Consider the following 72,089-nt stretch of genomic DNA (forward strand, 5'->3'; position numbering starts at 1 on the left):
TGCCCGTACTCTCGCTCTCCACGGTAAGTACAGGGAGTAGGCGCAGGTCTCCTACCTGACTTCGCCACACTCCCTTTAAGGCCCCCCCCAAGAAATTTTTGGCTAGTGCTCACGGGCTTCCAGCCTTGCCTCTGTGCTGCCTCCTCATATTGCCTCCTCTCGGCTTTAGCTGCCTCCAGCTCTTCACGAGGGCGGCGATATTCTCCCGGTTGTGCCCAAGGACCCCTTCCATCCAGTATCTCCTCCCATGTCCATGAATCCTGTGTAGGTGGATCCTGTTGCCGCTTGACACGCCGCTTGGTCCTAGATTGGTGGGTTTTTCTGTCACGGTCGTCTAAGAGCGAAGGAGACCAAGGCGCAGCGTGTGCAAGAAACATGACTTTATTAATTAAAGTTTCGAACTACAAACAAAAGACGTCTCATGAAGTCCACGGTACACCGACCGAAACGGAACAAAAACCCACAACACCCAAAGGAAAACATACAGATAAATATGGCTCCCAATCAGAGATAACGAGCCGACAGCTGACACTCGTTACCTCCGATTGGGAGTCACATGACTACACAAGAACTAACCAAAACCACACACACCCAAATGAACACACCCTATTCCCAACCTAACCAAAACAAACCCCCACAAAACGAATACACCCTGGCTCAAATACAAGTCCCGGAGCCAGAGTGTGACAGGATTAAATGTCAGGAATTGTGAAAAACTGAGTTTAAATGTATTTGGCTAAGGTGTATGTAAAATTCCGACTTCAACTGTATGTAAGAATGCTGTTCATTGACTATAGCTCAGCATTCAACACCATAGTACCCTCCAAGCTCATCATTAAGCTCGAGGCCCTGGGTCTGAACCCCGCCCTGTGCAACTGGGTCCTGGACTTCCTGACGGGCCGCCCCCAGGTGGTGAAGGTAGGAAACAACATCTCCATTTCGCTGATCCTCAACACTGGGGCCCCACAAGGGTGCGTGCTCAGCCCCCTCCTGCACTCCCTGTTCACCCATGACTGCGTGTCCAAGCACGCCTCCAACTCAATCATCAAGTTTGCAGACGACACAACAGTAGTAGGCTTGATTACCAACAATGACGAGACCGCCTACAGGGAGGAGGTGAGGGCTCTGGGAGTGTGGTGCCAGGAAAATAACCTCTCACTCAATGTCAACAAAACAAAGGAGATCATCGTGGACTTCAGGAAACAGCAGAGGGTGCACCCCCCTATCCACATCGACGGGACCGCAGTGGAGAAGGTGGAAAGCTTCAAGTTCCTTGGCGTACACATCACTGACAAACTGAAATGGTCCACCCACGCAGACAGTGTGGTGAAGAAGCCGCAACAGAGCCTCTTCAACCTCAGGAGGCTGAAGAAATTTGGCTTGGCACCTAAAACCCTCACAAACTTTTACAGATGCACAATTGAGAGCATCCTGTCGGGCTGTATCACCGCCTGGTACAGCAACTGCACCGCCCGCAACCGCAGGGCTCTCCAGAGGGTGGTGCGGTCTGCCGAACGCATTACCGGGGGCAAACTACCCGCCCTCCAAGACACCTACAGCACCCGATGTCACAGGAAGGCCAAAAAGATCATCAAGGACATCAACCACCCGAGCCACTGCCTGTTCACCCCGCTATCAGCCAGAAGGCGAGGTCAGTACAGGTGCATCAAAGATGGGACAGAGATAATGAAAAACAGCTTCTATCTCAAGGCCATCAGACTGTTAATTAGCCATCACTAGCACATTAGAGGCTGCTGCTGCCTATTGAAATCACAGGCCACTTTAAGAAATGGAACACTAGTCACTTTAATAATGTTTACATATCTTGCACTACTCATCTCATATGTATATACTGTATTCTATTCTATAATATTATACTGTATCTTAGTCCATGCCGCTCTGTCATTGCTTGTCCATATATGTATATATTCTTAAATTCCATTCCTTACTAGACTTGTGTGTATTGGGTATATGTTATGAAATTGTTAGATATTACTGCACTGTCGGAGCTAGAAGCACAAGCATTTCGCTACACCTGCAATAACATCTGCTAAACACGTGTATGTGACAAATAACATTTGATTTGATTTAAAGACAGCGATATGAGAAACAACATGAGAGGCAAGTCAGCAGAACCAGGCATGTGGCCTCCCTAGGGACATTCAGGGAGGGACACGACAAGCTCCATTGCATGACAAATGACTGTGCAGGCATGCACTCCACTAAACATTTGGTGTTGTGTATGCCTGACCAGTTCCAAATGAAGGCTCTGGAATATGACATCTGACTGTGTGTTTGTTATGTGAATTATTTAACAAACTATTTCAGTTTCTCTGTGCGTCTCCCAAAAGGTTGTAAGTCTTTTGGGATTTAAGTAACGGCCAGAGTCCCGGTCTGCATAGTCAGAGATATTTATTCATTGAGAATTCTGCCATCACAATTTCAGAGTCCATCTTTTATACTCATACGTCATACAAAAATAAATCCCTCCCCTCTGTAGGCGGGCTGTAGTTTTCCACTCTAAAACTGCTCTACTGACCTTCAGTTCACACACACACACATATACACACATGCATACACACATACATACACACACACACACACATATCCTACTCCCTGCATTACTCAGTTATTGCCGTTCTCACAATATTCTGCACCATGTTTTCATAACAGTTTCTCCCCTCCCTAAATTGGGAGGCCTCTTTATCTTAGTTTCTCAGTTGTCTTTGTTGTCTGGCCTAACTCTTACTCACATTGCTAAATAGTGGCTCAATGCCATAGCCTTTACTGGTCCTACACTCACACATTTCTAACACATTATACACCGTTTCAGGGTGTAATAATTAGTCATTAATAATTAATCTATCAGTGTTATAGGGTGAGGTATGAGGACTGGCTAGCTGTCATACCACCCTGCCTCTACCTGCTGGCTTTTATCTGAAGCAAAGCAGGAATGGGCTGTTTGGTACCTGGGTAAGAGACCAGATGCAGCTATAAGGGGTGTCCCTCCTATGCTTTCCCCAAATTTCCTTCCAAGAAAAATAGCTGTTTAGGAAAATACCAAAACAATGAGAATAGTAAGATGATGCATTTAAGTTTGTGTGTGTTTTTATACTGAACAAAAATATAAACGCAACAAGTGTTGGTCCCATGTTCAGCTGAAATAAAAGATCCCAGAAATTTCCCATATGCACAAAAAGCTTATTTCTCTCAAATTGTGTGCACAAATTTGTTTACAATCGTTAGTGAGCATTTCTCCTTTGCCAAGATAATCCATCCACCTGACAAGTGTGGCATATCAAGAAGCTGATTAAACAGCATGATCATAACACCTTGTGCTGGGGATAATAAAAGACCACTCTAAAATGTGCAGTTTTGTCACACAACACAATGCCACAGATGTCTCAAGTTTTGAAGGACCGTGCAATTGGCATGCTGACTGCAGGAATGTCCACCAGAGCCATTGCCAGATAATTGAATGTTCATTTCTCTACCATGGCTTCTTCACCTGTGGGATCGTCTGAGACCAGCCACCTGGACAGCTGATGAAACTGAGGAGTATTTCTGTCTGTAATTAAGCCCTTTTGTGGGGAAAAACTCATTGATTGGCTGCGCCCCTGCCTCTTCATGTGAAATCCATAGATTAGGGCCTAATGAATTTATTTCAATTGACTGATTTCCTTATATGAACTGTAACTCAGTAAAATCGTTGAAATTGTTGCATGTTGCGTTTATATTTTTGTTCAGTATAGTTGATCAGTCACAAAAGAATCCTTAGCAACAATTCAGCTTGATTCAGGGAATTTTAATCACAAATTATTTTTTACATTTTCCAGTGAGGGGAAAAAACATCAAATTAAATCAAAAGGATGTGTAAGATAATAACTGTTGTTAGAATAGCAGTCGAGGGGAACCATTTCTACACATACATTTTCCTTTTCACTTTGGGCCCTGAAAGGTGTCTTTCTAACATCCTAATTTCAGATTTAAAACATAATCTTCATTAAATCCCTGTAGCTATACCTCATGCTCTGTGTGTTCAGACTCCAATGTCACAACAATACAGACAATAAAACTCATTGAGAATTTTTTTAAAACCCAAATACATGCCATAGAGTAGCCTCTCACTGTCTGATCACAGACAGACAATGAGACCAAAAGAACCACGATGGAGGCTTGGGAACAGAAGTGAGGCACGTGGTTACTCAGAACAGTTGAGTTTCAAGGTGGCCCTCAGTTCCTTTTGGCAGTTGTGTAAAGGGAAATAAAAATAAGATACTGTAACAAGAGGTTGACCTCAACAAGGTACAATGGTGGTGTTAGTACAAACAGCACATTGTGTCAACTTTGAAATCCTGCTGTCCATCTTTTGGCACTGTGACATAGGTCGCCGTGACATTCAGAGCATGCTTGAGTTTGTACATGGGGTTGTGCCTCTCAAACTAGTCTGCATCTGGACTCCATTCCAGCTCCTGCTATCAGTGTGGTGAAACATCAGGGTTTATCTCTCTCCAGCTGGTCTAACAACCTACATGAGCTTGTTCTTAAGTGTATGCATGTATGTTGTACAAGTGTGTAAGGTGGGAAGTTGCCCTGTCACAGTTGTGGAGGCATATCAGAGGTCTACCCTGTGAACCAGGCCTAAATAACTAGGCCCATGATATGTTGAAGAGAACTCAAAACAGACAAACAAGAGAATGACATGTACCAGAACAAACACACCTTACCCACCCCAGTGTGGCTACCCAACTTCCTCCCCAGTGTGTCAGTGTACATTTAATAGGAGCAATATTTCCATGATTTTCCAGTCATTCATGTCCGTTCTCATTTTTTTTTTATGCATTTGAAAAGACAGGCATTTTTATAATGATTAACAACTGGATACATGTGTAATATGATATTTTCCATCAAGGTGTAGATATATTCCTGATACCATAGGTCTTGTACACATTTCATCTGGCAGGCCAAGCAGACTCCCTCCAGTGCACAGCATCAGGAGGTTGTGGGTTTGAGATGGCCTCTATGGTAACACCCTTCATAATCAAAACCCAGGCATCATTATCAATACATCACTGGTGGTAAAAACAATTATACGAAAAGACCATAACAACTACAGTAAATTGTATTTCTAGTTCTGAACAAAATGATTACTTTCAAAGGCATGCTCACATCTTCAGGTTAGCTTCTTTCTTTCTGAATTTGGTTGGACCTTTTCAGGTTTTGAGAGTTTCACCCAACCACCGTTGTAGGTGGCACGATCTTGGGCTACTACAATCTTCTAAATCTGTGGGGTAGACAGCTCTCTCCTGTACAACCAGGCAATTACAGAGTGCTGGAGCTAGTGTGTAGAAGAGTTTGGTTTGGTTTTACGCTTTGCCGCTTCCCAAAATACCCACACAAACAGGAGCAAAAGGGAATATGGCCTTACTCTGGAAGCAGTCAGAAAATGACTGATAGAAAGGGGGTGGGGGGTAAAATAAGAGGAAAGGCAACGCATCTGTCCTGAGAACACAGCACATCTCAGGTCTGTGCAGGGTACAGGAGGAGGAAATGCTTTGGAAGGTGGGAAAAAGCACACAGAGAGAGAGAAAATGAAAGTTTGGGGAGAGAGGGGCATTCTTTGCACAACAGCAACATTTCCCCCAACAAATTCCGGCCACTCCTCAGGCACTTCTTCAGCTTCCCGCTCAGAAAGAGCTCGTAGGGGGCGTGGTCAACCTCTTCCCAATGTACACCCTGAGGGGGTAGAGAGGGAAAGGGCAGTTACACCCTGAGTCAATAACTAGTAGGTTGATAAGCGATAGATGGAGTGTGTCCATGTCATGTAATGTGTAATGTATGCTGTCATAAAGTGTGTGTTAAGGGTGTGATGCAGGTGTCCATCCATCCCAGCAGCAGCTGTTTTACCAGCCAGACCCAGACATAAACAGGGCTGGAGCATTGCAGCTGCCCACTGCCTGCAGCCGCCACACACCCTCTGCTGGTCTATACAGAAAACTGCATGGAAGTGTGTGTGTGTGTGAGCACATTATAATGTTTAATAATTTTCTGTACATGCAGTTCTGTTCCAGGGGTATCTGATTTCCCAAACAATTTTCCTAACCACATTCTATATTGGATCAGATTGGGGTTTTCAAATTGTATGCTAACAACTGTAAACTAAAGGAAATGAAAAGCTGTTCATGAGATTCCATTTGGGAATTGCTGTGTGTGTCTACATTCATCTATGAATAGAGTGTTTACTTAGCCAGCTAACGGCTAAATGATGGAAAATGTTATTCTGCCGGCAGACCCATTGATGGGTTGAAACAAACCATAAATGTCATCACTTGGCTTTTTCACAACCATACAAAAAGTGACATCACATTTATCACACAAATGATTGCCTAGCTGAGGTTGATGGCCAAATAGTGTCCTATGTTTGCTCTTACCCCAGCCCCAGGACCAGGATGTGTGACAGTAACAGCGAGGGGATGAACACTTTGAGGAACTCTGAAGAGAAGACGCCTCCTTTCTTCATCACCCCTGTATTTCTCATGCTGAGTGTATCTGAACGCCGGGGGTGGCGGAAATGGAACTCCCTACAGGCAATGACACATAATTATCAACATTATCGTCATCCTCATCATCCACTTTAACATCCTCCTCATCAACATAACCAACGTTGTCCATTACAGTATTATTAATCTTATCTTCATCATGTCAAAAATGTTCAGACATAAGTAGTATAATGCAAACACACTAGGATTTACCAAGAAGACCAGATACACTAAGACTTGTATGTTTTAGGGGCAATGGACTGTGTACATCACTCACTTAGGGGGAATGTTCTCGGGCCGACTGGACCAGTCTGCTACCCAGTCTGAGTCCTTCATGAGGATATCCATGTCCCTCTCCTTCTCCAGGGCATCCTCCTCTGACTGCACAGGAACACATGCAGAGCATTAGGACACTGAACTTAGTACAATCAACAAGCTCATCCAGGATGCCTAGGGTGAGCTACTAAGACTATATGGCCGATCGCCCATACAATACAGACCTTACAATAAACCCTGTGTGTGAGGCTGCCATGTTTACAGGCACAGAGAGTCAATCGGCAACATCTCCATTCATCAAATGGAGATCATCTGTAGCTCAGCTGTTAGAGCATGGCGCTTGTAACGCCAAGGTAGTGGGTTCGATGACTGTAAGTTGCTTTGGATAAAAGCATCTGCTAAATGGCATATTATTATTATTATTATTATTATTATTATTATTATTATTATTATCAACAGACAAGAGTGTGGCGTTGCCATGTCATCCACTGACAGAGAGTGTGTGTGTGTGTGTGTGTGTGTGTGTGTAACTATAATGGAACCTGAAGCTGTGGCTACTGCCATGCCCATGGATTCAAACCCACCGGGGTGGGGTTTACTGCCGCCATCACCATAGTAACAAATGCTATGGTTGTCATTCACATGGATACAGAGAGTGAGGGAAGCAGCAGGTTATATTGCCATGGAAACAGACAGGTGACGTATGCAGCTCAGGCAGACTGAGTAATAACTCTTACTTGGCTGTCTCTCCTGCTGCTCACGTCCACATCAAATATGATCTGTCCATCATGATCATCCTCCTGGGGACTATGAGGCCGGGGAGGACTGTGGAGAGGATCAAATAACAAAATAAAAACTGTTACAGCCAATCACTGCACTCCAAGTCTTTTCTCCCTTGGTAAATGAGAATGTATACTTGTAGGCAGTAATCAGGTTGAAGTTTTGGGGCATGTTCAAATTCCCAATGCATTAATCAAGAGATTTCATCTCTAATGGCTAAATGTGCATGCAGATCTTGCCTCTATTATGATCTCACTTTGCCTCTCAGCCTGCAACCTCAAAGTGGATGAGTCTGTCTGTCTGTCTGTGAGCTTCTACAGTTAGTAAGCTGTTGTAGAAACACCCCTGGTAAACATTGTCAGGTGATTTGTTGACAGCTGACTGACTCCGGAGATCAGATAAGCCTGGGTTTATGGCAGGCAGCCTCATGGGTCGGAAATGGAAAGCACACAGTGTGAGTGGATTTAAATTAGGTGGGGGACCACAGGTGATGAGGATGTTGTTTCCTATTGTAAACAGATTCTATTTATATCGCCATCACAGCATACTTCATACTATATGCTATATATATACTACTATATACATTCAGAGATTACATCTAAATTAATGTGGGGCTAGTATGTGACCCCACACCAGTGAAATCAAAAGAGTTACAGGTAATAAACTGTTTGTTAATTGTATTAAAGTTTTTAATTATCTTTACCTAGTTTTACAAGGCCAAGATTCGAACTGTACTCTGCCCCCTACCTGTCACAGGAAGAGTTGCTGCGGCTGGACTCATGCTGAGCGTCCAGTAGAATCCTCTCCATGTCTCCGTTATGGATGGAGGATGAGGAGGGCACGTGCTCCAGGCCCCCCACCATGGCCTCCACCTCCTCCTCCACCTGAGGCAGGGGGAGCAGCCCCAGAGCCTGGCCCACGGCAGAGGCAGACTGGGACAACCCCGCCACAGTCGCGGCCGCAGCTTTGTTCATCTCCAATTCCACCCAGGACCCTGAGGACAAGCACACATGTGACACATGGCATTGGTTACATTCCTAAGTGGGGAGACTTAGCAAACATATTCCTATTGAGCTCTAGAGGGCAACTTCGGTATGTTTTTGTATCTCATTGTCAATGTTATTACTATGGTTTCTGTTAGAGCAGACCTTGGGACATTGTGCCTGTATGCTGAACTAACAATTATAAGAAAAACATTGACAACTGATGAAAAAACGTAGACAAGGGAGGATGGCGAGGATGAAGATCAAACGTTTCGTAAGCAGGTGAAAATGATTACTTACTAACAGTGAAATGCTTACTGGCCCTTCCCAACAATGCAGAGAGAAAAATATAAAAATTCTAGAAAAAAACTATGACACGAAGAATAAATACACAATGAGTAACTATAACTTCGCTATATACACAGGGTACCAGTACAAAGTCGATGTGCAGGGGTACGAGGCAATTGAGGAAGATATGTACATATAGGTAGGGGTAAAGTGACTAGGCAACAGGATAGATAATAAAAGGTAGCAGCAGTGTATGTGATGAGTCAAAAGAGTTAGTGCAAAAAGTGTCAATGCAGATAGTCTGGGCAGCTATATACAGTCCGCACTACCCTCTGTAGCGCCTTGCGGTCGGATGCCAAGCAGTTGCCATACCAAGCGGTGATGCAGCCAGTCAAGATGCTTTCAATGGTGCAGCTGTAAAACTTTGAGGATCTGATGGCCCATGACAAATATTTTCAGAGGTGTTGTCGTAACTTCTTTACTATTGTGTTGGTGTGTTTGAACCATGAAAAGTCCTTAGTGATGTGGACACCGAGGAACATGAAGCTCTCAACCCGCACCACTACATCCCCGTCGATGTGGATGGGGGCGTGCTCGGCACTCCGTTTCCTGTAGTTCATGATCAGTTCCTTTGTCTTGCTGACATTCAGGTAGAGGTTTTTGTCCTGGCACCACACTGCCAGCTCACTGACCTCCCTATAGGCTGTCTCATTGTCGTCGGTGATCAGGCTTACCACCGTCGTGTTGTCAGCAAACTTAATGATGGTGTTGGGGTTGTGCGCAGCCCCTCAGTGGTGGGTGAACAGGGAGTACAGGAGGAAACTAAGCACACACCCCTGAGTGGCCCCCGTGTTGAGGGTCAGCGTGGCGGGTGTGTTGTTGCCTACCCTCACCACCAGGGGGCGGCCCATCAGGAAGTCCAGGATCCAGTTGCAGAGGGAGGTGTTTAGTCCCAGGGTCCAGAGCTTAGTGATGAGCTTGGAGGGCACTATGTGTTGAACGCTGAGCTAGACAGTCAGAAAGTCTGGCAGAAACACACAACCACAAGTATGAAAGTTTAACCCTCCCTAAGCCGGTCTTATATCTATTTACTTCATGGTGAAAGGGCAGTAAATACCTCTGTGTGCTGTCACTTCTTACAGTCCCTGGTATGATATACAAGCCAGCTGATCCATGCTCCTACGTGAGCCCAGGCAGGGACTCGCTACAGGGGAGAGTGCCAAAAACAGCTAGCATACAAACTCTTGGGAGTCACACTGACACTGGAATTTTGATTTGGCAATTTGAAATACATAAACAAGCCACACCAGGCAACCAATACATGTACCAAAATCGCAGAGGATTATACACACAAAAAGTCAAACACTGGTTTCCATTGTAGTCCTCTATTGCAGGTGTTCCCAAACTTTTGCACTCAAGCCCCCCTTCCAGCATTGGGGAACATCCCGCGCCCCCCCTGAGCGTGCGTGCGCCACGTCTATTTCTATGGGCACAAGCACTGTTCATGACACAAACTGTTCACACCCCTCTTGTTGGTGCAGAGAATTTGTTGCAGGTTTAAAGCTTATTTCCTGCAATCCTACACATTTTGTCATGGGGTGCAGAGAACATTTTGCAGTTTTAAAGGTAACTTTCTTGCAATTATATACATTTAGCAAATGTCTAATGTGTATTCATGTGATATTTGGGTGACTCAAACATTACAACAAAATCTATGGCCTGTAAAACATAGCTGACATGGGCTAGTTGATCTGGACATTTCTTACAAGTTATAAATAGCTCTCTAAGGTATGCAATGACTGACATGACAAGAGGAAAACTGATGATGCACTACCCAATTTCGAAATTGCACCTCTGCATTCTACTATTACAACTTCCAAGAGTAAGATGAAAACCGGACTGAGTTTCTTAAAAAATAAAGAAGAATATATACACACACAGTGCATTCGGAAAGTATTCAGCCCCCTTGACTTTTTCCACATTTTGTTACGTTACAGTCTTATTCTAAAATGACGCTTGGCATTTGCAAAATTTTCTAAAAACCTGTTTTCGTTTTGTCATTATGGGGTATTGTGTGTAGATTGATGAGGAAAACATATAATTTAATCCATTTTAGAATAAGGCTGTAACGTAACAAAAGGGGTCTGAATACTTTCCCAATGCACTGTATGTATGTATATATATATACAGGTAAAAGTCAGTAAATTAGAATATTTTGAAAAACTTGATTTATTTCAGTAATTGCATTCAAAAGGTGTAACTTGTACATTATATTTATTCATTGCACACAGACTGATGCATTCAAATGTTTATTTCATTTAATTTTGATGATTTGAAGTGGCAACAAATGAAAATCCAAAATTCCGTGTGTCACAAAATTAGAATATTACTTAAGGCTAATACAAAAAAGGGATTTTTTAGAAATGTTGGCCAACTGAAAAGTATGAAAATGAAAAATATGAGCATGTACAATACTCAATACTTGGTTGGAGCTCCTTTTGCCTCAATTACTGCATTAATGCGGCGTGGCATGGAGTCGATGAGTTTCTGGCACTGCTCAGGTGTTATGAGAGCCCAGGTTGCTCTGATAGTGGCCTTCAACTCTTCTGCGTTGTTGGGTCTGGCATTCTGCATCTTCCTTTTCACAATACCCCACAGATTTTCTATGGGGCTAAGGTCAGGGGAGTTGGCTGGCCAATTTAGAACAGAAATACCATGGTCCGTAAACCAGGCACGGGTAGATTTTGCGCTGTGTGCAGGCGCCAAGTCCTGTTGGAACCTGAAATCTCCATCTCCATAGAGCAGGTCAGCAGCAGGAAGCATGAAGTGCTCTAAAACTTGCTGGTAGACGGCTGCGTTGACCCTTGATCTCAGGAAACAGAGTGGACCGACACCAGCAGATGACATGGCACCCCAAACCATCACTGATGGTGGAAACTTTACACTAGACTTCAGGCAACGTGGATCCTGTGCCTCTCCTGTCTTCCTCCAGACTCTGGGACCTCGATTTCCAAAGGAAATGCAAAATTTGCTTTCGTCAGAAAACATGACTTTAGACCACTCAGCAGCAGTCCAGCTCTTTTTTTCCTTAGCCCAGGTGAGACGCTTTTCGCGCTGTTTCTTGGTCAACAGTGGCTTGACACGAGGTATGCGGCAGTTGAAACCCATGTCTTTCAAGCGTCTCTTGGTGGTGGATCTTGAAGCCCTGACTCCAGCAGCTGTCCACTCCTTGTGAATCTCCCCCACATTTTTGAATGGGTTTTTTTTCACAATCTTGACTAGGGCGCGGTGATCCCTATCGCTTGTACACTTTTTCTGACCACAGTTTTTCCTTCCCTTTGCCTCTCTATTAATGTGTTTGGACACAGAGCTCTGAGAACAGCCAGCCTCTTCTGCAATAACCTTTTGTGTCTTTCCCTCCTTGTGCAATGTGTCGATGGTCGCCTTTTGGACAGCTGTCAAATCTGAAGTCTTCCCCATGTTTGTGTAGGCTTCAGAACTGGACTGAGAGACCATTTAAAGCCCTTTGCAGGTGTTTTGAGTTAATCAGCTGATTATTTTGTGGCACCAGGTGTCTTCAAAATGTAACCCTTACACAATATTCTAATTTTGTGACACACGGAATTTTGGATTTTCATTTGTTGCCACTTCAAATCATCAAAATTAAATGAAATAAACATTTGAATGCATCAGTCTGTGTGCAATGAATAAATATAATGTACAAGTTACACCTTTTGAATGCAATTACTGAAATAAATCAAGTTTTTCAAAATATTCTAATTTACTGACTTTTACCTGTATATATATATATATGTGTGTGTGGGGGGGGGGGGGGGGGACCACTGCTACAGTGGGGAGAACAAGTATTTGATACACTGCAGATTTTGCAGGTTTTCCTACTTACAAAGCATGTAGAGGTCTGTAATTTTTATCATAGGTACACTTCAACTGTGAGAGACGGAATCTAAAACAAAAATCCAGAAAATCACATTGTATGATTTTTAAGTAATTCATTTGCATTTTATTGCATGACATAAGTATTTGATCACCTACCAACCAGTAAGAATTCCGGCTCTCACAGACCTGTTAGTTTTTCTTTAAGAAGCCCTCCTGTTCTCCACTCATTACCTGTATTAACTGCACCTGTTTGAACTCGTTACCTGTATAAAATACACCTGTCCACACACTCAATCAAACAGACTCCAACCTCTCCACAATGGCCAAGACCAGAGAGCTGTGTAAGGACATCAGGGATAAAATTGTAGACCTGCACAAGGCTGGGATGGGCTACAGGACAAAAGGCAAGCAGCTTGGTGAGAAGGCAACAACTGTTGGCGCAATTATTAGAAAATTGAAGAAGTTCAAGATGACGGTCAATCACCCTCGGTCTGGGGCTCCATGCAAGATCTCACCTTGTGGAGCATCAATGATCATGAGGAAGGTGAGGGATCAGCCCAGAACTACACAGCAGGACCTGGTCAATGACCTGAAGAGAGCTGGGACCACAGTCTCAAAGAAAACCATTAGTAACACACTACGCCGTCATGGATTAAAATCCTGCAGCGCACGCAAGGTCCCCCTGCTCAAGCCAGCGCATGTCCAGGCCCGTCTGAAGTTTGCCAATGACCATCTGGATGATCCAAAGGAGGAATGGGAGAAGGTCATGTGGTCTGATGAGACAAAAATAGAGCTTTTTGGTCTAAACTCCACTCGCCGTGTTTGGAGGAAGAAGAAGGATGAGTACAACCCCAAGAACACCATCTCAACCGTGAAGCATGGAGGTGGAAACATCATTCTTTGGGGATGCTGTTCTGCAAAGGGGACAGGACGACTGCACCATATTGAGGGGAGGATGGATGGGGCCATGTATCGCGAGATCTTGGCCAACAACCTCCTTCCCTCAGTAAGAGCATTGAAGATGGGTCGTGGCTGGGTCTTCCAGCATGACAACGACCCGAAACACACAGCCAGGGCAACTAAGGAGTGGCTCCGTAAGAAGCATCTCAAGGTCCTGGAGTGGCCTAGCCAGTCTCCAGACCTGAACCCAATAGAAAATCTTTGGAGGGAGCTGAAAGTCCGTATTGCCCAGAGACAGCCCCGAAACCTGAAGGATCTGGAGAAGGTCTGTATGGAGGAGTGGGCCAAAATCCCTGCTGCAGTGTGTGCAAACCTGGTCAAGACCTACAGGAAACGTATGATCTCTGTAATTGCAAACAAAGGTTTCTGTACCAAATATTAAGTTCTGCTTTTCTGATGTATCAAATACTTATGTCATGCAATAAAATGCAAATTAATTACTTAAAAATCATACAATGTGATTTTCTGGATTTTTGTTTTAGAGTCCGTCTCTCACAGTTGAAGTGTACTTATGATAGAAATTACAGACCTCTACATGCTTTGTAAGTAGGAAAACCTGCAAAATCGGCAGTGTATCAAATACTTGTTCTCCCCACTGTATATTGGTAGGGGGGGGGGGGGCACTGCTATATTGGTAGGGGGGGGGGGACCACTGCTATATTGGTAGGGGGGGGGGGGACCACTGCTATATTGGTAGGGGGGGGGGGGGGGGACCACTGCTATATTGGTAGGGGGGGGGGACCACTGCTATATTGGTAGGGGGGGGGACCACTGCTATATTGGTAGGGGGGGGGACAACTGCTATATTGGTAGGGGGGGGGACCACTGCTATATTGGTAGGGGGGGGGGGACCACTGCTATATTGGTAGGGGGGGGGGGGGACCACTGCTATATTGGTAGGGGGGGGGACCACTGCTATATTGGTAGGCAAGTGGCTGCAGGGCAAGAGACATCCACATACTGACACTGGAGAGACATCCAGTCTCTCAATTCAATGCAAAGGGCTTTATTGGCATGGGAAACATATATTTACATTGCCAATGCAAGTGAAATAGATAAGAAATAAAAGTTAAATAAACAATCAAAAATGAACAGAAACATTATACTCACAAACATTTCAAAGGAATAAAGACATTTCAAATCTCTCTCTCTTTTTCCTTCACACATCCTCCCAGAAATGAGGAAGCTAGAGCTCACAAGCAGAGCACATGAGCTCATAGCAGAGAGTAAACACACTGGTCATGTGACAGTTAGCCTAGCCGACTTAGCCACTCAGTCAGCACCCAGGCTCATCCCGAGGATGACACAGTGGCCTGAGCCGAGCCACTGTCTACAGCTATTGTCTATGCTCCATGGCCTAAACAAGGTTACCATGGCGCCGGTGGTGAGCCGAACGTTCTGGCTGCTCTTCCCTCTGTCGTGTAGCCATTATCAGCTGTTGTAGGGGGTCACAGAGAAGCCCAGGAAGTGTTATGACCTGACCACCATCCACAACCCCTTGTCAAGCTGGCTTGAACCCCACAGGAACAAAGCCCACCAAAACCCCATGAAGCTCCTGGAGACCTGACTTACAATTTTTCTGCATCACTTCCAATCCCCCATATGTTTTTTTTTTCTTCTCGCATATATATATATATATATATATATATATATATATATATATATATATATATATATATATATATATATATATATATATATATATATATATATATATACATACATACATACATAAATACAGTGAGGGAAAAATTTATTTGAGCCCCTGCTGATTTTGTACATTTGCCCACTGACAAAGAAATTATCAGTCTATAATTTTAATGGTAGGTTTATTTGAACAGTGAGAGACAGAATAACAACCAAAAAATCCAGAAAACACATGTCAAAAATGTTATAAATTGATTTGCATTTCATTGAGGGAAATAACTATTTGACCCCCTCTCAATCAGAAAGATTTCTGGCTCCCAGGTGTCTTTTATACAGGTAATGAGCTGAGATTAGGAGCACACTCTTAAAGGGAGTGCTCCTAATCTCAGCTTGTTACCTGTATAAAAAGACACCTGTCCACAGAAGCAATCAATCAATCAGATTCCAAACTCTCCACCATGGCCAAGACCAAAGAGCTCTCCAAGGATGTCAGGGACAATATTGTAGACCTACACAAGGCTGGAATGGGCTACAAGACCATCGCCAAGCAGCTTGGTGAGAAGGTGACAACAGTTGGTGCGATTATTCGCAAATGGAAGAAGCACAAAAGAACTGTCAATCTCCCTCGGCCTGGGGCTCCATGCAAGATCTCACCTCGTGGAGTTGCAATGATCATGAGAACGGTGAGGAATCAGCCCAAAACTACACGGGAGGATCTTGTCAATGATCTCAAGGCAGCTGGGACCAAAACAATTGGTAACACACTACGCCGTGAAGGACTGAAATCCTGCAGCGCCCGCAAGGTCCCCCTGCTCAAGAAAGCACATATACATGCCCGTCTGAAGTTTGCCAATGAACATCTGAATGATTCAGAGGAGAACAGGGTGAAAGTGCTGTGGTCAGAGGAGACCAAAATGGAGCTCTTTGGCATCAACTCAACTTGCCGTGTTTGGAGGAGGAGGAATGCTGCCTATGACCCCAAGAACACCATCCCCACCGTCAAACATGGAGGTGGAAACATTATGCTTTGGGGGTGTTTTTCTGCTAAGGGGACAGGACAACTTCACCGCATCAAAGGAACGATGGACGGGGCCATGTACCGTCAAATCTTGGGTGAGAACCTCCTTCCCTTAGCCAGGGCATAGAATTTTTTTTAACAATAATTATATTTTGTTTGTTTTTACTCCTGAACTTCCTCTACCCTCAACCTCTCTGATCCTTTTCATGACGTCCATCCGGTTTGCTTCTTTATGCCATATCTTTCTAACTGTGCTCTTTCAGAAAAGCTCACAACCTATAACCTATATACTTATTATGGACACAGTATGCTTTACATTAGTTATCTTGTTGTTATTAGTTGTTGTTAGTTGTTATTAGTCCCATCCCTCAACAAATGATCTAATGATTCTGTCTCTTCGCAGCAAAATCTGCAGAGCTGGGAAGATTGTATCCCCCATATAAATAACATTCTATTGGTAGCAAGAATTTTGTATAATAATTTAAATTGAAAAATTCTAAGTTTTGAATCCGCCGTCGTTTCGTGTATCAGTTCATAAACACTATGCCATGGAATCGGTACGTCAAAAATCTCTTCCCAACTATTTTGCAATCTATATGGGACGGCTGTCAATCCTTTGGTCCTTAAATTAAATTGGTATACTTTTTTATTTATCACAATTTTCTTTAACCAATTATGTTCTTTAATTCAGGGCCGACAGACAAGTTCCTTATTTTTTCCCCCTTCCACTTTCCTCTTCCATTTTTGCGGTAATGCTGCAATTATTTGGTTGAAATTTTGGGTAGAGCAGACACTTCCATGTCTTTGTTAGCTGCATGTGCGACATAACTCCACCAGTCCTACCTATGATATCATTTACGAAGATTATACCTTTAAAAAAATATTTTTCAAAAAATAATGTTTTTTTATCAATTAGTATATTTGAGTTTAACCACAATATTTGTTGCATTATTTGTACTGTCGTTTCTGGAGGATTCAATTGAAATTGCAACCAACTTTCTATGGCTTGTTTTAGAAATAGTGATATTTGGGAGATGATTTCCTTTTCAAATAACTGAAAGTGAGAGGATGTAATCTGAATAAAGGGAAAAAGGCCATTCTTGAACATGGGGTGAGACAATCTTACTAATTTGCTAGAGAACCAGTTCGGATTTAAGTATAACTTTTGTATGACTGAATAAAGGGAAAAAGGCCATTCTTGAACATGGGGTGAGACAATCTTACTAATTTGCTGGAGAACCAGTTCGGATTTAAGTATAACTTTTGTATGGCTGAAGCATTTAACCTGACTTATTGGGTGTGGGGGATCCATTAAACAGCATAGAGACTTGGTAGACACCCTGAAAAGATTCAAACAAAAAGGGGTAGAGAAACATAGCTCCTGGTTCGTTCTTACCATAAAATATAACCAATGGCTCCAAAGACTCACAATAGAAGAGTAAAGTCAACTGAATTTCTAGTGTATGGATGGGAGTGAGATGGGCAATTCCATTGTAACAGAGTGATGCTGAGACTCAGATGTATCCCCTTAAAATGTGTCAAACAAAAACCAATGATTGCAAAGTTAAACAAACAATATAACTCTATGCACAAGGACTACTTTTAACAATTTCCACATGTATTTTTACAAAAACACATTTACTTGAAGAACAGTGCAGATACAAAGTTTGGTAACAGAATGACTGTTTGTGCTGTCATTCTGTTACCAAACTTTTTTATTCGACAATGACGCTTCAGTGGACAGGAAGCTTTACTCAATTCTGAGAATTACACAGCAAAAATGAGTGTCCACTTATTTATAGGCAGAGTGAGTAAGCTGTCTCTAGCAATAACAAACCTGTTCCCTCCCTGGCCCTCACAGCAGCTAGCAAGTAACTGACACGACATGTACTCTCAAACTTCAGAATGAAAGGCTTCTGATCCCCCGCCTCACCACCCCCACTTTCGTACTCCACCCCTCCTGGCCCTGGTGTGTCCTGAAAAACTTTCTCCACATGTCCAGAACGTCTGTTCCCGCGTCACTGTGCCCATAAATAAATCAGCGCGCCAAGTCAACGAGCCCCCCTGGTTCAGGGCTTGGTAATGCTTCACCACATCCAAACCCAGCCCCATAAAGGCAGGTTAACACAGAGCTGACTGTCTGATTACTCCAGATGCATGGTGTGTGTGACACTCTGATAAACACGTCCCTCAGTCCATTCCAGTCTGATCACATACTCCATCAATATGTGCTAACAGGACATATCCATATAGACACACTCATAACGACAAACACAGTTGAGTAAAGGCTCTGACAAAGGAAGATCACAATGCAATGTTAAGATTAAATTGTGTTAAAATGTATGTTTGGGGCTGATATAGTGAATACACCTGTAATAAAGCATATGATATGACATAGAGCATTAGACTGATCATTTTGTATTATTATTTTCCATTAGGTATCAGGCTGTATACAAATTGACCAGACTGTCGAGTGCAGCAATCCCACATTGACAGGTGTGTTGAGGTGCGCTTGTAGGTGTATCAAGATACTCTTTGCTGGTTGGTCTACATTTAAATTCACACTCGCAGATTAACTGGTCATGGCTAGAAGGGATGCAGCTAATGACAAAGTGACGTCAGAAGTCGCATGTTCGAGTCGCGTCGGCGAGTTTTTTTCGCATTTTAGCTAACCCTAACCCCTTTCCTAACCTCAACCTAATTATCCTAACCTGCTACGAAAAGTCACTTCTTTCAGACATTAGCTGCATCCCATCTAGTCAAACCCAGATTAAATAGCCCAGTAGGCTATATTTACTGTTTACATCGACGGCAAGTAGCTATTACATTGTTACATAATGTAAAATTAGCTGATTATGCATAAAAACCTAAATACTTTAGTAATATGTCTAAGTATATTTCGTTAGGTTTTCGTAATGTTTTTTTCCTCAGCCCTTGGGTATGTGAACAAATTAAATGTTTAATTTCCGAACATTTGGCCAAACCCCATTTTTGATTTCTCAGACTTCTTCCATCGTGTCTTGTTGCATAGAGAATGATAGAAGCCTCTAGTGGCCAAAGGGCCATTTTAGCGTATACAGCGCCATTGAGGGCATCCACCATGCTACCGCCATTTTAAAGTAGTCATAGTATTCAAATACTGGGTGGAGGTTCCTGTGGGTTGTAGCCTCAATGGCGCTGCCCATCCTGCCATAGAAGCTATAATTGCACAGATAAAGATGAGTCCTCTATTTATCTCTATGTCTTGTTGACGTCAAAATTGCCCGCCTATTCAGCACCTCGTCCATCAACAATTGGTTTACTGCTGGTCAATCATACAGTTTACACCGCCTCTTAAAATCCTATTGGTCCATGATACTGTCAATACAGAAATAGCACAGAGTTCACAATGTTGTCCCTCCCACAACCTTTCTCCATGTCTACATAGAAAATCAACCCAAAGCTCAGTAGATATTGTTTTATCTCTCAAAACCAGATAGTAAAGTATCAGAAGACACAGTTTCAAATTACCTGACAAGTTTTCTAATAAACAGTTAGAATGACAGTAAAATATAACTAAGCATTTCGACGACACATACCATTTAGTCCGTTGTTGTCTGATACAGCAGCAGCTTCGGACATCTTGCCTGTGTGCAGGGTGGCTTGCATAAGACTGTCAATGGAACACGCGCACTCCCTGCACACATTCGGACGTGCGCGCAATCGCGTACCACCAAAACTGACCTGGGTCGCCTTTACCTTGTTGCAGAGTAGCCACACAGCCACAATATTTGTCTTTTGTTAGCTGATCTGGAACCAGTAGGTAGGAGAACAGCAATCTTCCTGGAACTGATGACGTCAGGTAAGCCAGTTGTTGATAAAGGTAGTCAAGCGGGGCAGGCTAATATTATGCAACGTGCTGGAAATAGTTAACCACCTCGTGAGAAAATAACAGGAATAAAATGATCAAATGGGCGTTCGCTACTTTCACAACTACTGGCATCTGTATGTTTCCGAGACCTGAAAGACCCTTTTAATTTGAGAATGTGCACATTTGCATGTACCCAAGGTGCACATTTACAAGTCCTTGTTCCCCAATTTCCATTTCAAGAACGTCATGTACCCGGGGCATAAATAGTCAGGACTCCTATTTCCATGTAGGTGGTTATCAACAGAGGGATCATCATTGGACTATGACAGGGCAGGAATACGGTGTATTCTGAAGCACAATGGAATGACCAGGGCGTGACACATAAGTAAAAAAGGGTATTTACTTTATTCCCATCACTGTAGATTTACAACAGTTGGACTGTATTTGTAATTATTGTCAAACGTCATCATGACTTCAACCTTCAAATTTCACTGGTGTAGTCATGAGATGAGCAAGATCATATTAGAGCATAGTAATGGGTACTCAGTTTCAGGATATTTCTTGAACCTTGCCACTGTCATTGTGGCAGTTCTTCTTAAAATGCCGGCTTAAAACGCTACACACATCTATAGCATTTCAATGTCATTTGCGGTATACTATTGGAGTACAATGATACAGATCAAGTATGATACCTATAGCACTTCTCTTTGACAACAGAAAACAGGAACAAAATAAAATTTGGGGAAAAAAGAACGACAAGACACAGCAAGAACCCTGGTTCCCAGACTCAGTCAAGTCTCTCCCAAGCCTTGGCCTGCTTGTCCACCCACAGCAATAGCAGTAGTAAGGAGTCCTCACTGGGCCAGACAGACTGGTTGTGCATCTAGTAGTGTGTGCAGAAAGGACCAGTCACACTACATACAACATGCTCAGTACATGTTTTAGAGTGTTCCTCTGAGGTGCAGCAGTCCACCAACAGCAGCAACAGCTTTGAGAGACAGCTAGGCTCTTTGATAAGTGTGAGTTTGTGTCTGAGTTTGTGTATACATTTTTGTTTGTGCGTGCATGTGTGTATGTGAAGAAGTATGTGGTATGATGAAGGCCGAAACGTTAATCTTTTAACCTTGCTTAAATAAAGCAAAATCATTTTTAACTGTGAGCGAGCATTGCGCCTTTTCCTTTCCAACTATGAAGAGGAACAAAAATAAAAACTCCAGTTCTTGCAATTTAATTAAAACAGAAAACAAACAGATTTGCAGTTGACTAATAAAAAACATGACTATGACACCAGCCAATGAGAGGAGTTGTTGAACAGGGGCAGGGATAGTTCTAGGTGTGTTCTGATTTTTCTAAGTGTGGTTGTTAGACATACATATACATGGTACTCTTTACCCATGTTGCCCTGGGGCTGGGCTGGGTGGGGCGATACTTGGTGGGTGGCACACAGATTGGCACAACATCACCGAAACAATAACAATGTGAGCGACGTGTCACTGTGCCACAGAGGCTGATGGTGGGCAAGAATGAGGTTTCAGTTTTCCACACCTGGAAACATGGCAAAGTCTGTTTTGTCCATTGACAGGTTTGTTGTTGTTGACTGCGACGTTGTTGTCACTCAATCACTTTGTCCTGGACTAAAATTAGAGGCTGAAGGTAGTGGATGTCATGTCTGCCTTCACGGGCACATCTAGTTCACTTTGTCCTGGAATATGTAGAGGTTGTTGGTGGTTGCCACAGCAATGATGTTGTCCTGGGGGTGCCAGGCGGTGTGGAGGATTTTCTTGTTGAAGTCCAGGCTGTCTACGCTGATCTCGTCCTTCTTCCGCTTCCCGCCGGCACACACCTTGCGGGGCTTCAGGACCTGCCGTGGCTTACTGCTCTCCCGGGACGCCTCCAGGGTCACGTCCCGCCGCTGGCCCCGGTCAAACATCCGGAAGAAGTTGTTGTACGAGCCCGTCATCACCACACTGTAGAGGAACATGAGGGAGAGGATTAAAACAAGGAATGAAGAACCTAGGGCTTGTTATTGTCATTTATGAATACAATTTGAGGACTTGGCAATGCTAACCTGTCGTTTCCGTTCCAGCAGCACTCAAACTTGTCAAAGATGCAGTCGTTCTCATAGAGCGAGCACAGCTTACTCCTGAGGTACTCGTGAACCTGCCATGGAGGGGGACAGACAGGTCAGAGGTCATCAACTTAGAGTCAGATACTCTAACCTCAGCTCAGAGTTCACCACAGTGGTCAATTCTGGGTATTTAGGAGGGTCATTTTGGATCTAATATTTAGAATGTGCGGGTTCAGATGATTGAAATGGCCTACAACACCATTAAATAAGTTCAAAGTAAAACTCATTGTTTGGCTTCAAATTTTTTCAGGGTGCGATAGTGCAGCAGTCTGGCAAAAACAATCTTAGAGTACCCCCTAGTGGACATTGTCTGAACGGCATAAAGAAAATAAGGTGGGTCAGTCCTTGATAAAAATCTGCACTCTGATTAAAATAAATTCTACCATATATAATAATATATTGGGTGTCAAACCCATTCTGCCCAGAGTGGGTGAAAACGCGCTTTGGTGATGACGTTTCACTTCCTTATGTTATAAAATGCATTTTTACCAAGACCAATATGATTATTCATGTTCTTAATTGTTCAGTGGGGTCTCGCTCTAACATTTCATTAACAGTCCATCCATAAAGTCGGATTTCTTAACCTTATACATCCGATAATAAGCACAGAGCTCTGTTGACAGAGTGGTGCAGCTTTCTCGAAGCAACTTTTGAGGATTTTACTGGTCGCAAAAAGCAAAATTACCATGACACGAGCTGAATTAAATGTAAAAGGCTTTGAAAATAAAAAGCTTGCAGTACGCTCAGTGCTCCGTTGACATTTCACAGAGATACGCTTGTTTTTGTGAGAAATCTTCACATTAATATGAAAAGTGTATACTAAAAATATGAAAATACTACATGTCACGTCTCAAAATCGATATCCATCTTACCTCTATATTGTTTTATGTCCTGCGGATTCGAGAACAAAGATGACGAGTTCAACGGGAGCATGTCTGGTAGCTTAATTCTCGCACAGTATCCAGCCTAGCTGACACGATGCTGTGCAATTTTCCTTATTTTTGACCAGGTTATTAGAGGTGAGGTTCGGACCATTGGTTTTCTTAGAGGATTTAATACATAATTAACATACGTTTTATCCAAAGCGACTTACAGTCATGCATGCACACATACACTACCAAATCTGTTGACTTTCCCCAACCTCAAACCTCCACACTCCCTCTGCCAGTCTCACCTGGTACGTCTCCACACTCCTTCTGCCAGTCCCACCTGGTACGTCCCCACACTCCCTCTGCCAGTCCTACCTGGTACGTCCCCACACTCCCTCTGCCAGTCCCACCTGGTACGTCCCCACACTCCCTCTGCCAGTCCCACCTGGTACGTCCCCACACTCCCTCTGCCAGTCCCACCTGGTACGTCTCCACACTTCCTCTACCAGTCTCACCTGGTATGTCTCCACAGGCCTGGTCTCCATGTTCAGGTCCCAGATCTTGACAGACAGGTAGTCCCTGGTCATCATGTAGCGTCCGTTGTGGCTGAACTTGACGTCCGAGATGGATGAGATGATCTCAGAGAAGAAGGAGCGGTTACTGGGGTCCTCTGGCTCCTCGAACACTGGAGAGGGAGATGAGGTAAAGTTCATTTAGAAACTGCTATTAGTGATAATAAAGTGCATGTTGCTGTGCTAGCTAACCTTTTCCAAGATATTTCCACATCTCTCCTCTGCAGCGATGTGAATGAATTCAAGACATTTTCTAATGGTCAAACGTGTAAGCCCCTAATATAGAGGTTGATGCAGAAGCCACTAAGTGACTGGTGATCATAGGTACTCACATTTGGAGTGCTTGTCACATAGTGCTGACGCCCTCATGTCACAGAGGCGGATGGAGCCCTTGCTGCTGCTGTAGACGAAGGTGTTGCACTGGTTAGGATGGAACTCAGCTGCTGTGATCACCTCTGTCAGCTCCTCCATGTTGACTGGCTTAATATCCACAATGTCTGGGAGGGGCTAGAGTAAAGGGGGACTAACAACTACTGAGAAGGAATTTGGGATAAACTGGTGGTAAACACACACAAACACACCTTCCCCCACCCATCCTATAATTAACAGCTGGTTGAGGATACTGAAACTGCGGTCAGTGATCTCCTGGTGCCAGAGGTTGATGCGCAGGTCATCTGCGGATAGATACGTCTCATGGTCACTGTTAATTGAGATGGAGTTGATGTGGTAGGTGTGGGCGTTGGCAAACACCCTACGAGGGCTTGCCTCCACCATAAGGTCCATAGGTCTAAACACGGGCACCTGCAAGGGCACAGAGGGAAGAGTCAGCGGGTGAGGGTCTATGAGTATGGGCAACGCCCACACAGTGACAACAAGTGTTTCTCTATACTATAGCCCCTGGCATGTAATCAGCTAGCTAAGCACGTACCCGAAGTGCAGTGACAGTGTTGGGGTCTATGCAGCGTCCATCCTCCTCTTTCAGGTTGTAGCCCTCCAGTCGCTTGTCTCGTTCACTGATCTTCCACAACTTTATAGTTTTGTCTGCCAATCAGTACACAGGACTAGATAAATACATTTAACATCCAAAGAAAGCTCAGTGGTGTGATGTCATGCATGTATAAAAGTTCACCAGAGAGTGAACTGGCTGTTTGTAGGTGAAGGTAAATGACTGACCGTTAGTGGACAGCAGGAACTGAGCTGCGTTCTTCTGGGGCAGCCAGCGGATTTTGTTGATCTTCTCCTCGATCTCCAAACTCTTCAAGTAGTCAAACTCGGGCTCATGGCTCTGGAAAGTGCTGTAAACATTGTACTCACTGCGGCACTGTGGATGACTCTTATTCTGTTGGGAGGAAGAAAAGAGGATATGGAGTAAGTGACGGAGAAAGAGGCAGAGGAAAGGGTAGAAAATGTTAGTTTTTGTTTTCCACATCATCATCAACTTTTCATTCAAACGCAACTAGAATTAAGAATGCTGATTTTGAATTCAAACTCCAAACTTCCAGACAGGCAGCCATACCTCTATTTCCTGCTGAAAGATGACGACCCTGCCACCCTTGTCTCCTGTGGCTAGCAGCTCTCCTGAGTGGTTGAACTCCACAGTAGATATGATGTCGGCTGAACAACGTCAGGAAAACAAGAAATTAGGCCACTGTCATCTATCTAACAGGTAAGGAATTTCAGGTGCTTGTATCCATGCAAGGGCAGTTAGCATGTCAGCATTACAAGCATTGGATTTGTTCGGGAGTCTGCTATCTAGGAGCTGGAGTCTTAGGCCTTAGGGCTGGATGAGTTGAGGCAGGCCATAGAATTCTACTGAGAATGTGAACGCATCCAAAGCAGACACACAATGATCGGTAACCTAGTTTCTACAGGCCGTAGCAGTGTTTTTTTTCTTTTTTTCAGACAGATGCTGACACACACACACACACTTTGTTGCCTATTGGAGCAGAAAGACAATGCAGAGAAAGGTTGCAGCAGGAGGCCATTGTCTAGGCTGAACACCCTGGGACCAAGGGTTGGAGTAAGTGGGTGAGTGTTTGTATCGCGTTTAAGGGGGGGGGGGGGACACACACACACACACACTAAATCGTTGAGAGATTGACTTATGACCAGGAGCAGTGCACATGGTGACTCAGTTCTCCTTCTGTGCAGGTATAGACTGATCTAGGATCCAGACCTATCAACCTGGAAGATTTGTTTTTAGTACCACTTCAGCCCGGAACCCCCGGCCTGAACCCCACGACGGCGGAGTGCGACACCCACACTGCTCAAATCATAGGCAAATGCACCTTTTTTAGCCCAATAATGATGTTGGCAGAAGACTGCCTCAATAGGAATGGTAGACTATAGACTTATGGATACTTGGTAATCGGCTGCTCCTTCAGCAGCTAACTAGAAATATGTTTTATTGTACAATCAGGGCTCTCCCTAGGATTGGGTCGTGCTGATGTAGGCCTAAGGTTGGGTAGGGGGGAGGTTGAGCATTTAGCATTTTTGAAAAACCTGTAACTGCGATTTTCTGAAACCTAGAGTCTTCCATTATATCAAACAATGTAGCCAATACAGTAATATAGTGTTTGATCCAAAATGAAATGAAGGTGGTCTCAATGACACATTTTAAGGTTAAATTGAGGGGTAATGATTATTCTAATTAATAGTAGGGTATACCATAATTCCAATATTTATTTTCATGGCAAAAATGAAAACATATGGCTTATATCAAGAGGTCAGATCAATAACTGATTAATTAACATACATAGGCCTACTAATCTTTAACAGTGTAACATTCTGAAGAACGATATTAGTGGAACAGCTCTCTGCCATGTCTGTTTTCAACCACACAGCGACGCACACGGAACTACCACAACACCACGCGCTTCCATGCTAGTTAATGCGCCTTCGCCTACTACGGTTGCGGAGATCAAAGCATGTGCGAGCAAGAAAGTGTTCGCTTAGTTGACTAAATGCTGCAGCTAACGACCTTCGTTGTAATGACGCCTTACCTAAGGAGATAACTACAAAATAATAGTGGTTGTGCGCTTGACTAACACATACAATGTTGGAAAATATATTTGGCTAACAGTTCGTTCTCCATTTTCCCTACCCTTTCCTTACACATCATTGGTGTCAACGGACGAAGTAGAGAGCTGCCATTCAGCTCGAGGGAGGAAAATAGTACTACGACTCCCGGGGGCGGGCCCAAGGTGGGATGGAGCAGAGAGTTAAAAGAAGTTGTCCTCACCCGAGTACTCTGATTGGCTCAGCTCCAACTTCAGACTGTTGAGTCAAAAAACGATGTGCCAAGTAGAAGCCAATTTTTTTGCGTATTTTAGGGTAGTTTTTCGTACTAGGGTACTATGACCTCAAATTGCAGACATTGTATGCAAAATGCGTGCAGGTTGGCAGGTCTGAAGATTTGCAGGAGAGGATAGAGTTGCTTGGGAACTCTGCATACAGTACACCTTGTTGGATGTTCAGACAGACTGTGTCAGCATGAGAGGCCACAGGACAAAAGCCAACAAGAGAAAGCAGCAATCAAGCCACTGTGTCAGAAATCAACTTTGCAGCCACTCTTACACATAGTGTTGGACTGTCTGCAAGGCTAGCAGTGTAACATTTAGGGAGATTAGGAGACATGGGTGACCGCAGGGGAATGCAAGATAAGTGGACGAGCGTGTCGCAGCGAGTATGATTTATCCAGCACAACATATCAATTTATTATAAACTATGATTAACAACTACTAAGACTCCATGATGATTCTGCAACAAGTACTGCCACTGTACAGTACCACTGTTGCTATGACCAATGTGAGTAAGGGCTCTTACCTTCGGCAACGTCGTCATCAATGGCACCCTTCACCTGTGAGAAGCACCACTGCACGTCATTGCTCCCACCTCCAGATCCTGAAATGGCAGAATGACAGTTACAGATCAAGATATTGCATGACGGTTTACGTTACAAATCTGACAGGAAGAGGAGTTTAGAAGAGAGGGGGGAGCCTGTGTCCTGACCATTGCCGTGAGAAAATGTGTAGACAGACAGACACAGAATGACCTTCTGTGACTGTCTTGGTCCCATCTCGTGCAATAAGCTAATTTGTATTTAATAACATCTGATACTACATGGAGACAAAGTCCAAATGAACGGCAATGGCCTCAGGAGTCCTAGGACTGTGCTTCCACAGCCTTTTGACAATACACTTGGAGAGATGACTCTCAGGCACTGAGGCACAGCTCAAGATCAACAGCTGTTAATGTCAAAAGGTCAAACATAATACACTAGGTCAAGGCAGGGGAAATACTACTACAGTATGATATTTCTATAATACAGTGCATTCGGAAAGTATTCAGACCCCTTGACTTTTCCCACATTTTGTTACATTACAGCCTTATTCTAAAATGGACTAAATTAATGTTTTTTCCTCATCAATCTACACACAATACCCCATAATGACAAAGCAAAAACAGATTTTTAGAAAATTTAGCAAATGTATTAATAATAAAAGACAGGAATACCTTATTTGCAAAAGTATTCAGACCCTTTGCTATGAGACTTGATATTGAGCTCAGGTGCATCCTGTTTCCATTGATCATCCTTGCATGTCAGAGCAAAAACCAAGCCATGAGGTCGAAGGAATTGTCCGTTGAGCGCCGAGACAGGATTGTGTTGAGGCACAGATCTGGGGAAGGGTACCAAAAATTCCTGCAGCATTGAAGGTCCCCAAGAACACAGTGGCCTCCATCAATTTTAAATGGAAGAAGTTTGGAACCACCAAGACTCAGCCGGCCGCCCGGCCAAACTGCAGCACTCCACCAATCAGGCCTTTATGGTAGAGGGGCCAGACGGAAGCCACTCCTCAGTAAAAAGCACATGACAGCCCAGTTGGAGTTTGCCAAAAGGCACCTAAAGGACTCTCAGACCACGAGAAACAAGATTCTCTGGTCTGATGAATCCAAGATTGAACTCTTTGGTCTGAATGCCAAGCATCACGTCTGGAGGAAACCTGGCACCATCCCTACGGTGAAGCATGGTGGTGGCAGCATCATGCTGTGGGGATGTTTTTCAGCGGCAGGGACTGGGATACTAATCATGATCGAGGGAAAGATGAACTGAGCAAAGTACAGAGAGATCCTTGATGAAAACCTGCTTCACAGCCCTCAGGACCTCAGACTGGGGCGAAGGTTCACCTTCCAACAGGACAACAACCCTAAGCACACAGCCAAGACAACACAGAAGTGGCTTCGGGACAAGTCTCTGAATGTCCTTGAGTGGCCCAGCCAGAGCCCGGACTTGAACCCGATTGAACATCTCTGGAGAGACCTTAAAATAGCTGTGCAGCCATGCTCCTCATCCAACCTGACAGAGATTGAGAGGATCTGCAGAGAAGAATGGGAGAAACTCCCCAAATACAGGTGTGCCAAGCTTGTAGCGTCATGCCCAAGAAGACTCGAGGCTGTAATCGCTGCCAAAGGTGCTTCAACAAAGTACTGAGAAAATGGTCTGAATACTTATGTAAATGTGTTAAACGTTTTATTTTTATTTTTAATAAATTAGCAGAAATGTCTAAAAACCTGTTTTTGCTTTGTCATTATGGGTTATTATGTGTAGATTGATGAGGATATTATTATTTTATTTTTTTAGAATAAGGCTGTAACGTAACAAAATATGGAAAAAGTCAAGGGGTCTGAATACTTTCCGAATGCACTGTAGATCAAAAATATAACTTTCCCCACAGAGATTTGTGCATAGCCCGTCTCAAATGTGTCTATCAAAATTGGCTGGGTTAATACAGGTACAGTATAACTAGTCTCGACAGGTTCTCGATTGAAAACTGTCATTGCACAAAGAAACAGGTTGAGTTGTACATTTCCACATGTAATCATTTATTTTATTGCACAATGGAACTGGTTAGATTTGTTGATACAAATATGTTTGGGGTGCAGAGTGTTTGGGTGTGTGATAACTGCAGGAGGGGTGGGTATGACAATGAGGTTCTCAATGCAGAGGGTGAAGCCTAATGTCCCATAGATAAAAGGAAATGGGACTGGTTTATTTTCTGAAATTAGGCCCCATGAAAAAGGGTGAGTGAACTACAGAACCCTCATACATATAGCATGTTACTTGGCTGATTACAAGTGTGGTTAGTATGCTAAATTAGGTTGTCATCTGCCTCTGCAAAAAATAGAGCCCTCAGTCAACAAGTAATAACTTATTCCATCTAGGGCGATATGGCCTAGAAATCATATCTAGATTATTCCAAATGTATGGGTGATTTCTTCTCTCTAAATAAGCTGTTGTACAGTTAAAGGTCAGATACACAGCATCTCAAACAGTCAGCAATAATCTAATGAATTCAGATCTTGTGAAATTAGGATAAATATGAGCTTTTTTGCAATAGTCACTGATCTGGCATTCATGTCGGTCAATGAAAATGCCCTTTTGTTACAAATTTAACCAGAACCATGCATAATGCACATTTACTAATAATTACTAACTTCTTGTAGCAGGCATTATAGAAAATTAACACTGTTTTAAAACAACTTCAAGCACAAATCCACATCCTAGTGAGTAGCCAGATAATCTTTATATTTTAAGTTGCCAACTATTTGCTAGCTAAAAAGGCAGAACAGAACATGTTATTAACACACCCTTCTGTCTGTCTCCAACTGTTTGAAAATGATGTTAGCCTGTCCACTTTGTTCAGATGTTGAAATCAAGTGGCCTAACTTATTTCTCAGAATGAGAACAAGTTGCCAATTCCTTATATAATTGTGTTTTATGCATATTGCACATGTATAAAACACAAGACTAGATAGTATAACAGTCTTTGGCTAAAATGCTGCTAGCAATACATGGTAACACAATGCCATGCGCGACCAACTGAGCATTAATTTGCCAGAATCAATGTTCCTTGATCCTCCTGTTTTAGTAGTGTCTTCTCTGCACACAATTTGAGTAGTTGAAACAAAGTATCGTTAGAAAGGTTCACTTCTCCTCTATTACAGTAAAATAATGGCTCAATGTGCTTTGGTGTTAATATGACCGATTCTGTTGGACCAAACCTCAAATAGCGAGTTGAAACTGCTTGTCAGAGAAGAAGTAGAAATCTCTCAACTTTGTTGGAGTGAGTGCAGGGGCTTGGTGTGTGTGTGTAAACAGAGAGGAAGAGACGAAGCAAGAGGTTTCACTATCGCCAAAATCTGTCAAAAATAAGCCCAATGCATTTCTATGGGCTTATTTTGGACCTAAGCTTGTCGCCTGCCTTCCAGCCTTTGGGACAATGACTCCCATTGTTAGGTGGAGACATGAGCATCTCGTCATTATATTCAGATCTCTGGTGTAAATGGGAAGGTGCACAGCACAGGAGGAGCGAAGGAGACGAGACCAAAAAAAGACAACAAGCGGACATAAACGCTCATAAAAACAAAAAATACAAAACCTTGATTCTTGTGATAAAGGCATTTGGAATATTGCGCAAAAACATGAATCGATATAGTCACCCAGCCCTATTCCATCATTAGAGAGTCATTGCAAAGGCCTCTTTAGCTGGCTAACTTACAATAGATGCTGGAAGGCAGACAGGTCTATATTTAGAGCGCTGTATACTTTGACAGACACTGAATAGGGAAGTTGAATGAATGGGCTGCTGCACAGTCACTATGGGGAGTTCTTTCTGTGCATCAGAGCATTTAAAAAAATCTCAAATGGTTAAACTAGTGAGAAATACGTGATTGTAAAAATCTGAATTTGCTTAGTTTACCATCCTCCTAAATTGAATTATTTTGCCATATCTAATTAATTTACGTTGCGCTACTTTCCATGATGTGGACAGTACGTGTTACTACATTTCACAAGCGGATGCTTTGACCAGATTGAATTGGGGGGGAATTACACATCCTTTTTACCTCAGATTGGTGATATTAGTATAAAAGTTTATTGTAAACACGATGACAAGATCAATTGCTTAAAACAGATCAACATATTTTGTTTTGTACTATTGATTTTGTCACACGCTGGGCCACACACACCAATACACTCAGAGAAGGACTAAGGATTTATAAAAATGTATATGTTTTTGAATGACATTTCATTTTAATTTCTATTTCATCTTTACAATAATTGTAATAATTTTCTGATTTAATCTCTTCAGTTTGTGTTGGAAAGAGAAGGGTTAATAAGGAATAGAAAAAAATATATCCAATAAGGATTTTCTTTGGTGGTCTCTGGGTAGAAAAATCTAGCTAGCTTAGCCAGCTGGACAGAAGGCCTCTGCCATTCAACTGTATTAGAGCAGAATTTTGGAGTGACAGTGGAATGAACCAATCACATTTTGACTTGCAATGGATGGGACCTTATTATTATTTATTTTTTTACTTGTCTAGGCCTTCAACATGTCACTACGGAGAGCGCAAGAGGTAATGAATTCATAATACAGAATAGTAGGCTGATAAACAGACAATACAATAGGTGGCGGCAATACACTAATAGGTTGTAGTCGGCCATAAAACCTTGAAGAGGAGAGCATAAAATAATGTTAGCTAGCTTGTGTTGTAGTAGTGTGAATGGCGAAGGCAACTGCAGCAGCTGTTATAAACTTCAAGGTGGATGTTGTTGCTAATTGGTTAGCATCACCTTTTAAGATTAACTTTTAAACAATATTTTTTTTATACAAATGATTATCTGGTGAGTGGCACTGTTTTTTGTTGCAGCTCGCTTGCTGTTAGTTATCTCTTTGAAAATAATGACTGAAACATTGTTGCATTTAAACTTTAGATCAAGTTGTGTGTGATGAACGTGATAAAATATATTTGCAATGGGAAGTAATAGCTGGTTTGTTAATTTCATTTTGGACATGAAATGGTAGTGCTTTTGTATTATGATTTCATGGGGCCTACTGGAGTGAATAGGCTGCTTATTCTTTAACATTATTTGATGCTGTGTGTGACTGCTGCCGACTGTCTATCAGTCGTGTCTGTGTGTTTGACCAAATTGTACTCTCCTTCAGTGCCATGGAGTGCACAGGTATACCAGTCGCTGTCCTTTCAGCACTGTGAGCCTGTCACCTTTGATGTGACACTGTTGTTGTCCCCATTGGTGATGGTGTGATAGTGCTGTTGGCTACCATGAGTTGTGTAAATAGTGCATTATTTTATGCTGTGTGTCACGTTGTGTCCATGCCGGTTCTGTCTCTGTGTGTGCGGCAGCCTGAAAAACACGGCCAGGCCTGTTTGATTCATTCATAATGCCATCAAAAAGTATTGCTCCTCCTTCAATAGAACTCGAATGGTCTGACCACAGAAGATATGTTGGGCGCATTAAGTGAAGCTGTTGTTATTTTCTTGATTTTTTTTGTTTGATACAACATAATGGACGATTTTTGGTCCCTCTGAAGGCCTAAGTCCTATAGTCACGGTTCGCCACAGCAGAAATCACCAAAACGGGTTTGCCCTACCTACACTGAATGTCATGCATAAACTGAGTCATAGCTAGCTGCATTCTGCATTAGACTGATTTCAGCCAGGTCATTCTTATCACACCTAGCAATGCAATCCCAGCCTGAGGGAAATGGCACAGTTATATTGTGTTGACAATCTTCATGTTCAAGTACACATAAATATTACATCAAATACCACATCCAGCAATATAACTCAACTGTGACTCATGGCTTAATCCATGGTGGGGCATTAAAGGTGGACATCGTACAGGTACAAGGTGCTGTTCAGAAAAGCCAGTCATCATCCATCCACCATCTTTCACATCACGACTCCCGCTCAACTAGCCGGTCATGCTGCGGCAACTGACGAATCTGTTAAATGTGATCGATAGCCTTCCATTGCAAGACATATAGAAATGGTGGTTCGAGAACATTAACTAACCAGTAGCCTAGCTAGCCCACAATGCATGACAGAGGAGGAGACTCACAAATGCCACCGGTGACTCCCTCAAAGTTTAGGTTAGCTTGCTGCGTTCAGGCCTAGCAAGCTACCAGTAGCTAGTTAGGTAACGCGATGGCTAACGCGATTGTACCACCAACATTAAGGATAATTTAGCAAGCTAGTTAGCTTGACTACCAATACTTTGCCGCCTGGCTAACTCACTGAATGTTAGCTATTTTATATACTATAGCCACAATGGTAAAGGAAAGTATAGTCTTTGGTATAGCTGTGACTAGTTACAGTTTAATATTAACAGTTAGCTTGAAATGACAGCGATGCATATTAGTTAGCTATGATGTGTGAGAGGAACGTGGAGCTAGGCAAAGTTAGACCCCAGTGAGGATGATTGGTTCAGGGCCAGTGACATATCATGAGTTACCTAACTTAGTTATTTAGCTTTAGCTATTAGTTAAGTTAACTTGACTTACAGATAATTTTAAATACAGTATTGTGTTATATATATATATATATATAACACAGTTGCTAACGTTAGCTAGGAAATCTACATATAGCTAGCGTTATTACCGCCGGTAGATTTCCTAGCTAACGTTAGCAACTAGCTAGCTATATATATATTATGTGCTATATTTAAACTTCTCTAGCTAGCTACAGTAACGTTATTACCGCAGGTAGCTAGCTAGATGTCATAGCTATCAGTTAGCTAGCTAACATCACGCTTTCCATTTACCTGCCATGGCGAGACGGATTCTAGACGCGCGCTCGATTCCCGGGCTTGTTTGGCCGGGTATGGACTCGTGCAAGCGGTCTCTCTCAAATGATGGCGCTAGATCGTGGGACAGACGTTGCGGGCCACCCTCCTGCTTGACTCTCTTTCCTCCCTCTCCCGGCTTGTTCAATCACTCGCGCACCCTCCCGGACAAGTCCTTCCAACACCGACCATCCACAGACAGTTCAAAATGGCGCAACCGCGTCTGGTCTTTTTCTACTAGGGTTCATGCTATCTGGGATCCTTGGGACGTCCCAACTCTGACGTTACCCTTCTTCTTATTATTTTTCTTCTTCTTCTTCGTGCGGGGCTTTCCGGCAGACTAGACACTATGTTTCGTATTGCTGCCGTTCACAGTTTGGAAAGTGCATAGCACATTTGTTCACAAGAAAATACAATTGCACTGTCATCTAACCCTATACACCACAATCCCCAACACACCTCACCACCCCTTCCCACTACTTTGGCCCATACATAACCTACTCCAGGCCATAGGCTTGGGAGGCTGGAACCCTTTCTCTCAAAATCCCCTGTAGTTCTTCTGCACTAAAATCTCTGATAACCAAAAACGTCTCTGCGGCTGCTACTACCAATTCAATCTTCTGGGATTTCCTTTCCATCTGTACAATTAATAACCATAGCAATAAACGCCAGGAAGTCAACCTTACTAAAGCACAAACTGTTCGGGTCACTCTGTACTGGTCTACTACTCACAGGGATCTTCTCAGGCTCCCTCAGCCTTTGCCAACCATCCTCTACTTTCCTCACTGCCTCAGCATATGACACTTTCTGCACTGCTCTCACCCTGGAAACTTCAATTTGTCTCACTAGCATAGGACATTTCTGATCCCCAGCAACATGACCACCCCAACAATTGAAACACTCCACTTTTTCCACTGAAACTACACATTCTTTTGTCCCATGCCCACCTTCACACTTCTCACACCTCCGAATCTCCCTCCTACATACTGCTGCAACATAATAATAATAATAATAATAATAATAATAATAATTATTATTATTATTATTATTATTATAATTTATTACATTTCTATAGCGCTTTTCATAGAATCTCAAACCACTTAAACAGCAAAAAAACAAACAAGCAATTGATCATGAAAGGTCAGCCAATAGAGGCCATCCTCTGAAGGTGGAGAGGGTCAGTTCATGGCTTGAGCGAAGAGAGCTGGACAGAGGATGGTAGACAATGGTGATGAAGTCTGCTGATGATCTTGTAGAGGGCAAGACTGGGAAGCAGCCTGAGTCTTATAGCCACTAGACTTCTCCTATTCCACTCTGTGTAGCACCCACTTGGGTTATGCCTCAGCAGCTCTGGACACCAGAAAGTTCACCTCACAAAGTTCAGAATAGTAGCCAGCCGTCCTCATTACAAGCCCTCTGCCTCAGCACTGCTGGATTTCTGTATCTCCCATTCCTCTCACGCTTCAGGCGACTTCTCAAATTATGTTCTCAAAAGATCTTGAATTGGCAGCCAGGTGAAATAAAAAAGATGGTACTGTGTCCAGATACATTTTTCAAACAAAAGCTAGCAAGCCAAGCCAAAAAGTGCTAACCTGTCAATCAATCTGAAAATCTGTGGCTCAAAAATGCCAGATATATGCAATAAAAACTTGATGTTATCAAATACAAAAGAGTAGATAAAAAAATAAAAAAATAAAAACACCTTAAAAAACTATGTACACATTTACAGGAGCTCTGTGCTTAGGCTGCTACTAGGACGCCATGGTGACTATGACATGACCATAAACATGTTATCACTCCTTTCAGCGGCGCTCTGCTCCGGAGAGCAAAGCAGGCCACTGCTTTCATCTTGAGTCTTGAAACGAGCAGCGCCCTCTACCTCTGAGCAGCAGACACACAAAAAATCTAAACAAGTCCATCTGACGTTACCCTATTGAAGTTGTAAATGTTAAAGGGTTCTTCTTCTTCTTGTGAATTTCCGGCAGACTAGACGCTTTTGGTGTATTGCTGCCTTTCTCAGAATATGCATTCCACATTGTGCCAAAACAAAACAATTAAGGGAAAGGGGGAATGGGAAGAACTTCAATTGCACCACCATCTAACCCTGCACCTAAACACTATCCCCAAAACCCCACCACCCCATCCCACTACTTGGCCCTAAACAATCCTACACCAGGCCGTAGGCCTGGGAGGATGGAACCCCTTCTCTCAAAACTTCCTGTAGATCTTCTGCACTAAAATCTCTCACATCCATTTCTCTCCTGCTGCAACTACCACATCTATCTTCTGTGATTTCCGCTCCATCAGTGTAGTGCAGTTGATCACCATGCCTAGAAACGCAAGAAATCCAACCTTCCTAAAACTCAGCCTCTCTGGGTCTCTCTCTTCAGGCCTACTCACTGGGGGGGCTCCAAGTCGACTCACTCACCCTTGGGCTATCTTCTAAGCTCTTCACTGCCTCAGCATAGGAACATTTCTGCCCCACTCAAACACTGGCAATCACAACCTGTCTCTCTCTAACAGGTCACTTCAGATCCCCAGCTACATGGGCACCCCCACAGTTGACACACAGTGCTTTCTCTATCCCAACTGTACACTCCCTCTGACTATGCCCTCCTGCACATTTCTCACATCGTGGGATCTCCCTTATACATACTGCTGCAACATGCCTGAATCCTTGGCACCTAAAGCACGGAAGCAGATTCAGAACATAGGCCCTCACAGAATAGCAAATATAACCTAACCTGACCATATCAGAAGAAACTATGTGTCAAATCTCAAGACAGACATGGCATTCTCAGTCTTGCCATTGCCACCGGGTCTATGTCTCACCAAAAGGCGGGCATCACAAACACTAGGAATATTCCTTTTCATTTGATCCACCTCTACACTCAACGCTACCCCACTGATCACCCCTTTTAGCAGCGCCTGGCTCAGGAGAGCAAAGCACACCACAGGTTGATCTGCATACACAAAAAATCAAAACAATTCCACTTCTCAAAACTTTTACAGATGTAACCATTCCCAGTTTGTCCTTTACCCAGCCCGACGCAATGTATGGTTCGGCCAAAAACAGGAATCCACTCTTTCCAAAAATCTCACTCCTACCTAGGGCTGTTACGGTGACCTTATTACTGCCACACTAGCGGTCACCATTTAGTCACGGTAATTAGGCTTCTCCAAGCTCTGATGCTGCTGATGGTCATTAGTAGCCTAACAAACTTGCTAACTGCCTGGTACTCAGCACTCTATTGTCCCTCTAATCACTCTGACATCAATGTAAATGTAATTGAAAATCGAATCAAACACTTCATGAGAGCCCATGAGCTCATGTTGCGCAACATTTCTATAGGCAGTGCAATTGTGTGCAAAAACAGAGTTTTGATTGACTCTATTAAAAAGAAGAGGATCCCATCAGCTTTCTATAGTCTATGCCTACTATTTATCAACTTTCCTAATATTAAGCACATTACTTCGCTTTACAACAGGGGCATAGCCTACCTGGCTGGCATGAAAATGAAGGGGAAAATCGTCCTCCATTCGCTATTTAAGTGTGCAGTTGACACATCCATTCCAAATCAAAAATAATTTCACACATATACTACCATTCAAAAGTTTGGGGTCAATTAGAAATGTCCTTGTTTTCCAAAGAAAAGCATTTTTTTTGTCCATTAAAATAAAATAAAATAGATCAGAAATACAGTGTAGATATTGTTAATGTTGTAAATGGCTATTGCAGCTGGAAACGGCTGATTGTTTATGGAATATCTATATAAGCGTACAGAGGCCCATTATCAGCAACCAGTGTTCCAATGGCACGTTGTGCTTGCTAATCCAAGTTTATCATTTTTAAAACGATAGAGGAAGATAAGTGTTTCCAATGACATCATCGGTGTGCATCGTGTGATTTTAACCAATTATGAGTAGGCATTGCCTATTAATTGCCTACTAATTGTCTACTAATTGGTTGATTATGTCCTTGGAAACACTTCTTCCTCTATCTTTTTTACTACAAAACATAGAAACACACCATTTTCACATATGTTGATGTTGGGGTGGTGCTGGAGATGATGAATATGAAGTTGAACAATTTAGAAATGTACCTTTAAAGGGTTAGGGTTAGGTAAGCGTATTGGTTAAAGTTAGGGTAGGGGTTAAGGTTAGAGTATAGGGTAGGGACGTCCCAAGGATTCCGGATAGTACTAACCCTTCGACCATGGCCACAAAGTCAGATTCTACAGTCAAAATGTCCGATTCCACAGCCACAAAGTCAAAGTTGGCTAAAAAAAAATCAAGTATGGGTAACTGCATACTTGGAGTGTCAGATCAAATGTTATTGTTGAAATGACCTAAAATAAAAGATCCCAGAAATGTTCCATATGCACAAAATGCTTATTTCTCAAAAATGTTGTGCAAAAATTTGTTTACATCCCTATTAGTGAGCACTTCTCATTTGCCAAGATAATCCATCCACCTGACAGGTGTGGCATATCAAGAAGCTGATTAAACTGCATGATCATTACACAGGTGCACCTTGTGCTGGGGACAATAAAAGGCCACTTTTAAATGTGCAGTTTTGTCACACAACACAATGCCAAATATGTCTCAAGTTTTGAGGGAGCGTGCAATTGGCATGCTGACTTCAGGAATGTCCACCAGAGCTGTTGCCAGAGAATTTGATGTTCATTTCTCTACCATAAGCCGCCTCCAATGTCATTTTAGAGAATTTGGCAGTACGTCCAACCTGCCACACAACTTCAGACCATGTGTATGGTGTCGTGTGGGCGAGCGGTTTGCTGAAGTCAACGTTGTGAACAGAGTGCCCCATGCTGGCGGTGGGGTTATGGAATGGGCAGGCATAAGCTACGGACAACGAACACAATTGCATTTTATCGATTTTAATGCACAAAAATACCGTGATGAGATCCTGAGGCCCATTGTGAGGCCCATTTTTTTTTAAAGGTATCTGTGACCAGTCACGTGAAATCCATAGATTAGGGCCTAATTTATTTATTTAAATGACTGATTTCCTAATATGAACTGTATCTCAATAGAATTGTAGAAATTGTTGCATGTTGCTTTTATATTTTTGTTTAGTATATAATAAAAATTGACAATAATAATACAAATAATAATATATACAGTTGAAGTCGGAAGTTTACATACACTTAAGTTGGAGTCATTAACACTCGTTTTTCAACCACTCCACACATTTCTTGTTAACAAACTATAGTTTTGGCAAGTCGGTTAGGACATCTACCTTGTGCATGACACAAGTAATTTTTCCAACAATTGTTTACAGACAGATTATTTCACTTATAATTCACTGTATCACAATTCCAGTGGGTCAGAAGTTTACATACACTAAGTTGACTGTGGCTTTAAACAGCTTGGAAAATTCCAGAAAATGATGTATTTCAAGCCCTACCTTCAAACTCAGTGCCTCTTTGCTTGACATCATGGGAAAATCAAAAGAAATCAGCCAAGACCTGAGAAAAAAATGTGTAGACCTCCACAATTCGGGTTCATCCTTGGGAGCAATTTCCAAACGCCTAAAGGTACCACGTTCATCTGTACAAACAATAGTACGCAAGTATAAACACCATGGGACCACGCAGCCGTCATACCTCTCAGGGAGGAGACGCGTTCTGTCTCCTAGAGATGAACGTACTTTGGTGCGAAAAGTGCAAATCAATCCCAGAACAACAGCAAAGGACCTTGTGAAGATGCTGGAGGAAACAGGTACAGAAGTATCTATATCCACAGTAAAACGAGTCCTATATCGACATAACCTAAAAGGCCGCTCAGCAAGGAAGAAGCCACTGCTCCAAAACTGCCATAAAAAAGCCAGACTACGGTTTGCACCTGCACATGGGGACAAAGATCGTACTTTTTAGAGAAATGTCCTCTTGTCTGATGAAACACAAATATAATTGTTTGGCCATAATGACCATCGTTATGTTTGGAGGAAATACGGGGGTGGCTTGCAAGCCGAAGAACACCATCGCAACCATGAAGCTCGGGGGTGGCAGCATCATGCTGTGGGGTTGCTTTGCTGCTGGAGGGACTGGTGCACTTCACAAAATAGATGGCATCATGAGGAAAGAAAAATATGTGGATATATTGAAGCAACATCTCAAGACATCAGTCAGGAAGTTAAAGCTTGGTCACAAATGGGTCTTCCAAATGGACAATGACCCCAAGCATACTTCCAAAGTTGTGGCAAAATGGCTTAAGGACAACAGTCAAGGTATTGGAGTGGCCATCACAAACCCCTGACCTCAATCCTATAGGACATTTGTGGGCAGAACTGAAAAAGCGTGTGCAAGCAAGGAGGCCTACAAAACAGCAAGGGGAGCAGCAGGGCAGGAGTGGGGGTAGGAAGACCGGGGGAGCAGGTATCTGACTAGTGGTGGCTTTTCAGCATGATAAATGTCCATTGGGGTGGGGGCAGGGTAAAAATGTGAAGTCCACAATCAGCTCCTTTATTTTGCTGACGTTAAGGGAGAGGTTGTTTACCTGGCACCATGCGGTCAGAGTGCCTACCTCCTCCCTGTAGGCTGTCTCGGCCTTCTACTATCGTGTAGTCAGCGAACTCGGCCTACTACTATCGTGTAGTCAGCGAACCATGCGGTCATGGGGAATACAAGAAGTACGGGAGGGAACTGAGGATGCATCTGTGTTGAAAATCAGTGTCGAAGAGGTAATGTTGCCTACGTTTACCACCTGGGGGGTGGCCCATCAGGAAGTCCAGGACCCAGTTGCATAGGGAGGAGTTCAGTCCAAGGGCTGTGAGCTTTGTGGTGAGCTTAGAGGGCACTAAGGTATTGAAGGACGAGATGTCGTCGATGAACAGCATCCTCACATATGCATTCCTTTTGTCCAGGTGGGTGAGGGCAGTGTGCAGTGCAATGGCGATTGCTTCATCCGTGAATCTGTCAGGGCGGTAGGCGAATTGGATAGGGTCGAGTGTGTCGGGAGGGAGGAGGTGATGTGGTCTTTGACTAGCCTCTTGAAGTGAATGCTACAGGTCGGTAGTCATTCAGTTCAGTTACTTTCCCTTTCTGGGGCGTGAGAAAAAAGTTTTTTAACTCATCCTGTAGGGCGGCGTGTGTGTCCTCGACGTGGCTGGCTTTCTTTTTGTAATCTGTGAACGTTAGGAGCCCCTGCCACATACGCCTTGTGTCCGACCTGCTGAATTGCTCCTCAACATTTCCCTTATACTTGTGTTTTTCCATCTTGATCAATCTGCGTAGGTCGTATTTGTTTGTTTAACCATACTATTGTCCACGGTCACCTTCCCATGTTTATAAGCAGCATCTCTCTCCTTCAGTTTTTCTACAAGGCTGCCATCCATCCACAGTTTTTGATTCGGGGAAGTTTTGAAAAACACTATCGGTATCACATCATCTATGCATTTTTATATGAATCCGTTGACTGAGTCGGCGTATTCATAGATGTTATCCCCAGAGGCGACTCGGAATGTAGCAGGTTAAGAAAATTAACTTAGTAGGTTAAGATAATTAACATGGCAGGTTAGGAGAATGAGGTTAAGGTTAGGAAAAGGGTTGGCTAAAATGCTACAGTTGTCAACAATGGACTCGTATTGCAGCCCAATCAGCCACGCAAAACAGTCTTGAGTGGCAACAAATCTGCCCATTTACATTTACATTTACGTCATTTAGCAGACACTCTTATCCAGAGCGACTTACAAATTGGTGCATTCACCTTATAGCCAGTGGGATAACCACTTTACAATATGTTTTTTTTTTTTTTTTCTTTCTTTGGGGTGGGGTAAGGTGGGGTAGAAGGATTACTTTATGCGATCCCAGGTATTCCTTAAAGAGGTGGGGTTTCAAGTGTCTCCGGAAGGTGGCGAGTGACTCCGCTGTCCTGGCGTCGTGAGGGAGCTTGTTCCACCATTGGGGTGCCAGAGCAGCGAACAGTTTTGACTGGGCTGAGTGGGAACTGTGCTTCCGCAGAGGTAGGGGAGCCAGCAGGCCAGAGGTGGATGAACGCAATGCCCTCTTTTGGGTGTAGGGACTGATCAGAACCTGAAGGTACAGAGGTGCCGTTCCCCTCACAGCTCCGTAGGCAAGCACCATGGTCTTGTAGCAGATGCGAGCTTCAACTGGAAGCCAGTGGAGTGTGCGGAGGAGCGGGGTGACATGAGAGAACTTGGGAAGGTTGGACACCAGACGGGCTGCGGCATTCTGGATGAGTTGTAGGGGTTTAATGGCACAGGCAGGGAGCCCAGCCAACAGCGAGTTGCAGTAATCCAGATGGGAGATGACAAGTGCCTGGATTAGGACCTGTGCCACTTCCTGTGTAAGGCAGGGTCGTACTCTCCGAATGTTGTAGAGCATGAACCTACAGGATCGGGTCACCGCCTTGATGTTAGCGGAGAACAACAGGGTGTTGTCCAGGGTCACGCCAAGGCTCTTCGCACTCTGGGAGGAGGACACAACAGAGTTGTCAACCGTGATGGCGAGATCATGGAACGGGCAGTCCTTCCCCGGGAGGAAGAGCAGCTCCGTCTTGCCAAGGTTCAGCTTGAGGTGGTGATCCGTCATCCACACTGATATGTCTGCCAGGCATGCAGAGATGCGATTCGCCACTTGGTTATCAGAAGGGGGAAAGGAGAAGATTTGTTGTGTGTCATCTGCGTAGCAATGTTAGGAGAGGCCATGTGAGGATATGACAGAGCCAAGTGACTTGGTGTATAGCGAGAATAGGAGAGGACCTAGAACTGAGCCCTGGGGGACACCAGTGCTGAGAGCACGTGGTGCGGAAGAAAGAAGGGATACTGGTCTGTAGTTGTTGACATCAGAGGGATCGAGTGTTGGTTTTTTGAGAAGGGGTGCAACTCTCGCTCTCTTGAAGACGGAAGGGACATAGCCAGCGGTCAAGGATGAGTTGATGAGCGAGGTGAGGTAAGGGAGAAGGTCACCGGAGATAGTCTGGAGAAGAGAGGAGGGGATAGGGTCAAGCGGGCAGGTTGTTGGGCGGCCGGCCGTCACAAGTCCCAAGATTTCATCTGGAGAGAGAGGGGAGAAAGAAGTCAAAGCATAGGGTAGGGCAGTGTGAGCAGGACCAGCAGTGTCATTTGACTTAACAAACGAGGATCGGATGTCGTCAACCTTCTTTTCAAAATGGTTGACCAAGTCATCCACAGAGCGGGAGGAGGGGGGGGGGGGGGGGGGAGGGGGAGGAGGATTCAGCAGGGAGGAGAAGGTGGCAAAGAGCTTCCTATGATTAGAAGCAGATGCTTGGAATTTAGAGTGGTAGAAAGTGGCTTTAGCAGCAGAAACAGATGAAGAAAATGTAGAGAGGAGGGAGTGAAAAGGTCCGCAGGGAGTCTAGTTTTCCTCCATTTCCGCTCGGCTGCCCGGAGCCCTGTTCTGTGAGCTCGCAATGAGTCGTCAAGTCACGGAGCAGAAGGGGAGGGCCGAGCCGGCCGGGAGGATAGGGGACATAGAGAGTCAAAGGATGCAGAAAGGGAGGAGAGGAGGGTTGAGGAGGCAGAATCAGGAGATTGGAGGGAGGATTGAGCAGAGGGAAGAGATGATAGGATGGAAGAGGAGAGAGTAGCGAGAGAGAGAGATCGAAGGTTGCGACGGTGCATTACTATCTGAGTATGGGCAGAATGAGTAGTGTTGGAGGAGAGCGAGAGAGAAAAGGATACAAAGTAGTGGTCGGAGACATGGAGGGGAGTTGCAGTAAGATTAGTAGAAGAACAGCATCTAGTAAAGATGAGGTCAAGCGTATTGCCTGCCTTGTGAGTAGGGGGGGACGGTGAGAGGGTGAGGTCAAAAGAGGAGAAGAGTGGAAAGAAGGAGGCAGAGAGAAATGAGTCAAAGGTAGACGTATGGATGTTGAAGTCACCCAGAACTGTGAAGGGTGAACCATCCTCAGGAAAGGAACTTATCAAGGTGTCAAGCTCATTGATGAACTCTCCAAGGGAACCTGGAGGGCGATAAATGACAAGGATGTTAAGCTTGAATGGGCTAGTGACTGTGACAGCATGGAATTCAAATAAGGAGATAGACAGATGGGCCAGGGGAAAAACAGAGAATGTCCACTTGGGAGAGATGAGGAATCCTGTGCCACCACCCCGCTGACCAGATGCTCTCGGGGTATGCGAGAACACATGGTCAGACGAGGAGAGAGCAGTAGGAGTAGCAGTGTTTTCAGTGGTAATCCATGTGTCAGAAACGGCGACAGTGAAATGCGGTAGGCGAAGTCACACGCAGGACACGGAGCTACTGGAAATCGTACTTTAATAAAAGTCACCAGTAAAATGAACAGTCTCCAAACAACGGAGAAAACTAACCACCGGAACACTGTCGATGACACAAAACAATAACACACAACACACAATGCACGACAGAGGGTTAAATAGGGAATACAATACAACATAATGGGGAACAGGTGTACACAATCAGACACAACAAGTCAAACACCGAAACATAGATCAGTGGCAGCTAGTACTCCGGGGACGACGAACGCCGAAGCCTGCCCGAGCAGGGAGGAGGAGCAGCCTCGCCTGAATCCGTGACAGTACCCCCCCCTTGACGCGCAGCTCCAGCCATGCGCCGACCCCGGCCTCGGGGACGGCCAGGAGGATGCGGAGCAGGGCGAGTCGGATGACTCCGGTGGAAGTCCCTCAACAAGGAGGGATCTAGAATGTCCCTCCTGGGGACCCAGCACCGTTCCTCCGGACCGTACCCCTCTCACTCCACGAGATACTGCTGGCCCCCCGTCCGACGCCTCGAATCCAAGATGGACCGGACTGAGTATGCCGGAGCCCCCTCGATGTCCAGCGGGGGCGGAGGAGCCTCTCGTACCTCATTCTCCTGGAGTGGACCAGCTACCACCGGCCTGAGGAGAGACACATGGAACGAGGGGTTAATCCGATAATACCTGGGCAGTTGTAACCTATAACATACCTTGTTCAATCTCCTCAGGACTTTAAATGGCCCCACAAACCGCCGACCCAGCTTCCGGCAGGGCAGGCGAAGGGGCAGATTTCGGGTCGAGAGCCAGACCCGGTCTCCTGGTGCATATACCGGAGCCTCACTGCGGTGGCGATCGGCGCTCGCCTTTTGCCGCCTGATGGCACGCTGCAAATGAACGTGCGCAGCATTCCACGTCTCCTCCGAGCGCCGAAACCACTCGTCCACCGCAGGGGCCTCGATCTGGCTCTGATGCCAAGGTGCCAGAACCGGCTGGTAACCTAACACACACTGGAAAGGTGTCAGGTTAGTAGATGAATGACGGAGGGAGTTCTGGGCTATCTCTGCCCAGGGAATATATCCCGACCACTCCCCCTGCCGGTCCTGGCAATATGACCTTAGAAACCTACCCACATCCTGGTTAACTCTCTCCACCTGCCCATTACTTTCGGGGTGAAAACCTGAGGTAAGGCTAATCGAGACCCCCAGACGTTCCATAAATGCCCTCCAGACCCTAGAGGTGAACTGGGGACCCCGATCAGACACTATATCCTCAGGCACCCCATAGTGCCGGAAGACGTGTGTAAACAGGGCCTCAGCAGTTTGTAGGGCAGTAGGGAGACTTGGCAGGGGAATGAAGCGGCAGGCCTTAGAAAACCGATCCACAACGACCAATATCGTAGTGTTTCCCTGAGAGGGGGGAAGGTCTGTCACAAAATCCACCGATATGTGAAACCACGGCCGTTGTAGAACGGGTAGGGGTTGTAACTTCCCCCTGGGCAGATGTCTAGGCGCCTTACACTGGGCGCACACCGAGCAGGAGGAAACATAAACCCTCACGTCCTTGGCTAAGGTTGGCCACCAGTATTTCTCACTAAGGCAGTGCACTGTCCGACCAATACCCGGATGACCAGAGGAGGGTGACGTGTGAGCCCAGTATATCAACCGGTCGCGAACCTCGAGCGGCACGTACCTCCGACACTCTGGACACTGTGGAGGAGTAGGGTCGGAACGTAACACCCGCTCGATTTCCGCATCCACCTCCCACACCACCGGTGCCACTAAACACGACTCCGGGAGTATGGGAGTGGGCTCAATGGACCTCTCCTCGGTGTCATATAGTCGGGACAGGGCATCTGCCTTAGCGTTCTGGGACCCTGGTATATATGTGAGCTTAAATACAAAGCGGGAAAGGAACATCGACCACCTTGCCTGGCGAGGATTCAACCTCCTCGCTGCCCGGATGTACTGCAGGTTACAATGGTCAGTCAGAATGAGAAAAGGGTGTTTAGCCCCCTCAAGCCAATGTCTCCACACCTTCAGGGCTTGAACCACAGCCAGCAACTCCCTATCCCCCACGTCATAATTGCGCTCCGCCGGACTGAGCTTCTTAGAATAGAAAGCACAGGGGCGGAGTTTAGGTGGCGTACCCGAGCGCTGAGACAGCACAGCGCCGATCCCAGCCTCGGAAGCGTCCACCTCCACCTGGAATGCCAAAGAGGGATCCGGATGCGCCAGCACCGGAGCCGAGGTAAACAGGTCCTTCAAGCGTTTAAACGCCATATCAGCCTCAGCTGACCACTGCAGGCGCACCGGACCACCCTTTAGCAGAGAGGTAATGGGAGCCGCTACCTGTCCAAAGCCCCGGATAAACCTCCGGTATTAATTGGCAAAACCCAAGAAACGCTGCACTTCCTTAACCGTGGTCGGGGTCTGCCAATTACGCATGGCAGAAATGCGGTCAACCTCCATCTCTACCCCTGACGCGGACAACCGATGTCCCAGGAAGGAGATGGACTCTTGAAAGAACAGACATTTCTCCGCCTTCGCATACAGGTCATGTTCCAACAGTCTACCAAGCACTCGACGCACCAGGGACACATGCTCGGCTCGTGTAGCAGAATATATTAGGATGTCATCAATATATACCACAACACCCTGTCCATGCAAGTCCCGAAAAATCTCGTCCACAAATGATTGGAAGACTGAAGGAGCATTCATTAACCCGTATGGCATGACGAGGTACTCATAGTGACCCGAGGTGGTACTAAATGCTGTCTTCCACTCATCTACCTCCCTAATGCGCACCAGATTGTACGCGCTCCTGAGATCTAATTTTGTGAAGAATCGCGCCCCATGTAATGACTCCGTCATGCTAGCAATCAGAGGAAGAGGATAGCTGTATTTGATGGTGATCTGATTTAGACCACGGTAATCAATACACGGGCGTAAACCCCCATCCTTCTTCTTCACATAAAAGAAACTCGAGGAAGTAGGGGAAGTAGACGGCCGTATGTAACCCTGTCTCAAAGATTCGGTGACGTAGGTTTCCATGGCGGCCGTCTCCTCCTGAGATAGAGGGTACACGTGACTACGTGGAAGCGCAGCGCCTACTTGGAGGTCTATCGCACAATCCCCCTGTCGATGAGGTGGTAATTGAGTCGCCTTCCTCTTACTGAAGGCGAGAGCCAAATCGGCGTACTCAGGTGGAATATGCAAGGCGGGAACTTGGTTCGGGCTTTCCACCGTCATTACTCCTACGGAAACGCCTAAACACCGCCCAGTACACTGATCAGACCATCCCTGGAGAGCTCTCTGCTGCCATGAAATGTTGGGGTCATGAGCGGTTAACCAGGGAAGCCCCAACACCATGGGAAACGCAGGAGAATCAATCAAATACAACCGTACTATCTCCTCATGACCCTCCTGCGTTCTCATCCAGAGTGGCGCCTCGACCTCCCTGATCAACCCAGACCCCAACGGGCGGCTATCTAGGGCATGAATGGGGAAGGGCACATCAACAGGCACGATAGGAATCCCTAACTTATAGGTGAACTGACGATCAATGAAATTCCCAGCTGCGCCTGAATCGACTAGCGCCTTATGCTGGGAGTGAGTAGAAACCTTGGGAAACACCACTTTAATACACATATGATCAGCAGAGAGCCCTGGGTGAGTTGGGTGCCTACTCACCGGGAAAGACTCATCAGTGCGTCGCCCACTGCCTCGATTCCTAGGAGACCTTCCCCAGCACCGACCAGCAGTGTGTCCTCTGCGGCCACAGTTGGTGCAGGCGACAGCCTCCCTCCTGGTCTCCCTACTAGACTCCCTAGCACCAGCACCCCCGAGCGCCATAGGGGTCGGCTCGGAAGTGCTGGGGGATGGAATGGACGGCCCCGAATCCGGACGTCCGCGGGTAGCCAACAGGGTATCCAGGCGAATCGACATGTCCACCAGTTGGTCAAAGCTGAGGTTGGTGTCCCTGCAGGCTAATTCCCGATGCACGTCCTCCCTCAGGCTGCATCTGAAGTGGTCGATGAGGGCCCTCTCATTCCATCCCGTGTTGGCGGCTAGCGTCCGGAAGTCCAGCGCGAACTCCTGCGCGCTCCTCCTCCCCTGTCTAAGGTGGAATAGACGCTCACCCTTCGCTTTACCCTCTGGGGGATGATCGAATACTGCCCGGAAGCGGCGGGTGAACTCCGCATAGCTGACCGTAGCTGCGTCTATCCCACCCCATTCGGCGTTGGCCCACTCCAGCGCCTTGCCGGACAGACAGGAGATGAGGGCGGACACGCTCTCGTATCCCGAGGGTGCCGGGTGAATGGTGGCGAGGTAGAGTTCCACCTGGAGTAGGAACCCCTGACACCCGGCCGCGGTGCCATCATAAGCCCTCGGGAGCGAGAGCCGAATCCCACTGGACTCCGGAGATGAACTGCTGGGTATGGCTGATGGTGGTTGCATCGTAGGAGGAGGTGCGGGCAAACCTCCCCTCTCTCATCTCCTCAAAGTGTCCATCACTTCATGCATGGTGGTACCCAGGTGCTGGATCCTGGCCTCTTGGAGGATTATGCGCTCCTCCAGTGATCCCCTAGGCACAACCGATCTTGCTGACTCCATGGTGGTGTGTTATTCTGTCAGAAACGGCGACAGTGAAATGCGGTAGGCGAAGTCACACGCAGGACACGGAGCTACTGGAAATCGTACTTTAATAAAAGTCGCCAGTAAAATGAACAGTCTCCAAACAACGGAGAAAACTAACCACCGGAACACTGTCGATGACACAAAACAATAACACACAACACACAATGCACGACAGAGGGTTAAATAGGGAATACAATACAACATAATGGGGAACAGGTGTACACAATCAGACACAACAAGTCAAACACCGAAACATAGATCGGTGGCAGCTAGTACTCCGGGGACGACGAACGCCGAAGCCTGCCCGAGCAGGGAGGAGGAGCAGCCTCGGCTGAATCCGTGACACCATGTTTCCGTCAGCGCCAAGAAGTCGAGGGACTGGAGGGTAGCATAGGCTGAGATGAACTCTGCCTTGTTGGCCGCAGAACGGCAGTTCCAGAGGCTGCCGGAGACCTGGAACTCCACGTGGATCGTGCGTGCAGGGACAACCAGGTTAGAGAGGCAGCATCCACGCGGTGTGAGGCATTTGTATAGCCTGTGCGGAGAGGAGAGAACAGGGATAGACAGAGGCATAGTTGACAGGCTACAGAAAATTGCTACAATAATGCAAATTTAAAATTGTCTGATTCTCTTTCCATACACCCACTTCCGTTGTTCCTCACACTTCTGTTGACACACCCACTTTCAGACACACTCCATGTATGTAGTTACCCATGACTCCCAAAAAAACATTTCATTTAAGGTTAGGCTTGTGTTTAGGGTTAAGGTTAGGTTTAAAATACAATTTTAAGATAATAAATTGTAGAAATGGGCTGTGCACTCCACACTGCCCTTTCCCACCTGGACAAAAGGAACACCTATGTGAGAATGCTGTTCATTGACTTCAGCTCAGCGTTTAACACCATAGTGCCCACAAAGCTCATCACTAGGCTAAAGACCCTGGGACTAAACACCTCCCTCTGCAACTGGATCCTGGACTTCCTGACGGGCCGCCCCCAGGTGGTAAGGGTAGGCAACAACACATCTGCCACGCTGATCCTCAACACGGGGGCCCCTCAGGGTTGTGTGCTTAGTCCCCTCTTGTACTCCCTGTTCACCCACGACTGCGTGGCCAAGCATGACTCCAACACCATCAGTAAGTTTGCTGATGACACAACGGTGGTAGGCCTGATCACCGACAACGATGAGACAGCCTATAGGGAGGAGGTCAGAGACCTGGCAGTGTGGTGCCAGGACAACAACCTCTCCCTCAACGTGAACAAGACAAAGGATCGTGGACTACTGGAAAAGGAGGGCCGAACACGCCCCCATTCACATTGACGGGACTGTAGTGGAGCGGGTCGAGAGTTTCAAGTTCCTTGGTGTCCACATCACCAACAAACTATCATGGTCCAAACACACTAAGGAAGTTGTGACGAAGGCACGACAACACCTTTCCCCCTCAGGAGACTGAAAAGATTTGGCATGGGTCCCCAGATCCTCAAAAAGCTCTACAGCTGCACCATCGAGAGCATCCTGACCGGTTGCATCACCGCCTGGTATGGAAACTGCTCGGCATCCAACCGTAAGGTGCTACGGTGGGTAGTGCGTAAGGCCCAGTACATCACTGGGGCCAAGCTTCCTGCCATCCAGGACCTATATACTAGGCGGTGTCAGAGGAAGGCCCAAAATATTGTCAAAGACTCCAGTCACCCAAGTCGTAGACTGTTCTCTCTGCTACCGCACGGCAAGCGATACCAGAGCGCCAAGTCTAGGTCCAAAAGGCTCCTTAACAGCTTATTTTCTCAAGCCATAAAACTGCTGAACAATTAATAAAATGGCCATCCGGACTATTTACATTGACCCCCCCCCCCCCAGTGTTTTTACACTGCTGCTACTCGCTGTTTATTATCTATGCAGAGTCACTTTACCCCTACCTACATGTACAAATTACCTCGACTAACCTGTACCCCCGCACATTGACTTGGTACCGGTACCCCCTGTATATAGCCTCGTTATTGCTATTTTATTGTGTAACTTTTATTTTTTACACTTTTTAAAAAGTGTATTTGGTAAATATTTTCTTAACTCTATTTTCTTAAAACTGCATTGCTGGTTAAGGGCTTGTAAGTAAGCATTTCACTGTAGTGACAAATAACATTTGATTTGATTTTGATTTGAAATTGAGAAATCTGGAAACTGATGAAAGAATGAAAGCATGCTCTAAAAACAGCCCCAACGTCCAAACTAGAGCATGACAGACATAGGTTTACCATGTTGAGAAATAAGGTGATGAAAGAAATCAGACAGGCCAAGGCAAAAAAAAAAAATCGACATAATTGGTGAAGCAAAGGGAAATTCTAAATTGATCTGGGAGAATCTTAAAAAGTTAACAGGGAAAGACCATAGTAACACTGCAAAAAGACTAGAACTCAATGTGAATGACAGTCTAACACAGGATGCAGTCGAAATAGCAACAGCCTTCAACTCCTACTTTGTTGACTCTGTCTAGGTACCCCTCCACTGGTTTCTTGGGCTCAGCGCCAGTGAATGACACTCAACCTGTCTTCATCACAAGAGAGGTTTCTGAGACAGAGGTGAACAAGGTGATTAGCTCACTAAAGAACTCTAAAGCCAAAGATGTGTTTGTCGACACCTGTGGTGTCGAAGGTTGCTGAAAAGTGTGTAGCAAAGCAACTGATTGCCCACCTCAACAACAGCCCCTTCACATTACACTCCATGCTGTTTGGCTTCAGAGCAAAACATTCCACAGAAACGGCCAACTGCTTTCTTCTGGAAAATGTGAAGTCCAAGATGGACAAAGGGGGTGTTATTGGGGTTGTATTTCTAGACCTAAGGAAAGCTTTTGATACTGTTAACAATGAGGTTCTCATCACAAAACTGTCCAAGTTAAACTTTTCCCCCGATGCCTTGAGATGGATGAAATCATACCTTGAAGGCAGAACCCAGTGTGTCAGAGTGAGCAATGAGCTGTCGCCCACTCTCAGCTATGATGTGGACGTGCCCCAAGCGTCAATACTGGGGCCCCTTTTGTTCAGCCTGTACATTAATTATCTGCCTTCTGTCTGTACTGGGTCTGAAGTTAAAATGTATGCAGATGATACAGTGATATATGTGCATGCAAAGAGCAAACAACAAGCTGTACAAGAACTCACTACTGTAATGGTCCAGGTTACAAAGTGGCTCAGTGACTCCTGTTTGCATCTCAATGTGAAAAAAAACTGTCTGCATGTTCTTCACAAAGAGGGTAACTGATGCTACTGAGCCAGATGTCTATGTGTCAGGGGAGAAGCTCCAGGTGGTATCCGATTATAAGTACCTTGGCCTCATGCTTGATTCCAACCTCTCTTTTAAAAAGCAGGTTTACCTTCAGAGGTGAATGTATCAAACCAGTTGCCGTGACAAAAGTGTTTTGTTGTTGTACACTATCCTCAATCAATAGCATGGTCTTTTTTTTTAGCTGTAATAGCTACTGTAAATCAGACACTGCAGTTAGATTAACAAGAATTTAAGCTTTCTGCCCATATAAGACATGTCTGTGTCCCAGAAAGTTGGCTGTTGTTTACAACGCCATTCTAGTCACATATCACATATTGAGCAGCAACACCGATCCTGTAGAGGTTAAGGTAAAGCACCTTTAGTCAATCTGCTTTCTCTGTGAGAGCTTCCCATGTCTGGAACACACTGCCATCAGACACACACAACTGCACCACCTATTGCACCATCACAAAAAACATAAAGTCATGTCTAAAGGCCAATCAGACTTGTGAACATAATCCCTAGCTGTGTATTGCCTCTTTCCATGTTGTCTGTAGCTTGTGAGGTGTGTAAACACTTTGTTGCTTTTATGTATTTTGTTTAGTTGCTTTTTGTGCTATTGCTCTGTCTGCGTGCTACGTGTTGCTTGTCCTATGTTGCTCTGCATGTGCTCACTGCTCATTGTTTGTCTGTATTGTTATTGTAATTGTTTTTAATAACATGCCCAGGGACTGCGGCACTTTTACTAAAACGTTGATTAATGTGCACTGTCCGTGTAAAAAATTAACTCAAACTCAAACTCATTGGCTAGAATGGTCCCACCTGATCTCGCCTCCTCCCGCCTGCCTTCCATCTTTGAGGACATGTATTTCCATTGTTAGAGTGGTCACTTGACTATCTTGTCAATATAATAGACAATCTTTGGTGACGACCCGTCTGGTCCCACATTACTTCTTCTTCTTCAGTGGGGTTTTTCTGCGGTTGGCATCCAACGTCATTGCTGCATCATCACCACCTACTGTGGGCCACAGACAGTGAGGAACTACCGTAAAACTTCAATTAATAGCCCAGGCGTTTATTTGCTTCAATCACTGAAGACATTTATTTCCATTGTTAGAGCGGTCACTTGACTATCTTGTCAATATAATAGACAATCTTTGGTGATGACCCGTCTGGTCTCACATGACTTCTTCTTCGGTGGGGTTGACTTCTTCTTCAGTGGGGTTTTTCTGCGGTTGGCATCCAACGTCATTGCTGCATTACCACCACCTACTGTGGGCCACAGACAGTGAGGAACTACCATAAAACTTAAATTAATAGCCCAGGCATTTATTTGCTACAATCACTGAACACAGCAGGCGTTTATTAGAGACTGGCTTCTATTTGAGCCAGTCATCTATTTCCTTAATGCACACAGCTTTTGCTCAAAATGTTGAAAAGACTACCACACTGTTTATTGTGACCAGTATGTTTAAGTTTAAGTTTAAGTTAATTTTTTTACAGGGACAGTGCACATTAATCAACGTTTCAGTAAAAGTGCCGGTTTTAGCCAGCCGGCTAATTTTCAACCGCAGTCCCTGGGCAGGTTATTAAAAACAATTACAATATAGACAATAACAACATAGAACAAGACATAGCATACAGACATAGCAACATAGGACAAGCAAGACGTAGCATACAGACAGAGCAACATAGAACAAAAAGCAGCAAGACAAAATTCATAAAAGCAACAAAGTGTTTCCACACCTCACAAGTTACAGACAACAGACATGGAAAGCGGCAACACACAGCTAGGGACCATGTTCACAAATCTGATTGACCTTTAGCCATGTCTTCAAGCATTTTGTGAAAGTGTGATATGTGGTGCAGTTATGTGTGTCTGATGGCAGTGTATTCCAGACATGGGAAGCTCTCACAGAAAAAGCGGATTTACTAAAGGTGCTTTTCCTTAGGGGAACTACACAGTCACCTCTCATGGCAGACCTTGTGGATCTGCTGCCATATGTTTGGGTTTTCTGTTTAACAAAAATACTGAGTGGAGGGGGAGCCAAGCCATTTAGGATCTTGAATACAAGACATGCATCGGTGTATTGCACAAGATTTTCCCAACTCAGGAGCTCATGCTTTCTAAGGATGTGACAGTGATGATGGCTATTGGGCTTCCTATCAAGCACTTTGAGAGCCTGTTTGTAGACAGACTGAATAGGTCTTACTGTTGTACAGCAAGCTTGGGCCCAACTAGCCAAACAGTATGTTAAGTGGGGGAGTATCATAGATTTGAAGTACAGTTTTGCTACCTCTGTAGTCAAACAATTTCGTATAAATCGGAAATTAGCTAGGTTGAATTTGGTTATTTGAATTACCTTTTTCACATGCTTTTTAAAAGAGAGGTTGGAATCAAGTATGATGCCAAGGTACTTAAAATCAGATACCCCCTGGAGCTTCTCCCCTGACACATAGACTTCTGGCTCAGTAGCATCTGTTGCCCTCTTTGTGAAGAACATGCAAACAGTTTTTTTCACATTGAGATGCAAACACGAGTCACTGAGCCACTTTGTAACCTGGACCATTACAGTAGTGAGTTCTTGTGCAGCTTGTTGTTTGCTCTTTGCATGCACATATATCACTGTATCATCTGCATACATTTGAACTTCAGACCCAGTACAGACAGAAGGCAGATCATTAATGTACAGGCTGAACAGGAGGGGCCCCAGTATTGACCCTTGGGGCACACCCACATCATAGCTAAGAGTGGGCGACAGCTCATTGCTCACTCTGACACACTGAGTTCTGCCTTCAAGGTATGATTTCATCCATCTCAAGGCATCGGGGGAAAAGTTGAACTTGGACAATTTTGTGATGAGAATCTCATGGTTAACAGTATCAAAAGCCTTCCTTAGGTCCAGAAACACAGCCCCAACAACGCCCCCTTTGTCCATCTTGGACTTCACATTTTCCAGGAAAAAGCAGTTGGCCATTTCTGTAGAGTGTTTCGCTCTGAAGCCAAACTGCATGCAATGTAATGTGAAGGGGCTGTTGTTGAGGTGGGCAATCAGTTGTTCTGCTACATACTTTTCAACAACTTTTGACACCACAGGTAGTATACTAATGGGCCTGTAGTTACTCACGTCAGCAGGGTCGCCTGATTTAAAGATGGCCGTTATTATGGCCGACTTCCATACCCTTGGAAACACCCCGAGACCAATAGATGTGTTGGTGACCTTAGCAATGGGGCCAATGAGTGACTCTTTGTAGTTTTTAAGAAAGGTAGAGTCCATCCCAAACACATCTTTGGCTTTAGAGTTCTTTAGTGAGCTAATCACCTTGTCTACCTTTGACTCAGAAACCTCCCTTATGATGAAGACAGGTTGAGCATCATTTACTAGCACCTAGCCCAAGAAACCAGTGGAGGGGTTCTGTGTCAGTACCCTGACAGAGTCAATAAAGTAGGAATTGAAGGCTATTGCTATTTCGACTGCATCCTGTGTTAGATTGTTATTCACCATGATTTCTAGTCTTTTTGCAGTGTTACTATGGTCTTTCCCTGTTAACTTTTTTAGATTCTCCCAGATCAGTTTAGAATTTCCCTTTGCTTCACCAATTATGTTAATAAAAAAGTTTGCCTTGGCCTGTCTGATTTCTTTCATCACCTTATTTCTCAACATGGTAAACCTACGTCTGTCATGCTCTAATTTGGATCTTAGGGCTATTTTTAGATAATAATCTCGTTCTTTCATCAATTTCCAGATTTCTCCATTTAGCCAAGGAAGAGTGTTCTTTTGGCCAGGTTTGGATTTGATTTTCTTTAGGAAACCATTTAATGTAGTCTGGATTGTGGATAGAAAAACTTGACTATCAGCTTCCACGTCTGCATAGGACAAGAGATCATTCCAGTTAATTCCCTTAATTGCATTTTCAAAATAGCTTAATTCACTCTTAGGTATTCTTAGTTGATCAGGCTTTCTAACAGTAGAGAGGTTAAACCTGCTCTTAGACAGCTTTCTGGCTATAAGTGTCAGATTATGACCAGATAGCCCAGTAACCATATTGAATGATTTAGTCACTCTCTCTGGTTTATTACTGAACACCAAATCAATCTGTGTTTTAGAGCAACAAGTCACCCTGGTTGGCCCTTTAACTAGCTGTGTAAGGTCAAAGGTATTAGTGATCCGTTTGAGGGTTTTCCTACAACACTTGTCTTCATAATTAATGTTAAAATCTCCCATTAAGATGACCTCTTTCCCAAAATCACATTCCCTAAGCATGTTATTAAACTGATCAAAAAACACACTTTTGGTGGAAGGTGGCCTATACATTCCAATGAGGGTAAAAGACATTTGGGGAGACAGTGTAATGTTCAGGCCAATACATTCTAGTTCATTATCACCTGACCACTCAATTTGTTTACATCGGATATGTTCTTTAATATAAATCATCACACCCCCTCCTCTTCCTTCAGTCCTGTCTCTCCTGAAAACATTGTAGCCAGGCACAATCAAAGCAGCAGATGGAGAGTTTCTATGGAGCCATGTCTCTGAGAGGCAGAGAAAGTCAAGGTTGGAGTCTGTGAGTAGATGTTGAATTTGATCACTTTTTGGAATGACACTACGAATGTTCAAGTGCCCCCCTAGTAGTCCCTTGGGCTTAGCTCGTGGGTCCCAGATGACTCGAGAGTGATTGACACATTGAAAAAAGTTAAATTTTCTGTGTTTTCTGACGGCTGGGTTTAGGCCGTTTTGTTTCGTTTTGATTAGGGGCAGTTCGGTAGCGCAATTAACAATCCCTCCCGCCTGCACTGGATGCGGGAAACTAATTAAAACAGCTTGCATACCAGAAGCAGAGTCAGGGATCGCATATAGCGAATTTGGTATGTTTGAAGAGTCAAAATCCATCCTGGAGCCGGGTGAGTCGAGAGAAACCACAGGACCATAGCACTCACCCACCTCCACAGCGGCGACGATCAGTGGACGAGGCCATCCACCACCCTCCACTCCGGTGCATATCGCTGGCTCGGTGATGTTGGGCCCAGGATTGAGTTGCACATCCCCGGAGAGCAGGAGGGTAGTGAACAGGTAGTTTAACAGTTTCCGATAAATGTTGGACTTGTGTTTGTTGCGCCTAAGCGGTTCAGTAGAATAAGGAGCGAGGTAGACTTGGCCATTATTCAGAACATTATGGTATGCTGTGTACTGTCCGCTCCCGTGGAACGGTGAACCAATGTGTTTGTGTTTGGTGTTAATATTCTCCGGAAGTAGACTGATTGTGTCATCCCAGCAAGGACGCACTGAGATTATCAGTAGAGCAGCTACATAACTGACAATCATGGCAGAGTACTGGAGATAAAACACATAATTGCGCTTTAACTCTTTGCATGAGTTACTTAGCTGGGGTCGGCGTACACCTGATGGTTTAGATAAAATTACAGCATTCGAATGAGAAGCGGCACCTGCCGCACCACCCTGTCTTCCGTCCGCCATTTTCTCCCTTTCCGCAGTAGCGGAAACATTATAATATCAAATCCATCGCAGATCAGACTTGCAAAGACTAGGCTGCCTATCATACACCCCTGATTTCGTGCTTCACAGCTGTGTCCATGGTAACCTCGTAAACAATTTAGACCCAGTATTTATTTGAAACAGACCATTGAGGTATAATAAGAAATGGAGACTGTGTCCAAGATGTCCTCCCGTTGTTTTCAAGGTAATCTACTCATGTTCGCATACGCCAATTCATGGACTGTCTATATCCGGGTTGAATCCGGTTTATGTGGACTAACATCACATGTGTACTAGCACTTAGTGCACACAGGGAACAGCGCGAGCAGTGACAATGTCATCACGTCATCCAAAAACATGGCAGACATTGGATGAATATAAAATGTTAATATCTTCAGCTGTGCGTGATTATTTTTTAAAAATAATTCAATGCATGTTTTGTGCACAAAGGTGATGACTAAAGTGTCTTATTAGGACATTTCAAATCTGACTTCTTTATATGGCCGTGTATGGAAATGGTTTTTCTGGGCAGGGCGTCAGTTAAACTGCAGTACAGAAGCAAAACTGTAGGAGCAGTCGAAACCGTGCTTTTGCCCTTAGTGTCTCTATTCCACTGCTCCTGTTGTCTCTGCACAAAAACTGTCCATATCAGGCCTTTTGCCTCTGCCTTGCTCATTGAAACTTCAACATCCACCCAGAGCTGTGGGAAGTAGGGGTGCTGAGGGTGCTGCGGCACCCCCTGATAAATCTCAATTATAAATGTAAAAATAAAAATAAATGTTGTTGTTTTTTCTTCACCAAATTAGTGCACTAGGCCTTTACTCCTCTATGAGCAGAGAAAGATACTTGTCAGCAGAGCGGGGAGAAAAATACCTGAAAACATCTTCCCACCTCCCCACTGCTAAGGGACTGTTTAGCCAGTACATCAGCTGCCTTGTTCCCCTCCAGTCCCACATGGGCTGGGATCCAAGTAAATCTGTATACCCATCTGTCTCACCCGGCTATGGGTTTGTAATACTTCATACAGCAGGTCTTGTCTGCTACGTGAGCTAAAGGACTGCAGACTCATCAATACTCTCCCACATGACATTATCAGAACCCGCCAGGTACTGGAAGAAAGGAAAGGGGCTGCAGCTACTCCAGATGTGCTTCAAAGGTAGGCCTCACCTCTCACCAGTTCTGAAATGAAATATCGGTTTGCAGGTCAGAAGTGTCCATATAGCCTTTTCCCTCCTAGAATCACTGTGGTGAAGTTAGCTTGACGTTCGATAGGCCTAGGTTTGACTTTCGCATCTAGCTAATGTTCATAACTGTGCACGCCAGCATGCAGAAATGTCAGATCCAATGATGTGTATACACCTGGTATAAACCCCAGAAGACTGACAGGGGGCACATTTTTGGGCCACTTGTGCAGCCATTTTTTAACTCCTCCACCATTGTACAAATATATTTTGGAAGCTATAGAAATGCATTTATTAATGGCAACCACAGGAGGTTGGTGGCACCTTAATTGGGGAGGACGGGCTCGTGGTAATGGTTGGAGTGGAATAGGTGGAATGGTATTAAATACATCAAAAACATGGTTTCCATGTGTTTGATGCCATTCCATTTGCTCCGTTCCAGCCATTATTATGAGCCGTCCTCCCCTAAGCAGCCTCCACTGATGTCAACATTAGTTCTTGCCAATATATATTTGATTACAGACACCTTAATGCATACTTTTAAATGATATTATGTGAACTGAACATAAACATGTAAATTAAAAATGTAATTAAAAAACATTTTACTCACTGGAGTAAAATGGGGCCCCTGTGCCGATTGTCTGTGGCTCTATAATTGGATGATGGCCTGTGCTGGGTGCATTCATTTTGTCATAGGCTACTGTACATAAACAAGTGCACCGGGTTAGCAGAACTGCATTTGTTTTGTAACCGGGCTGCCTGTTTTGGCCACATTCTTCGCTAGCTGTAATGTGCCTCTGACTGGAGGTAGGACTACTTAATTCCATTTTGTAGAGTGTGCTGACAATCAGTGGTGTAGGCCTACATTATTTAGTGCGCCGAGCACTGGCCTCCCACTCTAGCCAGCAATCAAAAGGTAGGTATAGTTCTCCCACCTGCTTGCTGTGGTATGTAGGCTAGGCATTCTGACAACCTTTCATCTCACTGTCAGAAGTCACAATCCGTGTCTGCCTGTGTTTATGTGTGTGTCCCCTCACAGTCCCCGCCATTCCATGAGTTGTTGTTTAATCTGTTTTTTTAAAGGTAATTTTGCTGTTTGCTTGAGTAATTGGAGATGGAAGGGAGTTCCATGCAATCATGGCTCAGTATAAAACTCTGCATTGCCGTGAATTCGTTTTGGACTTGGGGACCCCTGGTGGCATGTCTTGTGGGGTATGTATGGGTCTCTGAGCTGAATGTTATTTGATTATGCAGACAATTTTCATCACAGTAATATTTCTCATAAAAACTAGAAGAGAAGCAGTTCATCTCTCGTCAACCCTCAACCAGGAAAGACTGGCATGCATGTTGTTGATGTTAGTTCTGTATGTGCAGTTACGGGCAAGGTGTGCTGCTCTGTTTTGAGCCAGCTGCAGCTTTTGTCTTTCTTTGCTGCACTTGACCATATTACCAGACAGAAATCAAGATGGGACAAGACCAGAGCCTGACAACTAGCACAGTTGTTGTTTGTGTCAAAAATGCAGACGATCTTTTTATAACAGACAAATACCTCCCCATCTTCTCTATGTGTGTGTGTGTGTGTGTGTGTGTGTGTGCCTGTGTGTGAGAGAGAGAGATTACGTGAAAAGGCACTGAATAAGAGTGTGTATGTGGAAGGAATGCAGAGAGCCATGTGTAAGTCAGAGTAAAAATGAGAGAGATAGGGTGAGAAGGAGACAGAAAAAGGGAAGGTGTTGATGGAGCCACTGTGTGGGAGAGTGGAGGGTGACCTCTGCTCTGAGTCCTGCCTTCAGGTGTAGTTGTGTGAGTGAGCTGCTGTTTAGCAATCAGATATGAAAGGAACAACTCTGATAGTCTGACAAAGATAGAGAGATGGGGAGTAGAGGAAGAGAGAGTATTACAGCTACAGTAATAACAAGAATAAGCTACACAATTGTACCGTTTAGGCTAATTACAGATTTATTAAGCAGGTGGCCTGTATTGTATGAGGAAAAACAGTCATGTACAGCAAATATTCCATAAAAAGCTATGTAATTCTCGTATATGTGAATTACATCCATGTTTAGTTTGTTGCAACAATATGTCTACAGGCAATGAAACATGATCCATGATGGCAGTTATTGTGTAGCTATCGAACACAAGCAGAGCCACTAAATAGGGTTATTATTGGAAATGATTGCCCACTTTTTAAGTCAAATTTTTGTGCAGCAGATGGCAGTGTTGTCCTACTGTACTGATGCCATATCTCAGAGAGAATAGCTCAGAAACAACCAGAGAAAACTGAAGACAGTAGATGGCATTCTTCCTCCATGACACCGTTTGTCCCTACCAAACTAAAGACACCCCAGGGACTGCAGCACGGAGGGGGGATGGATTGACACTGAAGGAAAGAGAAAAGAAGGAAACCAATGTTATGACTAGAGAGGGCAGTCTTGCCCAACTATACCGGATAGGGAAAAATAATGTGAGAAATTAATGAAGCTGGGCTGGAGGGGTGAAGGGGCAGAGGAGAAGAGAGGAGAGAGGGGGAAGTTGTGTTTGGGGGTGTGTCAGAGAGGAGATGAGGCAGTGGGGCCAAGCGTGGGAACGACAGAGATTGGGGGGGTTGGAAGAGGAGAGCAGTTGGGGAAGAGAGCTGGAAAGAAGAGGAGAAGAGGATGCAACATAGCTAGGCTGGTTGAGGGAGGGAGGGGGTGTTGGTCTGGCACCCATATGATCTCTTGGACAGCTTCCCTAGTTGACAGGCTTTCGAAGAATGCCTTTTAATTACACTATGAGAGTCACCCGGTGGTGTGTTATCTAATGGTGTTGTGTTATCCCTGCCACCTGACTCTAACAACAGTTTACCCAAGTATCCAACTTTGTTATTTATCAAAAGCAGCTCAGTCGATGTGAAGATATGTTACATAAGTCCCTTACTACTTTCCCTCCCACATCCATTGCACGGGAATATCGTCTATTTCAAAGCTTTAGTGCTATGCCAACAGACATTTTGTCATGTACATTAGTTCAACCAATTTTTTTGGAAACTACTTCCATATATACTTCCATAATTTTTTTCAACTGGTACCGGGCTACCTTAAGATGAGTCTTGTGAGGCTTGTGGGCGTCACGTACTTGTTTCCAAAGAGGGGACATATTAGTGTGTAGCCCAAACTGTTCGGAAGCTACAGACAGAAGTTGGCAGATCTGCGGTACCAATTTAAGAAGAGTCCCGTGATGCTTGTGGGGGTCGTAGAGCAAAACGGAGCGTCGTGAGAGTCTCATCTTTCAATAGACTGTTCATAATAGTTTGTAGACCAAACCGTTCGGATGCTACAGACGTTTTCGTGAGAAGACCGATTTTTGGGATGTCTCATATTCTGACAAACACCGCTGTAGATCTGCCACCTTTCCCTGCAGATGTGGAAGGCCGAGATCGGTAGATGTGGTTGAATGAATAAGCACAGAGATTATGACGCCACAGTGAGCTCTACAACATCATGACGCCACAGTGAGCTCTACAACATCATGACGCCACAGTGAGCTCTACAACATCATGACGCCACAGTGAGCTCTACAACATCATGACGCCACAGTGAGCTCTACAACATCATGACGCCACAGTGAGCTCTACAACATCATGACGCCACAGTGAGCTCTACAACATCATGACGCCACAGTGAGCTCTACAACATCAGAAAAACAGATATCTCTAGCTTAAACAGACAGATTTTTATGGGGATTTTTTTATTATGCTCATTCGATTTCCGTGGGGGCATGGACATCGACTCTAGGGGTTAAGCATAGTACAGAAATGAAGACTAAGAAAGCACAACAAATTCTGATTGCTTTTAGCCCTTTGTTTTCTGGCTCCTCTTATTTTACTCATATGTATTATCATTAGCCTGGCACCCATTCAATCCAAGGATAAGATTTATTGGCAGTATTGTTGCTAAATTAAGTCACAATTAACCAAAGGACCCCCTTATAATGTCATTTTTCAGTCTGTTTATGTCTGAAGGCAATAAGCAAATTTGATCATAGCACTCACTCTGGTGGATCGCCCAATGCAAAATATGATAATGGAAAACTAATGAAGTGTAGGAGATGCCCTTATTGTCTCTACTGCAGTCACATTAAAGAGAGCCCTTCTTCAGCACACTGGGTACAATTGAAAATGGGCCCAGGACATTCACAGACAGTATATGTAATGGTTTATTTAAAGCAAAACTAAAGAAGGAAAGCAAGGACAGTATGCCTATAGTACCTGCTATTTGATTCCCCTGTGTTTCCATAGTAATCTGATCATTCTATTTGTGGTAGGCCTAATTCTGTTGAATGTCAAAAAGGGATTACTTAAACATGAAAACAAGGTGAAATAACCCTACTAAACACATACAGTAGTGATGGAGAGAGTTTCTTCCTTCCTAGTGAGAAGTCTTTCAGCCCTCCATTTATTTTCATTAAGTGCTGTGAGTAAGGACCATTACCCAGGCTAGAGGATAATCACCTCCCCAGAGTGGTGACCCGTTTATGGCACTGGACGGAGTTAACGAAAACAGCCCACCTTAGATGTACAGAAGACTGCATGCACAACACAATAGGCATTCTGGAACAGCCCACTTTAGATTTACCGACCATAGAAATAAATGTTACAGACACGACACACACAATAAGCATTCTAGAACAGGCAGCTAACCTTGAAGTCTCAAGAGCATATGAACAGCAAACATTAGCAGTTTACTGTAAACATAGAAGCATTATTTGTGTTCTCTCTTTACTCTTGCTTATGTAAATATAAGAAGGTAAAATGAAGACATGACTGTATAAACAGCTTATTCACAAGGGTCAATATATATATATATACCCAAACGGGCATCTCAGTCTTAAACATAAACATGCAGGAAAAGCTTATATTGATTTTCCTGAGAGGATCTTTTCCCATAGTAAATATTTATTGGGGTGAAGTGATTAGAGTAATAGGCTAGTTGACTGTCAGGATCTAGGGGGTTACAGAGAATATTCTGTGGAGCGAATTTGTGGGATTATGATAATTTATTTTGGGCTGTGTAAAGTCTGTGCGATTAGGCATGCATTTCTATGACATGCATTTCCAGTGAAGTTTAGAAATACCTCATCATTCAATACTGTGAATCAGCTACAGTATAAAGCTTATTTCTTCATTATCTATCCTACATTTATTTCAGAGTGTCCAAACCTATACGTGAGGAAGAAGCTGTCTATTGGTGTGACACAGATGAAGAGTCATATATGAATGTCTCAGCCATCTCTGAGCCCACTCTGTACCTGTCATTTGTTGAATTTTGGCCGAAGGACACCCGACAGAGAAAAAACAAGCCTTGATGGTTTCATCCTCTGAGGGTCTTTCTGCAACTAACATCCTACCCCTGCTGCTTGTTTCTCAGGCAGTGATGTGCATTCTGCAGGGGAGGAGTGTATGGAAGTGGCCTATTAGATGGTAACCCCCGGCTCTATATGCCGTTATGGGCTTTCCTGCAGAGATCCTATAGAGTCACTGATCCCATGTTCTGATGTTGTAGAGTTCACTGTGGCATCATAAGCTCTGTGCTTATTCATTTGATCTCATCGACTGCAACATACCAAAAGTGTTACCCTAAAGAACACTAGTACAGCGCATTCAAGTTGGACATTATGGTTTTAATGGTATTTCAATTAAAACAAGATAAGGAAAATCACGTAAAAGAGGATAGCCAGTTTAGCCAAATGCTACAAAATAATGTGCAACACTGGTAGAGATTCAGCACACTATTTGAGTAGGCTATTCCCAATTGCTTCAAATGAATCTAGTTGTATATTTTATGCATTATCGTTTTTTTGTACTTAATGTTGTTCAGTAGACATCGCAGTTGTAATGCTTGTTTTCCCCTCTCAAAACTGCATTTATTATAAACTGAATAATTTGTCTAAATTGAACATTGTGCTGCACATTTGTTAAATTATACAGTCACAAGGGGCTCTTGAATTACAGATGCATAAACTAGACTGATTATTGAAGATTTGTGTCTTGCCTTCTGGACAAACATTTGAAGTGTGTGTGTGTGTTACGTGTGTGTTTGCTTGATGGTAAACAAACATACACAATGCAGTGACAGTGGCTTCCTTATATTGTAGATATCAGAAATCAAAGCTTTTTCATAAAAGCTCATAGAAAAACCCCAGGATGAGAAAAGACTCAGAGCATAAAAGGTCAGGTCCTGTGAGGAAAAATGGTGGCATTTCCCAATCTCAATTTGGCCCTCCTGTAGCTCAGTTGGTAGAGCATGGTGCTTGCAACGCAAGGTTTGTGGGTTCGATTCCCACATGGGGCCAGTATGAAAAATGTATGCACTCACTAATTGTAAGTTGCTCTGGATAAGAGCGTCTGCTGAATGACTAAAATGTAAATTGGATCACTAAAAAATACAACTTTATTGGCCCTCCTGTAGCTCAGTTGGTAGAGCATGGCGCTTGCAACACAGGGGTTGTGTGTTCGATTCCCACGGGGTCCAGTATGAAAAATGTATGCACTCACTAATTGTAAGTCGCTCTGGATAAGAGCGTCTGCTAAATGACCCCACCCGAAAAATGAGTAGAGAGATTGATAGCAGATTTATCACTGAGAGAGGAAGTCTATCTCTGCTTCCAGGTCAAGAGGATGGCTAAAACCTGATCACTGGGTCTGAAATCCACCTTGGAGAGAGTCCTACACACACACAATTATGATGCAGTTAATATAAGATTGTCAGGGACATCAATCATATTGAGAGGGGGTGCCATTCGATTCAGTGGGTGAGATTGGGATGGAGAATATAATGGAAACCCTTTGTGTACTATGAGATTTGCAATATTTCAGATACTGTCAGTGTTGTAAAACATATATATATTCCATCACGATGACACATTTGGCAGGTCGCCCCTAACCTCATTAACTCTACAGAGCCAATCGGTTGGCACACATGCCAGCACATAAATAACACTGGCAAAGATACACAGCTTTTCTAACCAAGAGAGAAAATCATAATTACAACCACAACTTCACAAGCCACAAAACGACTTTTCTCACAGTTTGATTTGAACACTGTGATCTTTGCAGTATTGTAATCTCTGTTCTCCCTTATTGTAGTCAATGATGACTGATCTGTGTTTTGACGCATGACTAAATCCAGCACATCGCTGATTGTCTTAGCCATTATGCACATCATGCAGTTGATAAGAGGTGTCATTGGTAATGCAAGACAGGTTTGAAGAACATCCCCTCTGTGCTCATATTGGTAACCATCATTTCCCATCCAACATAAAGAGATGTCTCTTCCTAATATGGCTCATCGCCTTGCATCAAATATGACATGCTATTAGATGAGACATCAAAAATGCATCATGTCATCCTTTATACATTTTCTGCGGCGGGAATTGGATTTGTTTCATCTATTCCATGCCATCATAGACATATAGGCTATTTAGACAAACACAATGGAATTTTATTTTTCCACAACAAGCACAATCAGATATGTTATTTTCCATCAGAGGTTTTAATTCTTTATCAGTCGTAAGGGAACTATTAAGCAGGCAGAGCGTAGAATTGCTTCTATTGTGTACAGTATGTTCTGTGTTTGGACAATAAGTAATTTCCCTCTCTACCAGTTGCCATGGCACTGAGAAGAAAATATCTTACAGTTTGGGAGTGAGGGTCTGTGTCACGCCCTGGCTCTGGGGACTCTTAAATGTTGAGCCAGGTGTGTAGTTTCTATGTTATGTTTTTCTATGTTTAGCTTCTAGATCGTTTAGATCTATGTTGGCCAGGGTGGTTCCCAATCAGAGGCAGCTGTAGCTCGTTGTCTCTGATTGGGGACCATACTTAGGCAGCTTGTTGGCACCAGTTAGTTGTGGGATCTTGTTCTGTATAGGTTTGTTTGGTGTAACCTTAAGACTTCACGTTTTGTTTGTTTGTTGTTTTGTCGTGTGTTCAGTACTTTAATAAAATGTACGCTTATCATGCTGCGCCTTGGTTCAACCAATCCTTGTGGTCCTCTGTAGCTCAGCTGGTAGAGCACGGCGCTCGTAATGCCAGGGTAGTGGGTTCGATCCCCGGGACCACCCATACACAAAAATGTATGCATGCAAGACTGTAAGTCGCTTTGGATAAAAGCGTCTGCTAAATGGCTTATTATTATTATTATTATTAAACGATCGTGACAGAAGATCCCACCAAATGAGGACCAAGCAGCGTGTCCAGGAACAGACAACCTGGACCTGGGAGGAGATCCTGGACGGGAAGGGATCCTGGACTTGGGAGGAGATTGAGGCCGGAATGGATCGCCGTCCTTGGGAGGAGACAGTGGAGGAGAGGAGCAGCGGCAACGCAGAAGGTGCCGGCCGAGGAGGAAGCCCGAGAGACAGCCCCAATATTTTTTTTGGGGGGGGCTAAAAGGGTGGTGGGCGGAGCCTAGTGTTAGAGCAGAGCCAACTCCCCGTACTCATGCTAGGAAGCGTGTGACTGGGCAGGCTCCGTGTTATGCGGAGCTACGTACTGTGCCGCGAGTGTTCCGGCACAGTCCTGTACGTCTTGTGCTAGCACCACGCACGTGTCGTGCGAAGATGGGCATTCAGCCAGGACGGGGTGTGCCGGCTCAACGCTCGTGGTCTCCAGTGCGCCTCCTCGGTCCCGTATATCCTGCGCCGGTGCTACGTACTGTATCGCCAGTACGCGTGCACAGCCCCGTACGTCCTGTGCTAATGCCTCACACATATTGTGTGGAGGTAGGCATCCAGCCAGGACGGGTTGTGTCAGCTCTCCGCTCCAGACCTCCAGTCCGCCTCCACAGTCCGGTACGGCCCGTTCCTGCTCCCCGCACTAAGCCAGTGGTGCGTGTTCCCAGTCCGGCCCGGCCCGTTCCTGCTCCCCGCACCAAGCCAGTGGTGCGTGTTCCCAGTCCGCTCCGGCCTGTTCCTGTCCCTCGCGCCAAGCCAGTGGTGCGCGTCGCCAGCCCGGTCCGGCCTGTTCCTGTCCCTCGCACCAAGGCAGTGGTGCGCGTCGCCAGCCCGGTCCGGCCTGTCCCTGTCCCTCGCGCCAAACCAGTGGTGCGCGTCGCCAGCCAGGTCCGGCCTGTTCCTGTCCCTCGCACCAAGTCAGTGGTGCGCGTCGCCAGCCCGGTCCGGCCTGTTCCTATCCCTCGCACCAAGCCAGTGGTGCGCGTCGCCAGCCCGGTCCGGCCTGTTCCTGTCCCTCGCACCAAGCCAGTGGTGCGCGTCGCCAGCCCGGTCCGGCCTGTTCCTGTCCCTCGCGCCAAGCCAGTGGTGCGCGTCGCCAGTCCGGTACGGCCCGTTCCTGCTCCCCGCACCAAGCCAGTGGTGCGCGTCGTCAGCCCGGTCCGGCCCGTTCCTGCTCCCCGCACCAAGCCAGTGGTGCACGTCGTCAGCCCGGTCCGGCCCGTTCCTGCTCCCCGCACCAAGCCAGTGGTGCGTGTGTCCAGTCCGGCACGGCCCGTGCTTGTTCCACCGGTGCCTGGTCCAGCTCCGGTCAGCCGCTCCACTCCGGAGCCAGAGAAGTCCGCTCCACCGTCGTCGGGTCCAGCTCCAGTCAGCGGTGCCAGTCCAGACACAGACGTCAGCCCCTCTCCAGGTTCGGGGTCTCCCACACCAGGGTCCAGACAGGACTTGGTATGTCGTGGGAGGAAGGAGAGGGGAAGCAGCGCGCCGAGGTCCAGACCAGACCAGGGGCGCAACAGGGAGGCGGAGGATAGGTGGTGGTCACGCCCGGAGCCGGATCCGCCTCCGAGGCGGAATGCCCACCCGGCCCCTACCCTGTTATGTTTAGGTTGCGCGGTCGGAGTCCGCACCTTTTGGGGGGGGGGGGGGTACTGTCACGCCCTGGCTCTGGGGACTCTTAAATGTTGAGCCAGGTGTGTAGTTTCTATGTTATGTTTTTCTATGTTTAGCTTCTAGATCGTTTAGATCTATCTTGGCCAGGGTGGTTCCCAATCAGAGGCAGCTGTAGCTCGTTGTCTCTGATTGGGGACCATACTTAGGCAGCTTGTTGGCACCAGTTAGTTGTGGGATCTTGTTCTGTATAGGTTTGTTTGGTGTAACCTTAAGACTTCACGTTTCGTTTGTTTGTTGTTTTGTCGTGTGTTCAGTACTTTAATAAAATGTACGCTTATCACGCTGCGCCTTGGTTCAACCAATCCTTAAACGATCGTGACAGTCTGGTTCTTTTGATACTTTTTGCTCTTAACCAAACCACTCTGTTCCATATTAAGTGAAAGTGAAAATCTCTAGGCCTAATGATGAGGGCGCAGGGCACACAATCCAATGTCCACATTAATTCACAGCACCCTCCAGAGTTTTTGTTATATTATGACCACTGTTTCAGCCAACCTATGCTGAGAACCAGCCCTGTTCTCTCCTACTCTTTTGTTTTGTCTGAAAAAGCTTTTTAGACTGAAAAAACGTTTTTCTTTTTTTGGGGGGGTAGATCAGCTTAATATTGCAGATAGATTGTAACTTCCATCAATGTAATTGTCTGCATCACTTCCAATCCCCCATGTTTTTTATATATATACTCCCCTTTATTACTTTTCAAACCCCGCCAGCCTTTCCCTACTTGGGGTAAATTAGTGAACAACAATGCCCAGGCCTCTACTTCCAGCCTATACTTACTATCTACACCTTATGGACACAGTCAATTTTACAATAATTCAATTTTATTTGTTTTTGCTCCTGAACCTCTTCTACTCTCAACCTCTCCGATCATTTTCATGATGTCCATCCGGTTTGCTTCTATATGCCATATCTTTCTAACTGTGCTCTTTCCCAAAAGCTCCCAACATACAACCTATATACTTATTATGGACACAGTATGCTTACATTATTAGTTATCTTGTTATTATTTGTTGTTATTTGTTATTAGTCCCATCCTTCAACTCCATTCAATACCTCCCATCTATCTCTTAACACCATCCATATAGGATTTCTATTTGCCATATATATTTCAACCGTACTGTGATGTTTTACAAAAGTTCTGAACCTTTCTATTCTCATTGCTTCTACAGATTGTGAATTAAAAATAAACATTTTTGCTAAAAGTATTATTATATTATTGATCGATTGACTATGACTTTTCAGATCACCCAGTAATGCTATCTGCATGTCACGGTTTCGGCCGAGACTGCTCCTCCTCCTAGTTCGGGCAGGCTTCGGCGTTCGCCGTCCCCGGAGTACTAGCTGCCACCGCTCTATGTTTCATCATTTGATTGCTTTTGTCTGCCTGTCACACCTGTGTCCATTTGTGTGTTGATTACGTGTCTTATAAGTTCCTTGTTTTGCACTAGATTGATTGTGTGTTGTTATGACTGCCACTGTGTCGGAGCTACGTGTTTGCACCCTGTTTGTTTTGTGTTTAGTGTTTACGCGTGTGCGTAATTTTCCCTCGCCTCTTGGTGTATTTTGAGGTCGGGGTTTTTTCTCGTTACATTAGACTATTAAAGTCTGTTGGACTTAACCTCTGTGTCCTGCGCCTGACTCCTCCACCACATCCACATCGGCTCTAGTGACAGAACAACACACCACCATGGAGTCAGCAGGAACAGCGGCGGCACCCGAATCCCTGGAAGACCGGATCAACTACCAGGACACCATGATCCGGCAACTCGGGGCCGCCATGGACGAGGTGTCCAACACTCTGCGCCGATTGGTGAATCGAGAGGTGCCCACGCACTCTTACAACATCCCATCACCAACGGCCAGTCCTCCTCTTTCAGCACCGGAACCCAGTGGCATTCGGCTCTCGCTCCCGAGGGCATATGACGGTTCTGCAGCCGGGTGTCAGGGATTCCTCCTGCAGGTGGAACTTTACCTTGCCACCATACACCCGGCGCCCTCGGGATACGAGAGCGTCTCCGCCCTCATCTCCTGTCTATCCGGCAAGGCGTTGGAGTGGGCCAACGCCGAATGGAGGGGAATAGACGCCGCAACCATCACCTACGCGGAGTTCTCCCGCCGCTTCAGGGCTGTCTTCGATCATCCACCTGAGGGGAAAGCGGCGGGAGAGCGTCTATTCCACCTCCGACAGGGGAAGAGGAGCGCACAGGAGTTCGCACTGGAGTTCCGGACACTAGCGGCGGATGCGGGGTGGAATGAGAGGGCCCTCATCGACCACTACCGGTGTAGCCTACGAGAGGACGTTCGTCGTGAGCTGGCCTGCAGGGACACCAACCTGTCGTTCGACCAGTTGGTGGACATTTCCATCCGTCTAGACACCCTGCTGGCTACCCGCGGACGTCCCGAGTGGGGGTCGTCCATTCCACCCTCCAGCACCTCCGAGCTGATTCCCATGGAGCTCGGGGGTGCTGGCGCTAGAGAGAGGAGGAGAGGGAACCCGAGGGGGGCCATCCCCTGCACCACCTGTGGTCGTGGAGGACACACCGCGGACAGGTGCTGGGGAGGGTCTCCTGGGAGAGGTGACAACAGGCCACGCACTGGGGAGTCATTTCAGGTGAGTAGGCGCCCCACTTACCCAGAGCTTTCTGTTGGTCACATGAGTATTCCTGTGAGATTTCCACAGGTGGCACCTCATTCCCAGCATAAGGCGCTAGTAGATTCAGGCGCAGCTGGGAACTTTATTGATCGGGCATTTTGTTGTAGGTTAGGAATTCCCCTTCGGCCGGTAGAAGCTCCATTTCCTGTCCACGCATTAGACAGCCGGCCGTTGGGGTCGGGCCTGATCAGGGAGGTCACAGCACCACTGACGATGACGACGCAGGGGGGTCATGAGGAGATCATTCAGTTTTATCTGATTGACTCTCCTGCGTACCCCGTGGTGTTGGGCC

At 45.0% G+C, this 72,089-nt stretch overlaps 2 protein-coding genes across 2 annotated transcripts; both read right to left on the reverse strand.

Moving 5' to 3' along the window:
* Positions 1-3,790: 3,790 nt before the first annotated feature.
* Positions 3,791-20,218, reverse strand: LOC311099294 (BCL2/adenovirus E1B 19 kDa protein-interacting protein 3-like). The gene is made up of 6 exons (XM_084140008.1): positions 19,967-20,218; positions 8,343-8,589; positions 7,553-7,640; positions 6,817-6,920; positions 6,432-6,581; positions 3,791-5,736 (listed from the first exon to the last, which is right to left on the reverse strand). The coding sequence occupies exons 1-6, from the start codon at positions 20,034-20,036 to the stop codon at positions 5,688-5,690; spliced, it is 708 nt and encodes a 235-aa protein (XP_083996134.1). The 5' UTR covers positions 20,037-20,218; the 3' UTR covers positions 3,791-5,687.
* A 406-nt stretch (positions 20,219-20,624) lies between these two features.
* On the reverse strand, positions 20,625-34,688 carry LOC311099293 (serine/threonine-protein phosphatase 2A 55 kDa regulatory subunit B alpha isoform-like). Its single transcript, XM_084140007.1, has 10 exons — positions 34,432-34,688; positions 27,633-27,710; positions 25,324-25,421; positions 24,981-25,146; positions 24,736-24,848; positions 24,431-24,608; positions 24,140-24,304; positions 23,751-23,920; positions 22,307-22,398; positions 20,625-22,205 (listed from the first exon to the last, which is right to left on the reverse strand). Exons 1-10 carry the CDS (start codon positions 34,436-34,438, stop codon positions 21,926-21,928), a joined length of 1,347 nt encoding a protein of 448 aa, XP_083996133.1. The 5' UTR covers positions 34,439-34,688; the 3' UTR covers positions 20,625-21,925.
* Positions 34,689-72,089: the final 37,401 nt, after the last annotated feature.

This window comes from Coregonus lavaretus (genome assembly GCF_964263955.1).
Source record: "Coregonus lavaretus genome assembly, chromosome: 24".
NCBI lineage: Eukaryota > Metazoa > Chordata > Actinopteri > Salmoniformes > Salmonidae > Coregonus > Coregonus lavaretus.

What these genes read in the sequence shown, in the direction of transcription:
- LOC311099293 (XM_084140007.1), bottom strand. An exon ending in GGCCTGTGGAGACATACCAG is followed by an intron (nt 22,399 to 23,750) that starts GTGAGACTGGTA and finishes CCTCCATGGCAG; the next exon opens with GTTCACGAGTACCTCAGGAG. An exon ending in TGCTGGAACGGAAACGACAG is followed by an intron (nt 22,206 to 22,306) that starts GTTAGCATTGCC and finishes GTTCCTCTACAG; the next exon opens with TGTGGTGATGACGGGCTCGT.
- LOC311099294 (XM_084140008.1), bottom strand. Translation starts at nt 20,036, where the DNA reads ATGCAAGCCACCCTGCACACAGGCAAGATGTCCGAAGCTGCTGCTGTA. An exon ending in AGACAACAACGGACTAAATG is followed by an intron (nt 8,590 to 19,966) that starts GTATGTGTCGTC and finishes GCTTGTCCTCAG; the next exon opens with GGTCCTGGGTGGAATTGGAG. An exon ending in GCAGCAGGAGAGACAGCCAA is followed by an intron (nt 6,921 to 7,552) that starts GTAAGAGTTATT and finishes GTTCCTGTGCAG; the next exon opens with TCAGAGGAGGATGCCCTGGA.